General features: G+C 40.3%; 1 non-coding gene across 1 annotated transcript; it reads right to left on the reverse strand.

Annotated features, from left to right (window-relative positions):
• Window positions 1-17,007: 17,007 nt before the first annotated feature.
• On the reverse strand, window positions 17,008-17,114 carry LOC131250394 (small nucleolar RNA R71). The gene has a single exon (XR_009173319.1). It is a non-coding gene; the product is annotated as a small nucleolar RNA R71 (small nucleolar RNA).
• Window positions 17,115-72,089: the final 54,975 nt, after the last annotated feature.

Consider the following 72,089-nt stretch of genomic DNA (forward strand, 5'->3'; position numbering starts at 1 on the left):
TTTCAGTCCGATCGGATTTGCCGATCGACTGTGAAGGGCCAATTTCAGTTCAACGGTCATTGACACTTAATGAGGGCCACAAGTGCACTAACATGTGTAGAAAAATTTTCCTGATCCGAGGGTGTAGTTAGGTCAGAATCTGACGGTCTGAAACCTTAAATTTATCTTGCAAGTGAACGGCCGAGATTACTTAAGTTTGACTTTATTTTCTAAAGATACTCGCGTTTCTCACACACTTCGCTCCAGGCTCAAGTTGTGCATTTATGGATACTATTTGAACTTGATTTCTGAGATGATTGTCAAGCACAATAAGGTAGTCATAACCATTTAATTTCACATTAATCGGACTTTCGACGCCCGGTCCAGGTTTGATATGGAGTTTCAAGATGCTCCCAAGAGCAACTAGCTTTTATGATTGATCCTAGGTTTCTAGGTAATGTAGAGTTGGTGGTTCTACTGGTTTTGGGTCTTGCAGTTCGTATAGAAAGTGGTTCGAGCTAATCTACAGATTAATTTAGCTTAGCCCTTAGTTAATTCTCATCTAATTTTCAAAGGGTTCGGTCCTTAGTGATTTCTGCCTGAGGTGGTACTCGGGTCTCTGTACAGATTTTTTCGAGACGTTACAAGTACTCCTGTTCTGCTAATCCACTCATCGAATCGCCTTTACATCTAGCTACTCAACTCGTTTTAACTCCATTTTTGGGTAAGAAATCTTAACCCTAATGTGTTTTAGAAATCCAAATAGACAAACTGGTGAAATAGCTAACATATTTCAATGTTTAAGTAGCCGTTATGCCATAGAAAGAGACGTGGTGTACGAACCAAGTTCGTAACGAGTGTACCGACGAAAGGTGGGGACTATGAACATTCAGGTTATGGTTTTCAAGGCTTTCAATGTCAGCAATGATTTATGTCTGACTTGATTGCTGCCATATGATCTTAGTTATGACATTTTTTATATATCATGTATGTGTAAACTAGTTTGTATACTAAATGCACTCCATGTGTTTGTTGAAATGTTTGAGTGAATAGGAAGTTTTGATTTATGCTTTCCATGACTATTAATCTAGAATTCATGTTTGTAGTACGTATGACAACTCCTTTGTGAAAGGATTTGCCATAATATTTGTTATAACTAATTTATTACATATATGTTGAAATGTGTAGTCTAAGTGTTTGATAAAATGTCTGGATGAGAAATTACTTGTTAAAATGTATTTAATGAGGCTATCGAGATAGGATTCTCAATTACCTTATCTATAGTTATAGTTTCCTTCATGCAACATATCTTATTAGTACGTGATTTATGGATGAAACACCTATGTATGATAATATGTTCACTATGTGTTTGCTAAAATGCTCAAATGAGATTTATATTTGAATTGGTTGTTAAAGGTTGTTTTGACTATCACATATGATCACTTATTATATTTGAGTATGATTGGAACTAATATGTAGTCCAGGCAATCGGTAATGGTTTTCGTTCAAGTGGCCGAACTAGTTTCACCACAATGGATACGTTCGATGAATCCGAGTCGTACGGTGATTATCGGCAATGGTTAGGCCACGAGGAGTGCGTATGCACTCCATATCAATTAATTTAGCCTGCGCTCATACTAATCGAACTTGTCAAGTAACCCAATTGGCCTATTGCGTGTTTACCATGTATGGACGCTACTGCTTGAATCTAAGGTACCACTTGCCAATGTAAAGCCCATTTCAACTATGGTACCACAATTCTCTAATACTCATGAGCCAAGCATGGTGGTATGGGACACCGTGTTCGAGCTGTCGGCTTACGCCGGGGTGATGAGCCTCCCTGTAGTGACCAATGAATAACCCAAACTCGTGAGCAAAATACGGTGGTATGGGACACTGTATTCGAGCTGTCGGTTTACGCTAAGGTGACGAACCTTTCCGTAGTGACCTCAAGTATAAACTAAGCATACATTGAGGTGACGAGCCTCTCCGTAGCGACCTGAAATTGCCTATCCACTACTTTTCAATCAGGGGTGATGTTGCCCTATAACTTGCCTGTCGTATGTGATTAATTAGGATTGACAACCCTAGATGGATCATTGTTTAGGTAAATGATATAAATGGAGGTACCTTACTTCCCCAATCTGCTGTATAAATAATCCTAATTAAGAACTCGGCTAACACGTGGTTGTACCGCACTGTATGTGCTTTGGCGATGAAGGGACATTAGGTGAAGCATGTGCGACCGTGAGATGGTGTCGTTGAGGGAGTGTAGGCGAGGGCATGCATCATTACTGCATATTATCTTGCATTAACTAAAGTAGCTAGGAAATGCTTGTTGTACTGCTTTATCATTACTACTTGACAGAATTGATAACATGTTAACCTTTGCCTTATAGTACTACTGAGTTGATCACTCACTCCCACTTTGGGATGGTGTTTTAAAATACCAACCAGACTCTATTGTAGATGTCGGTGGTGATGATGTCTACGCTGTTGATTGGGATTTCATAGAGGAATTCTCCTATATTTAGCTATCAGGCATGTCCATGTAGACCATTTACTGATCGACGGGATTATAGGAACTATATGATTTAGTCAGACATTCACATTTTGTCATTTTGTATATTTTGGAACAAAACATATATATATTCAACCCAATAACACACTCATACTCTGGAGGTTGTGAAAAATGCATATACTTTATATATCTCTCACAGTCTTCCACTTGCTTAATTTATCTCCCTCTCTGGAGTATGATATGCTGATTTAGTGTAATCCCATTTATGTTTAATGCACTAATACGGACAATATTTAATCATCATTATCTATGTCGCATAAGTGATGCGATGGATCTTGAGAGTTGAGCCTTTGCTCGACCCTCAATTTTCGGGGCATTACAAGTTAACATCAGAGCATGATTTGGATTAAAATGGACCTAGGTTATGATAACACGATGCACACTAACATACTTTGACTTAGGTGGGGGTGATAAAATGTAGAAATGAACATAGAATTCTAAGTTTCATTGACGGGCGAAACTAACAGTTAAAACACACCTTGTACGCGTATAAGATCAAGTGAAATGAACCTCAACTCCTACTAGACTGTCCATCCATAGGTTAGGATGATAATTCAGTGAATCCCATGCTCAAAACATGCCAAAAAGTGTGAATACGCGTGAGATGGAATCCGAAACCACCTCAAATGGGCGTAGGGGCCCAAATCACATGAAACGGGGGGAACCAGAGTGACCCTCGTGCTTTTCAAAACCCTCGGGGGGGGGGGGGGGGTGGTGGTGGTGAGAGGCCACCACCCCTAGGCGACGCATCGCAGTCAGTACAAGGAGGCGCGGCGCCATCGCACTAACAGTGATGCATCGCAATCGGGTCCAGCGGGCCACTACGAGCTCGAGGGTCCGGTTGCCCGCCAAACCTCCCACACACATGTGAGGCCCGGTTTCACATGGGACCACCCTATTTGGGTTCCCTTTACTCTCCTTTGCTCATTTCACCCGTCCTCTAGCTTTCAAACCCCTCCAAACTTGCAATTTCTCTTTAAAATTTCTCTTTTATACATCACAAACCTCATCTTCTTCCTTTTCTTGCACCAACCTCCACCATTCTCTCAAACCCATCTCCTACTACCTTCAATCCCCTTTATTTCTTCTCATTTGAGTACACGAACCCACCTTTGTGTCTCACAAACCTCAAAATCCACCAACCCATCTTATTCTTTAATCTTACTTCACTCTCATGGCTCTTTTTGAGCTAGTGGCTGTCATCTTTTCCCTTGCCACACTCCTTTCCCTTATGGGAAAGAAGAGGTCGCCCGTGGATGAAGTCGGGCCTAGCCGCCCTACCCGTCCAAGGAAGCAGAAAGGCGCCGAGGCTAGCACTAGCATTGAGTGGGAGCAAAGGACAAAGCGGGATCTCTATCCCCAAATTCCTCTCGAAAGAGCTCTGTCGACGGGTGTCGGACATGGTAAGTTTTAAGGCCTTAGAGTTATCTTTGAAGCACACATGGAAGAAAGACTATTTGGGCTTTATCTGGTGATGGACCTCCTGTTGGACGCCAGGTGGGATCCCATATTTGAAGGCAAGTCACGTGCGTGTGAGAGTACTGTCCGAGCCTTCGGCGCCCACATACGAGATCCACTGCTGGATCCTCTATAGTTCACTATACCCGTGGGAAGGTGGGAAGCCATTGTCAATGTAGACGTGATAGCCCGAATTATGGGGATTCAATGTGGAGAGGTACATGCTAGCGAGAAGAATCTCAAGAGTATACGTGAAAGAGATCGTCTCACGTGATTTCTTTGTGGCCGACTGGTTCACTGAAAGTGAGGAAATTGCATCCCAGCAACCAAGATGACTCATGACTTCTGCCTACTCAACCACATACTCACATACAATGTGTATCCTAGTGGAGCAATTACGCTGAATGCACGCGTTTGATGGTAGACTTCCTATATAAAGCTGGGCAGGGAGACAAGCTGTGTCTGCCTACATAGGTCCTGCTTCAGATAGTCCACACTACACGCGCAGTTGGACGGATATTTCACTCCCATTTGGCCAACTCATATGCAAGCTTGCTCATGAATTTGGCTACAAACTTAACACGGATGAGCTTGCACCGATCCATTTCATCAATGACACCACACTCAACAACATGGACATTGGGCCGTGACAACGTCAAGCCCGACTTGATGAGTATGGTGACGAGATAGAGGAAGAGGAAGTAGTGAAGAGGAGAAGAAAGAAGAATTTGAAGAAGGAAGTGTGGGAGAAGGAAGTGATGAAGGGGGAAGTGATGATGAGGAAGAGCAGGAAGAAGAAGAAGAGGAGGCCCAAGACTCTAATGGGGGCCCTCCTCCTGGTACACATGAGCACCACCGTGATTGAGCTGCTTTAGAAGCCCGCTTCGCTCAGATTGAGGAGAGCCAAATCACCCTAAGACAGGAGGTCAGAGAGACCTAGGCCAAAGTGAAACAAGAGCTTGAAGAGAATAAGGCCTATATGAAACAGAAGTTCAAGAAGATTTCCCGCACTCTAAAGACCCTCCTATACTGCATGCAGGACAAGGGTACTCCACCATCACCGAAGTCGGACGACTAGTCATATGTTGTAGTCATCTTTGGTTTTCTTTATTTTCTTGCTTTCTATGCTATAGCCTTGATAGGCGTAGTAGTATGGTAGAGTTGTTGGTGTGTTTTAGTGTTTAAAGTTTTGTTTAGATTATCTCACATGCATCTTCTGTCATGATCTATGTAAGACTAAATCTCATTTATTATGATAAATTTTGTTAAATGAAATGCATGAAGCTTCCTTTGTTATGGACTGTGTGGAATTTTTGGCAAATTAAGTAACCTTGTTCCGAATCTCACATATGTTGCACCCTATGTTATATATAGGGAATATCACCTAAGGCCACCCGGAGTACGGCACATCTTACACTTGGCGAATCGAGTGACGAGGCACCTCCCCTAAAAGATAGCCATACGGACCCCATTTTGAGCCCGAATCACGAGACTATGCTGAATTCTCTACCGGCCACTGGCCCTACAAATGGGCCAACACCTAGTGCACCATCGGTTACAGAACAGAACCGTGCATCGACCTCGACGCCACACATGCTTCAGGCGGCTTCTCCTCCTAATAGATTGGAGTCGATGATGCTCCAGATGTAGTAGCAGCAACAGATTTGGACCACTATCATGGGGGCCCTTGCCCAAAACATGAGCGTGGCCCTACCTGCACCACCTGTGCACCCTATTGGGAACATGAATGCCAACGGTTGATTTAAGTGATTCCAGCACTTCTAACCACCCACTTTTGTGGGTATTCACAGACTCGAGGAGGCCGAGTACTAGCTTGACCGCATCTCTAAGATGTTGAAGTCGCTGCACTACACTGAGGCAAAGCAGGTTGAGTTGGTTACGTACATGTTCAAGAGGGAGGCTAATCTATGGTGGGACAGCATCCTATGGATAGTTCCTGCTGGGTATGTATGGACGTAGGAAGCTTTTGAGACCCCCTTCCATGGGAAGTACTTCCCCCTCACCTACCACAATGAAAAGAAGCGAGAGTTTCTTCGCCTTCGATAGGGAGGGATGGCCGTAACAGAGTATGAGAACCGATTTACGAAGCTGGCTAGATACGTTCCTTTGATACTAGTAGACGACTTGATGTGAATGCGATAATTTTTTGAGGGTCTGCAACCTGAATTACGTATGAAGATGTGCTATGCTAGCATTCCCAACTATGCTGAGCTGGTGAACATGTCCCTGCGAGCTGAGCAAGATGGGGATATACTATCCCGTACATGTGTACCCATGGGTCCGAGGCCTCGACTTGATCTACTGAGCAAACCGTTCCTTGGCAAGAGGCTACGTATAGTTTCACCTCCCAGACTTACAGTTCCATCAACCCAGCCAAGGTGACTAGATTTGTGGTGCACCTACTGAAAGAGGTTTGGCCATACTGACACTTACTGTTTTACCAGGATGAGAGACAATGGCTTCGCCCCTTCTCAAAAGATCAATCATCAGATGCCGCAACCTATCTTAGCTCCACCTTTACGATCAGCAAGCCTGCACAGCTATCGTACCGGCCAGCCGCACCTCGATTTAGGTCACCTCAATGACTTATGGTAGCGTAACTGAATCCTCCCCAACAAGCTCGGGTGCACTCACTTGTAGTTGAGGCTTTTGAGATAGCAACCATAGTACCATTAGCTTTTAAAGTCACAACACATATCCATGGTATACCAGTCTTCCTATTGGTGGACACTAGGTCTACTATTTTAATAATATCATGCACAGCAATCAAGTGACTAGTATTATGAACTACTCCTATGGTTAGGACGAGACTCATTACCGTTATAGGAACCTTCTCAGACACTACAAAGATTTATAAGGGTTGCTCGATAGACTTATGAAGTAGGACAGTAATTGTTAACTTGATTGTCGCCCCACTATATTATTACGATGTCATCCTCGGTATGGATTGGCTCATCGAGATGAAGGCAGAGATCGATTACGATACTAGAGTGGTGACAGCCCATGTACCTGAGGGCATGACCTTTAATTTTTCAGTTCAGGTCAGTTGGTACTACCGCATTAGTTGTTATGCTACTTTGCTAGAGAATGTTGATGGTCCAACACTTGGGAACATGCCTGTAGTCTGAGATTTCACGGACGTGTTCGTGATAATACTTAGACTACCTCTTCGGCAAGAGATGGACTTTACTATCTACCTTGTGCCTGGTGCAACACTCATTTCGCTACCGACGTATCGCATGCCTCCATGTGAAATGGAGGAATTGAGGAGACAGATGGACGATCTGTTAGAATCAGGCTTCATATGACCGAGTGTATCTCCTTAGGGAGCACCTGTGTTGTTTGTGAAGAAGAAGGATGGATCACTACGATTGTGTATTAATTATCGTAGGTTGAACCAAGTGATAATGAAGAACAAGTATCTTCTGCCCAGGATTGATGATCTGTTCAACCAGTTGAAAGGGGCACAATATTTTTCAAAGATTGACTTATAGTCAGGGTATCACCAGTTATGTGTCTGGGAAGAGGACGTGCAGAAAACAGCATTCAGAACCAGCTTTGGGCACTACAAGTTCCTTACGATGTCGTTTAGACTCACAAACGCACTAGTCGTATTCATGGACCTTATGAACCAAGTGTTTCGGCCATATCTATATCGATTCATCATCGTATTTATAGATGACATCCTGATATACTCCAAGAGTCAGAAAGATCATGAGGAGCACCTGCGAGCAGTCTTTGATACTCTCAAGAAGAACCAATTGTTTGCTCAGTACAAGAAATGCGACTTCTGAAAAGAAGAGTCAAGTTCCTGAGACATGTGGCGTCCAAGGAAGGAATAGCTGTGGACCTTGTTAAGGTGATCACAGTTTAGGACTAGGAGTAGCCTGCTTCGGTTACAGAAGTGAGGAATTTTCTGGGACTTGCTAGCTACTATCGGCGATTCATTAAAGACTTCTCCAAGATAGCCAGAATGCTGTCTCAGCTCACTCGAAAGGATCTTAAGTTTGCCTGGAATGAGAAGGCAGAAGAAGCCTTTCAGGAATTGAAGGACAAGTCGACGTCTACCCCTATGATAGTATTGTCAGAACAAGGGGTTAGATATACGATATACATTAATGTGTCCCGTGTTAGTTTCGGTTGTGTTCTTATGCAGAAGAACAGAGTGATTACCTATGCATCACGACAGTTAAGGAAACACGAAGAGAACTACCCTACGCACGGCCTGGAGTTGGCGTCCATCATCTTTGCATTAAAGCTCTGGAGACATTACCTCTATGGAGAGGAGTTTGAGCTCTTTTGTGACCACAAGAGCCTCGGATACATATTCACACAGAGAGACCTGAATATGAGGTAATGATAATGGATGGAAACCTTGAAAGACTTAAGTTTGAGGTCTCCTACCATCTTGGCAAGGCCAACCTTATGCTAGATGCATTGAGTCATAAGAAGACGATAGCATTTGCAGCACCGCTAATGATAGAGGAATGAAATATGGTAGAATTTGTGCGAGACTTCGAGCAGAGGCTTACAGTAGAGGAGCCGTTCGAGAGCGTCTCACATATTCATGTGCAGCCACTTATCGATGACCAATCATTGTGGCTTAGAGAGAAGATGAATAGTTGTTGAAGATGAGAGAGCAGGCAACTGACAACGAAAAGTCCAAATGGGGAGTTGGTTCAGATGAGAGTATACATTATCGTGGTCGCCTATGCGTTCCAAACCTTCATGACTTAAGAAAGGAAGTTCTTGAAGCCGCTCACAAGTTGAAGATGGTGATGCATCCTGGTAGTACGAAGACATATCGAGATATGAAATGTTCATACTAGTGGGACAACATGAAGGCCCACATAGCAGACTTTGTGTCCCATTGTCTTACATGCCAATAGGTCAAGGTCGAGCATCACCAACCTCCTAGTTTACTTCAACCCATGCCTATAGTTGAATGGAAACGAGATTTTATCTCTATGGATTTCATTTCAGGGTTATCAAAGACGAGGAAGGGACATTACTCCATTTAGGTGATTGTGGACCAATTGATGAAATCGGCTCATTTTCTCCCTATTAGAGTTTCAAACTCAACAGATGATTTGGCCAGGTTGTACATCAAGGAGATAGTACGTCTGGATGGAGTTCCTATGGAGATTGTGTCAGATCGAGACATGCAACTCACGTCTATCTTCTGGACTCATATCTTAGAAGTGATGGGGGTGAAACTAAAGTTCAGTACCGCATTCCACCAACAGAATGACGGGTAAATAGAACGAGTAAATCAAGTGTTAGAAGACATGTTGCGGGCATGTGTGCTTGATTTCAAAGACAGTTAGGATGACTATCTTCCTTATGCAGAGTTCGCTTATAACAACATCTTTTAAGCGAGCATTGACATGGCTCCTTATGAGGCACTGTATGGGCGTCCGTGTCAAGCACCGCATTGTTAGGCAGAAGTTGTTGAGAGAAGCTTGATTGGCCCAGATTTAGTACAGGTGACCTCTGAGAAGATCGACATTATTAGAGTTTGAGGTTGGGGACTATGTATTCTTAAAGGTTTCTCCCATGAAGGGAGTCCTTCAATTTGGCAAGAAAGGGAAACTCACGCCATGATTTATTGGTCCATTCCAGATCCTAGATCGAGTGGGTGTGGTGGGATACCGTCTCGGTTTGCCCACACCACTCGCAGGTGTGCACAACTTATTGCATGTATCGATGCTAAAGAAATACGTTCCTGATCCTTCCCACATTTTCAAATGGGAACAGGTATAGTTGAGTGAAGATGCTACTTATGTACTGTGACCGATGCGTATCCTAAATATGCAGGAACAAGTGCTACGCAGCAAAGTTATTCCACTCGTGAAAGTATTGTGGACACACCACAATGACGAAAGGCTACTTGGGAGACAGAAGCCGAGTTCCATAAGAACTACCCTCAGATTCTCGATGACTACGAAAAGGTACTAATTTCAAGGACAAAATTTTTCTTTAAGGGGGGCAGATTGTAACATCTCGAAAAAATCCGTACAAAGACCCAAGTACCACCTCAGGCAGAAATCACTAAGGACCGAATTCTTTAGAATTTAGGCAACGTTTAATTAAGTACTAAACTGATTTAAATTGGAGAATTACTCGAACCACTTTTTATACGAACTCCAAGACCCAAAACCATTAGAATCGCTAACTCAACATTACTAGAAACATATGACTAATCTCAAAACCATGTTGCTCTCGAGAGCACATTGAAACTCCACATCGGACTTGTACCACGCGTCGAAATTCTGATTATCTCAAAATTATAAGGTTATGACCGCCATACTAGGCTTGACAAGCATCACGGGAATCGAATCTAAATATTATCCAGAAACGCACAACTTGAGCCTAGAGCGAAGTGTATGAGAAACACAAATATCTTTAGAAAATGAACTCAAATTTAAGTGAATTAGGCCTTTCGCTTGCAGGCCAAATTTAAGGTTTTAGACCGTTAGATTCTGACCCAACTAAACCCTTGGATCAGGAAAATTTTCCTACACCCATTGGTATACTTGTGGCCCTGATTGAGTGATGATGACCGTTGAACTGAAACGGGTCCTCCACGATCAATCCACTAATCCTATCAGACCGAAACCTTAACCTGGTATAGATTCATTGTGAGGGAACTTTCTTTAGACCGTATGTGAGCAATGGAGCTCCAGATGAGCTTCGTTGGCCCAAAACAGATGCCTTTTGGCTATAACCTAAGTATATCAAGGCCCTAGGGCCATTGACATCACTTTTAGGCCTATATAATGTCCTAAACTCACTCCTCTCTCATTCCATACGAATTTTTTCTAACCCTAGGAGAGAGAAGAGAGAAAAGAGGAGGAAAGAGTGGAGATCGATGGGAAACCTTGGGAGTTTGCTGCAGTTCTCCTCTTCTGCTACTCCATTCATTGAATCGCCTTTACGTCTACCTACTCAACTTGTTTCAACTCCATTTTTACATAAGAAATCCTAACCCTAATTTGTTTTAGGAATCCAAATAGACAAATCGGTGAAATAACTAACCTATTTCAATGTTTAGGTAGTCGTTGTGTCGTAGACAGAGACGTGGTGTACGAACCTAGTTTGTAACAAGCGTACCGATGAACGGTGCAGACTATAAACATTTAGGTTATGGCTTTCAAGGCTTTCAATGTCAGCAATGATTTATGTCTGACTTGATTGCTACCATATGATCTTAGTTACGACATTTTCGATATATCATGCATGTGTAAACTAGGTTGTATACTAAATGCACTCGACGTGTTTGTTGAAATGTTTGAGTGAATAGGAAGTTATGATTTATTCTTTCCATGACTATTAATCTAGAATTCATGTTTGTTGTACGTATGATAACTCCTTTGTGAAAGGATTTGCCATAATATATGTTATAACTAATTTATTATATGGATTTTGAAATGCGTAGTCTAAGTGTTTGATAAAATGTCTGAATGAAAAATTGCTTATTGAAATGTATTTAATGAGGGTGTCAAGATAGGATTCTCAATTACCTTATCTATAGTTACAGTTTCCTTCATGCACCATATCTTGCTACTACATGATTTATGGATGAAATGCCTATGTATGATAATATGTTCACTATGAGTTTACTAAAATGCTCAAAGGACATTTATATTTGAATTGGTTGTTAAATGCTTTTTTGACTATCACATATGATTGCCTATTATATTTGAGTATGATTGGGACTAATATGCAGTCCAGGCAATCGGTAACTGTTTCCGATCAAGTGGCCGAACTAGTTTCGCCACAATGGATACGTTCAATGAATTCGAGTTGTACGGTGATTATCGGCAGTGGTTAGGTCACGAGGAGTGTGTATGCATTCCATGTCGATTAATTTAGCGTGTGCTTGTACTAATAGAACTTGTCATGTAACCCGATTGGCCTATTATGTATTTACCATATATGGACGCTACTGCTTGAATCTAACGTACCACTTACTAATGTAAAACCTATTTCAACCATGGTACCACAATCTACTAAGACTCATGAGCCGAGCATGGTAGTATAGGACACAGTGGTCAAGCTGTTGGCCTACGCTGGGGTGACGAGCCTCCCCGTAGTGACCAGTGAGCAACCAAAACTCATGAGCTGAATTCCTTTGGTATGTGACACTGTATTCAAGCTGTCAACCAATGCTAAGGTGATGAGCATTTTCATAGTGACCGTGAGTATAAACTAAGCTTACGTTGAGGTGATGAGCCTCTCCATAGCAACCTGAACTTGCCTATTCACTACTTTTCAATTGGGAGTGATGTTGCCCTATAACTTGCCTGTTATATGTGATTAACTAGAATTGATAGATAGATCATTATTTGAGTAAATGATATAAAAGGAGGTACTTTAGCTTCCTGAATCTACTGTACGAATAAGCCTAATTAAGAACTCGGCTAACACGTGCATGCACCGCACTGCTTGTGCTTTGGCGATGAAGGCATAGTGGGAGAAGCATGTGTGACTGTGAAATGGTGTCGCTGAGAGAGTGTAGGAGAGGGCATGCATCATTACTGCATATCAACCTTGCATTAACCAAAGTAGCTAGAAAATGCTTGTTGTACTACTTTATCATTGCTGCTTGACTGAATTGATAACATGTTAACCTTTGCCTTATAGTACCACTGAGTTGATCACTCACTCCCACTCTGGGATAGCGTTTTAAAACACCAACCAAACTCTATTGTAGATGTAGGTGGCGACAATATCTATGCTGTTGATTGGGATTTCATAGACGACGAGAAGGAATTCTCCTATGTTCAGCTATCAGGCGGGTCCATGTAGACCATGTACTAATTGATGGGATTACAGGGACTATAAGATTTAGTTGGACATTCACATTTTGTCATTTTGTATATTTTGGAACAAAACATGTATATATTTAACCTAGTAACACACTCATACTCTGAAGGTTGTGAAAAACGCCTATACTTTATATATCTCTCACAGCCTTCCACTTGCTTAATTTATCTCTCTCTATGGAGTATGATATGCTGATTTAGTGTAATTCCATTCATGTTTAATGCACTAATATGGACAACATTTAATCATCATTATCTATGTTGCATAAGTGATGCAACGGATCTCGAGAGTTGAGCCTTTGCTCGACTCCTGGTTTTGGGACATTACAATATCAGAGTAAGCAGAAATACTGGCAAGTCCATGCATGCTATCATCCATACGAAGGCAATGCAATGAAAGGCCTACGTAGCCAAATGTCATATGGAAGATGCATCGCAAGCATGCCGGTCCTCATATCAAGTGTATATATCAGTACATTTCCCCTTTAGGATATCTCCGGGGTCAAGTACAATCCACACTGACTGCCGCCTCTCTAGCCCCAATAGCCAAGCGAGTGGAATAAACCTCACTACCCGCCTGCCCAGTACTTTGCCAATACCTACTCGGCTCGTCGATAGTGAACCATTTGCGAGCTGGTCAAAATTAGCCTAGCTTATAACCCCCTCACTTCGGCAAAAAAGGCCACACCCCCTTCCAACCAACCACGACACAGTATGAGACGTGACCTACTAGTATTCGGCACTCATGCACTCATGTAGCCACTTGGTCTAGACGTTAGAGCATCTCCTAGTACCAAAAAGGTTCTGGGACTCTTACCCAAGGACATCTTATGTGCCCACGGTGCTAGAACCAATTTTTGTATCCAATCTAACCATCCATGATATGCCTGTGGAGGCTACAGCCCTGATGTCGCTGGGGCATATAATGATCATGTCACATAAGATACGAGATGCATGAGTCATACCATCTAGTCGTGCATCAAGCTTGCACATACCGCGCGATCATGTGGGGCAACTCTGTCTCACAGGGAGTCCCATAAACATCTCAACTCAATGGCATATGCTATGATCAATTATTCCTCATAACAGGCATTCAAATGATGCTATGATCAATTATTCCTCTTAATAAGCATTCACATGTTGGACGATGGACAAAACACATACGTCACAAGGGTCCCACGTCCAGATGCTGGACGACGTGGATAAAACACTTACATTAAGTAATTCCCACGTCCAAATGCTCGACGGCATGGATAAAACACTTACAGCAGGTGGATCCCACCATCTAGCGTACTAGACAGTGTAGGATAAAACATATACATCAGGTGGAGCCACGTGGGTGGCCCACCAGCTGGGAGACCCAGCTGCTATTTGTGGTTTTTCCCTTCGTCCAGGCTTGTCCAGATGGACAGCCAGGTGGGCCGTTTGGACGATCTAGATGAAACACATATGTCAGGGCTCCACTATCTGGATGGTCTGGGTGGTGTGGGTAATACACATCCATCACATGAGGTCCACAGCTACTGGACAACGTGGATAAAATACATTATGGTAAGTCCCACGGCTACTGGACGGCTGTCCAGTAGCATCTCGGACGGCCCTGTTGGCTTGTTGGATGGCACCGATACAAATCATGGAGGTGGGGTCCATGAGCACGTGGCCCACAACGCCATGATCAAGCTAATATTAGTGCTTTCCTCTCATCCAGGCCTATCCAAAATAGGTAGCCAAGATAGCTACTGGATGGCTAGCAAGGTTGGGCCAGCTGGATAGTCCCACTTAATGAATGGTCTGGGTATATCATATTTGCATACATGTGGGGTCCACATGGGTGGGCCAGCATACAAGGGAGAGAGAGAGAGGAGAGAGAGAGAGAGAGACGTGTGGATGAGAGGGGCTCCGCCACTATGAGCCCTCCCTTAGAGATACAATACATACATCATCTTGGGTTCCAATTCTTGTGGGCCCACTAATATAAATCAATAGTGAAAATCCCTTTCCCACCAACAATTGCAAGGTTTAGATGACCTTCTTACTATGGGAATCAAAATAAACATCATGATGGGGTCTATGGAGAATGGCCCCATCATGGAATTCATATATGCATCATGGTGGGCCATTAGCCACACCTAGGGCCTAAAATGGGGTCCCTACCATCAACCGGTAGGCCCTGCTTGTCTCATGAATGAAAGAAATATCTAAACCTAAGATCACCCACTGTTGGATCTTCTTCTTGGTTCTTTGGCTTCGTTAACTCCTAGGCTTCTTCTTTAATGGAGAATGTTGACAACTGAAGGGTTGAGATGAGAGATTTGAGGTAGGGAAAGATGGGTTTAGCACTTGGGTCTTTTCTCTCCTTAGAGCTTCTCTTGCTTGGACTGTCATTCTTTCCTTGGTTGCTTGGGATGGGTAGAGAAAATGAGAGAGAAAGGGGATGTGATAGCTAAGAGGGTGATGGGTGTGTAAGAGAGTGTGGGTGTGTAAGAGAGGGATGGGTGACATGAGAGTTGACTATGATAGTGTTGCTTATCATGGGGGAAAAGAAAGGCATGTGTTGTGTACTTGACTAATGATGTGAAAGATGGCTAAAGATTCTCTGGAATCTCTCGAAATTCGCAATGTGCAGCGTTTCCTCAAGATATATGCGGGTCGACAACTCCTAGCCTGGGCATTGCATTGGTGCATAAAATACGGCGTTGGAATCGCGGCGACGGCGCGGTCGCTAGGGTAAAAATCTCAGGTTGAGTCAACTCAGATCTACAGGATGCGACTTAGGGTCACGTGCAAATATTGTTTACAGGTCGTGGGTTACCAAAATTTAATGTGGAGGATCGCATGAATTTAAGGAATGGTACAGACTAGGATACGGGCCTTATAGAAACAAAACAGGAAAATCACATGTCATTGTTGACTACATCAAACTGCAATTGAGGACATCTTCAATGCCATCAAACAACTCCCAACACTATACTTGGGGTAGTGAACAAGTTTTTGGCGCCGTTGTCGGGGATTGACGGTTGCATTTTTTTAAGATTAACTAGTTTTAGAATTAGGTTAAGATTAGGGTTTTCTAATTTTAGGTTTAGGTTTTTCTGTTTAAGTTTTAGAAACTAACCTAACTTTCTTGTTTTGTAGGACCTGATATAGACTTTCTAAATTGGTAATCTCTTTCTAATTTTTCTACTTTTTCTATTTTTAGGATTAAGGTTTTATTTTCTATTTTTAGAAACTTTGTAATTCTAGGATTTCTTTTATTTTTAGAAATTAACATAATTTCTAATTATAAGTTTAGAACTTTCCTAATTAGTTTTTAGAAACTTTCTATTTTTGGTTTTTAGAAGTTTTCCTTCTTTAGAAACTAGTTTACTTTTTTTAGGAACTTCCTAATTTTAGACTTTCTATTTTTAGAAACTTACTTGTTTTATTTTGTTTTGCAAGTTTTTAACTTAGGAAATTCTAATTTGGTAACTTCTTTCCAACTCTTTTCTCTTTATTTCTAGATTTCTATTTCTTTTCTTCCTTTTTAAGTTTAGGATAGAATCTGAGATTGAGGGCTGCGAGTGTTTCAAGCCCAAGTGGGTCCTTGACAACACTCGACGTCTCTTGACTGAAGGAGGATTGGTTAAGGGGTTAACTATCCATCGCAAGACTAGACACCACTCGAGATCCCCATAGTTAATTGAGGTTATAGCCGCAAATCAACTAGCTAATCAACCAGAAGGACTAACTTAACCTAGGGTTGGGGAAGTCCAAGATGAAAATGAGGTGCATCAAGCACCCCCGCCTCATACTTTATGAGATTATTTACAACTAGCGGGGGTGAGCACACCCTCATGCATGGTTTTTCTATAGAATACGGGACACATGGATATCAAGCCAAGGGTGATCCAACTCTTTTCAAAATTCCATGGATTTGAATCTCAAAGTCCATATTTGCACTTAAAGTAGTTTGATGAGATCATGGCCACTTTATATTTTCCAAACGTATCTGAGGACACGGTCAGACTGAAACTCTTTCCTTTTTCTTTGAAAGAGAAAGCTAAGACGTGGTTGCTTTCACTACGTCCTAGATCTATTGGCACATGAAATGATATGATAAGGGAGTTCATAAAGAAATTTTTTCCACATCATAAAACAAACACCCTTAGAAAGTTAATCATGAACTTCGCCCAAAAGGAGGATGAAACATTCTTCCAATGTTGGGAAAGGTTCAAGGATCTTGTCAGTTCATGCCCACAACACGGTTTTGAAACGTGGCACATTACACACTTTTTTTTATGATGGACTGACATCTTCCATGCGCCAATTGGTTGAGACAATGTGTAATGGAGAATTCATGAATAAAAATGTCGATGATGTGTGGGATTACTTAGACAAACTTGCTAAAAATGCACAATCATGTGACACTTACCCGAAATCAAGCACCACTTTTAGGCCCACTCAATCAAAGGAAAGGGAAGGATTATAACTTCTGAAAGAGGATGATGATATCAATTCTAAAGTGACTAATCTCATAAGGAAATTCGAGGCCATGGAATTAAAGAAGGATAAGGTTAAGGAAACTGTTTGCAGTATCTGTTCTTGCAACCTTTACGCAGCTGAAAATTGTCTAACAATACCTGCCTTTCAAGAGGTGCTGAATGAGTAATCTAATACCGTGAATAATTACCAAAGACCTTTCAATGGACCTACCTCCAATACAAATTCCGGTTGGAGAAATCATCCAAACTTCAGTTGGAGGAATGGACAAAATGCTACTCCTCAAGGTTTTTTCAATCAAATTCCAAATCAAGTGAAACCTCAAGAGGATCTGGTTCTAAAATATATTCAAAACCAAGAGCTTGTCACTCAAGGTATATTGTAAACCCTTCAAGACATTTCAAAAGCCATACAAGGGCGTGAGATAAAAAATTCAATTGGGGAAAAAGGGATTCTTCCAGCCCAACCTTTCCCCAATCCGAAACAACAATATAAAATAAGTGATCCAAGCTCTTCAAATCAAATGGAGCAAGCAAAGTCTATCACCACTCTTAGGAGTGGGAAGATAACTGACAAATCTATTCCGGTAAGGGCTGAAAAGCTTAAGGACCCAGAAGAGGACAACAATGATAAACCTAGCACTGCTTCAAAAGAATTGGAACAGAAACTTCAGGGAAAGTTGATTGCTCCATTTCCCCAACAGATGGTTGCACCAAAACCTCTCTTTAACTCTCAGGACATTCTAGAGGTGTTGAAATAAGTGAAGGTCAATATTCCTCTACTAGATGTGGTTAAATTTCTGAAAATTTTGTGTACAACCAAAAGACATAAAAATATTTAAAATAAAATCTTCTTAACTGAGAAAGTGAGTGCCATCCTAAACAAGATGTGCCATAGAAATTCAAAGACCCCAGTAGCTCAAACATACCTTGTGTAATCGGGAACTACTGAATTGAGCACGCACTTCTTGACTTAGGAGCAAGCGTAAATCTGATTCCCTACTCAATGTACAAACAATTAGGTTTGGGTGAATTAAAACCCACCCTAACCACATTACAACTTGTTGATCAATTAGTTCATGTACCGAGAGGGAGAATCAAGGATATGCTGGTCCACGTTGACAGATTCTACTACCCATTAGATTTTATCATCCTGGATTTAGAACCCATTAGCAACACGAGCACTCAGATTCCCGTCATTCTTAGTCACCCATTCCTTACCACTTCAAACGCAATCATTAATTGCAGGAATGGAGTCATGAGTATGTCTTTCGGGAATATGACATTAAGCTAAATATTTTTTTCAATACAGGCGGATAATTAGAGGATGATAAGGATTTCTATGACTTAACATGATTGACTCTTTCGTGGAAGATAGAACACCTTTGACCTTATCCTCTAATCCTCTAGAGATATGCTTAGTCCACTCCCATGATTTTGATGATGACATGATTAGGGAGATAGTTGTCATGCTTGATACTGCACCGGTATTTGAAGTTAACTGGTGGAGGCCACAATTTGAAGAGTTGCCCTAAACTGATGAAGTGCCTCTATCCTCTAACCTCAAGCTATAAGTCCCGTATCCTAGGTCGTACCATTCCGTAGACTTCCACGGTCCTCCCGGTCAAATTTTGGCAACCCACGACGCATATATAGCATTTGTACGTGACCGTAAGTCGCATCCCTTATATCAGAGTCGGCTCAACCCGAGACTTATACCCTAATGACCACACCGTCGTCGTGGTTCCAACGTCGCATCTTATGCATTGATGCGATACACAGGCCATGAGTTATGGGCCTGTGTTTTTTTCGAGAAAAAATGTTGCGCGTTGCAAATTCCAAGAAAATCTCTACAACCCATCAGATCAATCAATCAAGTACACATCCTATCAAAAGTACAAGCAACTCATACCTTACCCATCTCTCTCACATTCCCAAAGTCAACTCTCTCTCACTCTCTCCACCCATCCCTTCCTTACACCATCACCCACCACTCCATCACCTTTTCATCCCATCACTTCTCCCTCTCTCTCATTTCCTCTCTTCCCTCCCAAACAACCTAAGAGAGACAACGTCCAAGCTATTCCAAGAGAGCTGGGGGTGGCCCACTTCCCTACCCCAAAAACACTCATCTCCACCATCCAAGCTCCATCATCCACCATCAAAGATTGAGCATAGGAGCTAAGGAAGCTAAGGGACCAAGGAAGAGTGATATAGGTGGGTGTTTGTAAGATTAGATTTCGGTTTTTGTGATAGACCAAGTGGGACCTACCAATTGATGGTATGGATCCCATTTAGGACCTATCTCAATGTATGTATTGATGTATGTATTAGAGAGGCTTATAGTGGTGGGGCCCCTCCATCACACTGTTTCTCTCTCTCTCTCTTGTGATTGTGTTTAGCCGACCTGATCCAGACCCTCCACTAAGCAGGGGCCACCCTACTGACCGTCTAGCGGCAACAATGCTGCCCATTTGGGTAAACCTCAATGAAGGGATAATACAAATATCAACTTTGTACAAGCTACTAGTGGGCCACATGTGTGGACCCACCTGATTCATGTATTTTATCCAGGTCATCCGTGGCACACCATGATGTAAGTGTGAATCCACACCATCCATTGCTTAGATGGTGGGCCATCTTAATGTATGTATTTTATCCAGCCGTCCATGTATCTAGACGCTGGATGCTGGAGTTCTTAAAACAATGTAAATAATAATATAATATTATATTATATGTATATCAAATGTATATGGTGGGCCCCACGTGGGACCCACATTTTTGGAAGTGGATTGGCTGGAACTACCACCCACCAGCTATATAGCTGTTGTAATGACATTACCAAATTTTGTGGGACCCACCATTGATATGTTTTAATTCCAGACCGTCCATCTAGATGTGGGGCCCTTGATGTATATGTTTCATTCATACCATCTAGATCAAGGGCCTACCCTAATATACGTGTTTCATTCACACTGTCCATTTGTAAGGACGCCACATGTATGTAAACCATCCATCCACACTAGCAATATAACTACTGGTGATGTCAACAAGTTCCATGGACCTCACATTGATGTATGTATTTTGTGTCCACGCCGTCCATCGATGTGTGGGCTGGATCACGAGGTTTGTGTTAGATCTAAACCGTTCATCCACCTGTGAGCTCGTTTGAAGGCCTAAGACTAAAAATGAGGCAGATTTATCAGGTGGATCACACTACAGAAAACAGTGGAGAATTGAATGCCTACTATTGAAATCCTTTAGGGATCACAGAAGTTCTGGATCAATATGATATTTGTTTTTCCTCTTGATTCAGATCTTTGTGACCGTATGAATAGATTGGATGGAAAATAAATGTTTTGGTGGACCATGGTAATTTTAAGGGTGGAAATCATTATCTGTGCTATTATTTGTAATATGGTCCAGATGATTTGTCGATATGATTCATTTTTTTGGAAAATGCTCTAAAATGATCTTTAAAATTGATGAATGGTGTAGATGGTGCGACCCATTGGTGCAGCCCATTGATGCGGCCCACTTGATGTACTTGCGGCCCATCCATTGAGGCCGAATGTGATGTATTTGTGGCCCATCCATGAGGCCCAATGTGATGTATTTATGGCCCATCCATGAGGCCCAATGTGATGTACCTATAGCCGATCCATTAAGGCCCAATGTGATGTATTTGTGGCCCATGAATGAGGCCCAAAATGGTATATATGTGGCCCATATGTGAGGCTCGACATGATATATATGAGGCCCATATGATGAGGCCCGGTATGATGTATTAGAGGCCCATGAGTAAGGCCCAATAGGATGTATATATGGCCCATGAGTGAGGCCCAATGTGATGCAGATGTAGCCCATTGTAATTCGTATGAGGCCCTTTAGTGAGGCCCATGGTGATGTATATTAGGCCCTTGTGTGAGGCCATGGGCCAACTATACGTATGGATTTATGTGGGCCACTCCTTGGGAGCAATGTTGGTTAAATGTCCACATTAATGGGCAATGATGGTTAAATGTCCACATTGTGACCTTCCTTTAGGCCTTGTTAGGCCTATTTTCATCATTCTCTTAGTGGGTTAACCTAAATTATTGGGCCCCATTGATGTTGGATGGTCTATCCTCGTCGTAGTCTCTGTGTTACTGAAATTGATATATATCCACGATCGAGGGCCGATCTTTATATCATGGTTTAGATCAGTTGTTCATCTATGGACCCTGCCTTGCATATAGGCTAATTATTGTTTCCGATTATCGATGCCAATTATAAATACTGATTATGTGATAGCATAGCATCATGATACAAACCAATACGCATCATCTGCATGCTTATGATGAGATGAGGTTGACCATTGCATATGCCTTCTGGTAAGTTCTTTATGGAACTCCCTGACAGGCGGTGTTGTTCCTCATGAGTACACAATTCATGCAAGATTGATGCATGACTGCATTGTATGACATATGCATCTTGCATTGTATGATATGGTTACTATATGCCTTAGCGACATCAGGGTCGTGGCCTCCACAGGCACATCATGGAGAGCCGGATAGGATACCGGAAGTACTGTTACTAGCATCGGGGTGCCATTTTATGTTAGATCTAAACCGTTCATCCACCTGTGAGCTCGTCTCAAGGCCTCATACTAAAAATGAGGCAGATCTATTAGGTGGACTACACTGCAGAAAACAATGGAGAATTGAACACTTACCATTGAAATCCTTTAGGGATCACAGAAGTTCTGGATCAATATGATGTTTATTCTTCCTCTTAATTAAGGTCTTTATGACCGTATGAATAGATTGGATGGAAAATAAACGTTATGGTGGACCCCGGGTAATTTTAAGGGTGGAAATCATTATCTCCACTATTATTTGTGATATGGTCCGGATGATTTATCGATATGATTCATTTTCTTGGAAAATGCTCTAAAATGATCTTTAAAATAAATGAATGGTGTAGATGATGCGGCCCATTGATACGGCCCACTGATGTACATGTGGCCCATCCATTAAGGCCCAATGTGATGTATTTGTGGCCCATCCGTGAGGCCCAATATGATGTATTTGTAGCCCATCCATGAGGCCTAATGTGATGTACTTGCAGCCGATCTGTTGAGGCCCAATATAATGTACTTGTGGCCTATGAGTGAGGCTCGAAATGGTTATATGTGGCCCATATGCAAGGCCTGACATGATATATATGAGGCCCATATGATTACGCCCAGTATGATGTATTTGAGGCCCATGAGTAAGGCATGATAGGATGTATATATGGCCCATGAGTGAGGCCCAATGTGATGCATATGGGGCCCATGAGTGAGACCTATTGTGATGTGTATGAGGCCCATGGTGATGTATATTAGGCCCTTGTGTGAGGCCATGGGCCCACTATATGTGTGGCTTTATGTGGGCCGCTCCTTGGGAGCAATGTTGGTTAAATGTCCACATTGATGGGCAATGATGGTTAAATGTCCACATTGTGACCTTCCTTTAGGCCTTTGTTTGGCCCATTCTCATCATTCTCTTAGTGGGTTAATCCAAATTATTAGGCCCCATTGATGTTGCATGATTCATCCTCGCCATAGACTCTATGCTACCGGAATTGATATATATCCACGGTCGAGGGCCGATCTTTATATCATAGTTTAGATCGGTTGTTCATCTATGGACCTTGCCTTGTATATAGGCCAATTATCTATGCCGATTATCAATATTGATTATGTGACAGCATAGTGTCATGATACATGCCCATATGCATCATCTGCATGCTCATGATGATATGAGGTTAACCATTGCATATGCCTTCTGCCAAGTTGTTTATGGGACCCCTTGTTAGGCGGTGTTGTCCCTCATGAGCATACGGTATGTGTAGGATTGATGCATGACTGGATTGTATGACTTATGCATCTTGCATTGTGTGATATGGTTACTATACGCCTTAGCGACATCAGGGCCGTGAACTCCATAGGCACATTGTGGAGAGTCGGATTGGATACCGAAAATACTTTTATTAGCATCGGGCGGTCATAGATGTCCCTAGGTGAAAATCCCTAAACCCAATGGTACCAGAGGATGACTTCAACGTCGAGATCGAGTGGATACATGAGCGTACGAGGGCCGTATAACAGTAAGCCTCATCTCCCACTGTGTCGTGGCCGGTTGAAATGGGGTGTGACCTTACCCGCCTAAGTGAGGGGGCAATATCTTGGTTGAGTTTGACCAACTTGAGGAATGGGTCCGCTATCAATGAGCCAGGCCTGATATTGGTAGGTGGATAGTGAGGTCTTTTCTACTTACCTAGTTGTGTGCTCGGATAGGAGCGGCAAGCTGGTGTAGAGTGTATTAGACCCCGGTAATTGTCCAGCATAAGAACTGTACTGAGACTTGACATCTAGAGATGAGTTGTATTGTCATGTTGTTTTAGATGAGGACTGGCATACTTGAGTTGCATCTTTCATCGCATAGCCTTAGTATGCCAGACATCATTCACATCTTACATCGCATGGCCTTGATACGGCGGATAACATTCATGCCTTGCATCACATAGCCTTCGTAGGATTGATAGTATTCATGGATTCGTCAACATATTTTGTATTACTCTGATATTATATTCTGAGTATGCTTATATTGGACACGCACTCTCACCACCCTCTAAGCTTTCTATAAGCTTATGCACGATTGATGCGTGCAGGTGATGCTAGGATGCCGCAACAACATTAAAATTGGAGTATGCAGCAGACTTCTAGAGCTTCCGATTCTGTTTTTGTATTTCCCTTTATGCACATTATACCTTAAAGTTTTCATCATAGTGGATTTTGTGATTGTGTCTTGGTTATTGTTTGTGGGTTATGCTTATGGCTATGCTTATTACGAAATAAATTCACATTAAAAATCCTCCTCATATGATCCTAGGATCGAAACCTAGTATATGGTTGTCAGGGTCTGAGAATGGGGTACTATGGAGGCTGTCGGTGCTAAATTCGACGATCGAAAATTTTATGAGCCTGATTTTCGAGTTTGGGGCGTGACAGAAGTTGGTATCATAGCATAACTTGGGAATAACTAAGGACAACATCACATATCTACTATGAGTTTAGGACAATTAGGTCTCAAGTGTGTAACCTTCTGGTTTTGTTCCTTAATGTACGTACCTTTGAGAGTTCTCAAGGTTGATAGGAACCTTTGTTCTTTCCTATTGGACATGCCGCCCAAGAGAGTGACCTGAGCGACTCCCGCTCTACCACCTGCGACTCCCACTCCACCATCAAAGAACCCTGCTCCCCATCCTGAGGATGTCGCTCCTCCACCGGAGATCAGTGTGGATCCGACTGTACCTGTGAGTGCTTCCTATATACAACATATGTTGCAGGCTGTGATGGTCGCCCTTCAAGGGCAGGCAGGCACCCCATTGTTTCACCAGCCTAGGTAGAGAAGGAGTGCCCAAGCGCCCTTCTTCGAGAGTTCTGACAGCTCGATCCCCTACATTTTCTAGGCGAGTCAGCTCCATCAGTAGGTGAGAGATGGCACTCCGAGGTGGAGAAAATTTTTGATATAATGGCTTGTATGACCCAGTAGCGGGTCCGGTTAGCCATATTTCTTATCCAGGGTGAGGCCGAGCATTGGTGGACCTCCGTTACCCATGTTATAGGGCCTGATTTCATCTGGACATGAGAGGATTTCATTGACCAATTCGACCAGCTATACTTTCTCGACCACATTCGTCGGCATCGAGCATTAGAGTTTGAGACCTTGGTGTAAGGAGACATATCTGTGGCACAGTATGCAGATCATTTCATAGTGCTATTGAGGTTCGCGCCATATTTGGTTGATGATGAGGAGTGGAAGGCCCGCCATTTGGAGAATCGGTTGCATTATGGTCTTCAAGGCCATGTTGTTGGGCATGAGCTCTTAACTTTTTAAGTGGTAGTACGGAGGGCTCAGATTTATGATACTGAGTGGGTCGGCGCATAGAGTGATCGAGATCAGAAGAGAGATTGGAAGAGGCAGGCTCCCTCCGGTAGCTCCCAGTAGTAGCAGTAGTGTCATCAGCGGTAGAGGTGCACAGGCCACCCAATTGCTAGAGCACCAGTGGCACCCCTGACACGACTCAGAGGTAGCTTCCCAGTGCCTGTTATGGGTGCAGTGGGATAGGACACCATAGGTGGGAGTGTCCCCGAGCGTAGCAGTAGTAGTTGAGAGCACTGCAGTAGCATCCGTAATAGCAGCAACAGTAGTCCCCACCACCGGGGCCCCCTCAGCAGTAGCATTAGCACTAGCCTCCAAGACCTCAACAATAGAGGCAACAGTTTCGACCGCCTCAGCGACACCAGCAGCAATATCACCCTTAGAGGGGACAGGCACCTCCCTAGATAGATTAGGCTAGGTTCTACGCGGCTCAGTAGGACCCGCAGTCATCTAAAGTAGTCATTGAGGGCATTCTTCCGATCTCTGCATGTATTGCATGGGTTTTGTTTAATTTTGGTGCTTCGTATTCTTTTATGTCCGAAGGATTCCACCGTTCAACTGGATTGCAGATAGAGTCCGTTCATAAGGGGTTGACTATATCGACGTTCTTGGTGAAGACTATAGTGTTAGGCCACTTCTGCTCATCTTACCCCGTTCTGGTTGGTGATATCTTTTTTCCTTCTGACTTGTTTGTATTGCCAATATTAGATTTTGACATTATCCTGGGCGTGGATTGACTTGTCGAGTACCACACCATCTTGGACTGCTCTGCGAGGACAATGACATTCTTTATACTAAGCTTGCCTCAGTTCCAATTCATTGTCGAGCCCAGAGGAGAGCCGTTATCTTATCTCGTGTCATGCGTAGTAGAGGAGCCCATAGCAGCGAGTATTGATCAGTCGTCAGTGGTTCGTGATTTTTCTGATGTATTTCAGGAGATTTCTAGATTGCCGCCTAACCAGTATATTAAATTTCAGATTGTTCTTATGCCCGGTACCGTGCCAATCTTGAAGGCCACGTATCGTATGGAACTAATGGAGTTACGAGAGCTATAACAGCAGTTAGATGAGTTGCATGAGTTGCATTTCATTCGTCCAAGTAGTTCACCATGGGGAGCACCAGTAATCTTCGTTAGGAAGAAGGATGACTCATTGAGGCTCTACGTGGATTACCACGAGCTCAACCGAGTTACGATTAAGAACAAGTATTCGCTCCCGAGGATTGATGATTTATTTGATCAACTGCAGGGTGCACAGTTCTTTTTGGAGATTGACCCGCGTTCTGGTTATCATCATATTTGGGTCTGAGGGGAGGACATGCCGAAGATAACTTTCATGATGTGTTATAGTCATTTTGAGTTTCAGGTCATGTCCTTCGGACTGACCAATGTGCCCACGATCTTCATGTAGTTAATGAACGAGGTCTTCCATCCATATCTCGATTAGTTTGTTGTGGTATTCATCGACGACATTCTGATATAGTTGAGGACTCGTGAGGAGCATGTACAACATTTGGAGATTGCATTGCAGACTCTCCGTGCCCACCAACTATAGGCGAAGCCGTAGAAATGCGAGTTTTGGAAAGAGGAGGTGAAATTCCTTGGTCACGTGGTGACGAGGGAGAATGTTACAGTGGACCCCTTGAAGGTTGAGGTAGTGCGTCAGTGGGGCCAGCCCATGTATGCATTGGAGATCTGCAATTTCCTTGGTTTTGCAGGCTACTACTGGCGTTTCATTGAGGGTTTCTACCGTATTGCAGCCCCGTTGACCAGGTTGACTCGAAAGGGTGCAGAGTTTGTTTGGAGCGATGCATGTGACCAGGCATTCGTAGATCTGAAGGACTGTTTGACGTCCACACCTATCCTCACTCTTCCCTCTGGGAGTGATGGATTCATGGTTTTTACTGATGCCTCGCATATTGGTTTGGGTGCTGTCCTGATGCAGTATGGGAAACCGGTGGCCTTCGCGTCTTGCTAGCTCAAGGTCCATGAGTTGAACTACCCCACGCATGATTTTGAGCTGGCAGAAGTCATCTTCGTACTGAAGTTTTGGAGGCATTATCTCTATGGTGTTAGGTTCAAGCTCTTCTCCGACCATAAGAGCTTAAAGTACCTATTCTCTCAGTCCGAACTGAATAAGAGGCAGAGGCTTTCGATGAAGCTCCTGAAGGATTATGATTTTCATCTCTAGTACCACCCAGGCAAGGCAAACATGGTGGCGGATGCCCTCAGTCGTTAGCCACAAGGCCTGGTGGCACACATGATGATTCAGGAGTTGAGGATGCTCGAGGACATATTAGAGTATGACTTCGAGTTTGGTCTGTAGTCTTATATCATTCAACTATCGAGCCTATCGATTCAACCCTCTCTTGTTACGAGGTGATAGAGGCTCAGTAGATAAACGAATTGTTATAAGGTTACCGAGCAAAGGCCGCATCCGAAGAGCAAGCAGATTGGCAGATTGGTTCATATGGTGGACTTTGCTTCAGAGGCCGATTATATGTCCTGGATATTCCTGAATTGCACAAAGATCTTATGACTGAGGCACATTGACCGTGGTTTTCATCCACCCTGGCTAGATGAAGATGTGTCGAGATATGAGGCCATAATATTTTTTGGGTGGGGATGAAGCACCAGACACCAGTTTTGTGACTGAGTGTGACACATGCCAGCGTGTCAAGGCTGATCATCAGATACGCCATAATCCATTGCAGTCGTTGAGCGTCTCAACGTGGAGGTGGGAGCACATGTTGACAAATTTCATTATAGGGTTGTTGAGGACTCAACGCGGTCGTGACGCCATCTGGGTTATCGTGGATCGTCTGACAAAGTCGGCACATTTTCTAACGATTCATGTGATTTGGTTTTTGGACCGTCTTGCGAGGTTATTCATCGAGGAGATTATAAATGCTATATGTAAATCTAGCACTCATTGCATTGTCAAATTTTCTTGTGTCAAACCATTTAGTATTTGCATCATGCTTCGAGTTGAAGTGATCAGGTTCGTACATTTTTCTCTGGATTTTCATCAAACTTGCCTACATCTTCAAGTTGAGGTGAAGAGTGTTGCTTCAAGATCAAATTCAAGAACTCAAGTTCAAGGTTAAAGTTCAATTACTATACGCTAAAGACTCAAGAACTCAAGCGTGACTCAAGCTCAAGTTCAAGAGATTGAACTCAAGCTTCAAGTATCTCAAGTATTTAAGATTTGGAAGCAAATGATATTTCAATTATTCCTACTCACAAACAGGTTTAGATGACCCTAGATTGACCATAGATTGTGTCATATTCATTAAATATTCTTTGTAGGTCTTTTCATTTGTTTATAGGTCATTTTCTCGACTAGTCTTAGACCTTGTTCGACTAGTCCAAGTACTAACTCGACCAGTCTAAGAGTTTTCTCGACCAATCCAAGATTTGTTGCTATTTTTCAAAATTTTTTGTTGGGCTCTTAACCAGTCCTGGAGACTGCTTGACCAATCGAGTGAACGGTGCTCAACTGGTCGTGCAGGCTTGACTCAAAGTCCAAAAAGCTTTTCTGGTCTCACTCGACCAGTCGAGTAGACCACTTGACCAATCGAGTAACAACCTTATCTTATCATACTAGAAAATTTGAAATTTTGTTGGTCCTTCGACCAGTTGAACCAACCCTTAGACCAATCGAGTGAACAGTATTTTCACCTATAAATCAAGCACAAATTTCAAAGTTTATTCATTCATTAAAAGTGAAATAAAGACACCACTCTGAGAGATAAGTTTGTGAATTTATTAAGCTATTTTGTGCTCATTTTAGATTCTCTTTAATTAGCTTTTGTAATTTAATTTTACGATATTCATTCTAATCTTATATTATGAAGGGATTTGAGTTTTCCCCTTTCTTGAGATCAAAATCAAATCAAGCTAGCACAGGTTGATTTAATTAAAAATCATTTAGAACTAGAACCTTTTCATTTGTGAGACTAGACATTGAACATCTTCGTCTACATCGAATCGGTTCTACTGGGCCCCTTCAAAGGAGAATTTCCAGATAAGTATCATTTACAATTATGTATCTTTTTGATTTTTGAGGTTGTGCCAGAAAAATCTCTTTTTTGTTTGTTTGAAGTAATCCAGAAAATCTCAGAGTGTGGGGTTTTTTGAATTGTTTAAGCCTAATCAAAGACACAATTGTGAAGGTTTTAAGGTAAACCTTAAAAAACCTTTTTTCATAGTGAATGCTAATATCCCGAGGGAGTGAATATTATGAGTGGAGTAGTTGTGTGGCTGTTTTCTAATAGTTGGTGTACACACAAGCGAACCACTATAATTTTTGAAGTTGTGGTGGATGATTGAATGTGCTTATGTATGTGAATGTTATAATTTATTTTAAGCATTTGTGGTGAATGGTGTAATTTATTTTATGCACTTGTGGAAATGTTGTAATAACTTAACTTATTTTATTTACTATTTCCTTTGCCACATTATTGGTTTGGGTTTTTTTATACTTACAAACGTTCTAGTATGGTTGTCCTCCCATAAGCCTTCGGTTTTTGGTGTTAGGTTATCCTTAGAACTAAGTTTGTATCAACCTTTAAAGATTAGTACATTTGAGGTTGCTATTTACTTGTGCTTCTTTATTATTTGATTGTGCTATCTTTCTTTTAATTTCACATTTACTTTTTAATTTGGCATAGTCCTATTCACACCCTCCCCCCCCCCCCCCTCTAGGACATACAGCTCGGCCTTTTCAAGTGGTATCAAAGCCGAATAGCTTCTTTTTATTTGGATTCATTTCCTAAGCTAATCGATCTGAGCTTATAAGATGTCAAATTTTAATAGCCTCTCAATCACTAGCCCTCCACCTTTTGATGGCTCCATTTATGCCTATTGGAAAGTCAAAATGAGGATCTTTTTAAGGTCCATTGATGGGAGCATGTGGCAAGCCATAGTGACTAGATGGACCCCTCCTACCACATAAGTTCTAAGCACTGATGGAACTAAATCTATGAAAGTTGCACCATATTTTTCTTGGACCACACTTTAGAAAAATGAAAGTAGTGTCAATGCAAAGGCTTTAAATGCAATCATTTACGCACTATCACTCGATGAATTCAAAAGAATTATATCTTGTGATTTGCAAAGCATGCCTGGGACAATATAGAAATAACACACGAGGGTATGACTATTGTCAAGAAATCTAAACTTCAAATCCTCACCACTCGATTTGAGAAAATACATATGGAAGAAAGTGAAACTTTCATGGACTTCTATACTAAGTTAAATGACATTGTCAACTCTATGTCAGGTCTTGGTGATATTATCCCAGCAAGTAAAGTCTGTGCAAAGATATTGCGCTCATTGCCTGACAGGTTCAATTCAAAGGTCACTGCCATTCAGGAACTTCATGATACCGATAATATGAGGGTTGAAGAGCTGGTTGGCTATTTACAAACCTATGAGTTAAACTTTAAAGCTCCTAAAGGTAAGTCTATCGCCCTTAAGTCTTCTAAAAATACTTCTCATGAAAATGTTAGTAATTCTGATTTTGAAAACTCTGAAGATGATATGGCATTATTAGCCAAGAAGTTTTATAAAATTTTCAAAAGTAAAAAGAGGGTAGATTTTCAAAAACCTTCAAAAAAGAAAAGAACTAGAGCTAAAAATGGAAAATCTATTAAAGACAGTTAATGTTTCAACTGGCATGAATATGGGCATCTGGTAAATAAATGTCCAAAGAGGGACAAATCTAAAAAAAAAATGCATGTTAGCCACATGGGATGAATCGTCTTACTCTGAAGCCTCTTTTGAGTAAGATGATTCTGAACTTGAGTCTACTATTGAGGTCAAAGCCTTAATGACTCTAGCCAAATTCACTTTCTTAAATAGTTGTGATTTAACTAGTGAAGAATATCCGAGAAATGATCCTGAAAATGATGAAGATTTACAAGATGCCTATAATGCCCTATATAGGGAAAGTTATAAGATTGTTGTAAAATTAAAACTTCAAAAAGAAAAGTTTTTAAAATTAAAAGAAAATTTTAATAATTTAATCTTAGAAAAATCACATCTTTCAAATTGTTTTAAAAAAGCTAAGTGTGATTTAGATTTTAAAACTTCTCAAATTGAAAACCTAAAATCTGAAAATGAAAAACTAAAACTAGAAGTCTCTTCTCTCTTGAGTTTGAAGGATACTTGGAAGTATGCTCAGTGTGATCCTAAACTAGAAAGACTACTAACTAGATCAAGGAAATGTGGTGATAGATCTGGTCTGGGCTACGATAAAAACGGCACCTCTTAAAAGCAAGTTCACTCCTCCTAAGTTTGTTAAAGGGGAGTCCTCTAACTTAAAAGGGAAAAGTCTGAATCAAAATAGTTTTAAAAATCCTAAAAATTTTTAGGCTATGAAACCTAAAAGTAACCATATCAACTATAAAAATCAGAATTATAACCCCTTAGCTGAGAAAATTATGGATCTACTTAAGGAGCTTCTAAAATCTAACTCGAATGGTAGAATATACAACAATTACAAGCATAGAAAGACCAATTATACTCCAAAACCCAAAACAGTAATGAAATGGGTTCCTAAGGTTACTTGTTTGGTTGCCCACACTACTTTCAAGGCTTCGAGTCAATCAAAGTGGTACCTAGACAGTGGTTGCTCTAGACACATGACAGGTGATAAAGATTTGTTCACCAATCTTAAAGATATGACTGATGGCTCAGTCACATTTGGTGATGGTAGTAGTTGCAGGATTATTGGCCAAGGTACGGTTCAACTCTTTAATCTTCCTCCATTTGAGAATGTGTTATTAGTAAAGGGCCTTAAGCATAATCTCTTAAGCATTTCTTAAATTTATAATAACAAACATAGCATCAAATTCACCAACTAAGGGTGTGAGATTTCTAATGAGACTCGTTCTGTGATATTAACTGGTTGCAGAACATCTGAGAACCACTATATAGTCGGTGATTCTAACTCGTCTAAGCTATCATGTTAAATGGTCAGAACCGATGAGACCAAACTATGGCATAAATGCCTAGGACATCTACACTACTATAATCTTTATAGATTAAGCAAAAATGAATTAATAAGAGGTCTACCCAAGTTAAAGAAATTGGATAAAATTTGTGGCGAATGTCAGATTGGAAAACAAACTAGAAGTGTTTACAAGAAAATGAACTCTAGTGCCACATCCAAACCCCTTGAACTCCTCCATATGGATCTTGTTGGACCAACTAGAACGGAGAGTCGAGGTGATAAGAAATATATACTGGTAATTATGGATGACTTTACCAGATATACATGGGTAGCTTTCATGAGAGAGAAATCTGAGACTCTCGATGAAGTGAAAAGGCATATCCAAACTAAGAAGGAATCACATGTCACCAAAATTCGTAGTGATCATGGTTCCGAATTAGATAATAGTAGTTTTGAGAAGTTCTGTAGCGATCATGGACTATCGCATGAGTATTCTGCACCTAAGACACCACAACGGAATGGGGTAGTTGAAAGGAAAAATAGAGAACTTCAGGAAATGACAAATGTATTGTTTAATAGTATGAAACTTCCTAAAAATCTTTGGGCTGAAGTAGTGAACACGGCGTGTTATATCACTAACCATGTTTATACTAGAAAGTCTAATAGTATAACTGCATATTAACTTCACATCCCAGATTGAGCCGACTAATGTAAAAGAAGCTCTTGCTGATGAAAACTAGATTATTGTTATGCAAGATGAACTTAATCAATTCATAAGGAATGATGTATGGTACTTAGTTCCTAGACCTAATGATAAGCACATTATTGAAACTAAATAGATCTTTAAAAATAAGTCTGATGAACTTGGTAATATTATAAGAAACAAGGCTAGACTGGTTGTACAAGGGTACACTCAGATAGAAGGCATCGATTATGATGAAACCTTTGCCCCAATGGCTCGTCTTGAATCTATCAGATAGTTTATATCCATTGCTTGTTATAAAAAGTTTAAAATTTATCAAATGGATGTTAAGAGTGCATTATTGAACAGTGATCTACATGAGGAAGTATATGTTGAATACCCTAAACACTGATCATGTTTATCGCCTGAAAAAGGCACTCTATGGATTGAAACAAGCTCCTAGGGCATGGTACAAGAAATTGACTAAGTTTTTACTAAGTCATAACTTTATAATGGGGAGTGTTGATAAGACACTTTTTGTTAAGAAACACAATGATCACATACTGGTAGTATAGATATATGTTGATGAAATTATCTATGGATCTACTTGTTATGACATGACTGTTGAGTTAACAGATTTAATGAAGTCCAAATTTGAAATGAGTATGGTTGGAGAACTGAACTATTTCTTAGGTTTACAAGTAAAATAGCTTCTTGATGGGTTCTTTATCTCTCAAACCAAATACGCTCTAAATTTGGTTAAAAAAAATTAGCTTTGAGAGCAGTAAAAATTTCGTTACTCCTATGAGTATGACACTTAAACTCTGTAAGGATTCGACAAGTAAGAGTGTAGATCCCAAGTTTTATTGCAATATGATAGGTAGTTTATTATATTTAACTGCAAGTCGACCTGATATTGTATTTAGCGTAGGATTCCGTGTTAGATATCAATCGGACCCTAAAGAGTCTCACCTGATTGTTGTAAAGCGCATTTTGAGATATGTCACAAGTATGGCCAAACTTGGTCTTTGGTTTCCTCATGATACTAATGTTCAATTAGCTGGTCATTCAGATGCTTATTGGGCTGATAATATTGATGACCGCAAGTCTACCAGCGATGGATGCTTTTATGTCAGGAACTGCCTAGTTTCATGGGATAGTAAGAAAAAAGTTCTGTATCATTTTCCACAACTAAGGTTGAGTATATCGTAGCCAGTGATGCATGCACACAGCTTATGTGGATGAAGAGGATGTTAAGTGATTATGAATTTGCATAAGATTCTACAGTATTGTATTGTGACAATTCTAGCGCAATTAACATTTCTAAAAACCCAATTTGGTATTCACGAACTAAGCATATTGACATTAGATATCATTATATTCATGAATTCATTGAAGATAAAATTATTTCAGTGGATTATATTCTGACTGAAAATCAACTTGCAAACATATTTATAAAACCGCTTAACAGAAACAGGTTTGGTAAGTTGAAATTGGATATGGGTATGTGTAATATGATCTAAATTGCATGTGTTTATTTGTAATATATTGCATGTTTTTATTTTATTTATTTTTATAAATTTTTAAATTTTTAAAAAATATTAAAAAAATTACTGAATTTTTTTAGGTGCACGACCTATCGTGGCACGAACGGTCGAGTATGTACTCGACCAATCGAGTTGTTTGGGTTTAGGGGTTTTTATTATGCAAAAAGCACTTTTTCTTCATTTGTTTCATTTTTCCCAACCAGCCCTACCACGACCGGTCAAACCCACCTTCAATTCCTTTATGATTAGTGCATCTTTTTTTGATTTCCTTGTGGATTGAAGTGCTTTGCTCTTTCATTTCCTTATTTTTGTAGTTTATTTCAAGGTTTTGGTGGTTTGTTGGATTTTTGAGCTAAAAATTTGATTTCCTTTAAACCCATCTTCCCTTTCTTGCATTGCTTGTATTCCTTGTCTTTCTTGTGTAATGGATAGTAGAAATAGGAAGAGAGCCTCTCATGGTTCCTCTTCTTTTTGTTCTGCTTCAATCACGGTGTGTCATCTTTAGTCACCCGAAGAAGATTCGAGTATGTGCAGGATATTCGTCTATGCAATTTGATTGTTGAATGGACGGTCAACTCTAATCATTTGGAACCTTTCGGTATTGTTCTCCTCCTTAAAACTGTAGGTTAGGCTAACATTTAAAATTGGGGCAGTTCGACATACCGTTCCATTGCGCAAGCCATGTTTGCTTACATTAGTGACTTCTCTACCGAGAATCTGACTTTTACTATTACAACCAGAGAAGGTCCAATTGATGTGGAACATCACTTAATTTCTAGATTAATGGATCTTCTAGTTAATGATGATGGTACTCCTATTTCTACTCTAGTGACAAGACCTTCTAAGTCTGAATAACGGATGTTAACTAGAGTATTATGTAACATGGATGCTGATTAGAACTCAGGTGTGGCGCTCAGTTCCAAATACGTTACCTAGATATAGGATTCTCCATCAGATTTTCATTTCTAATGAATATCCTAGGTCTGGTAACAAGACTGAGCTTACTTCCTTCATGGCTCGCATCCTTCATTCTATTGTTATCGGTGTTCTTGTATGTCTTCCATCTCTTATCTGTTACATCATTATTCAGTTTCATCTCCATCTGGGACAGTGATATTCCATTTACCTATCTTATAACTACTTTAGCCACCCATAGTCTTGTGACTATGTTTATTAGAGAAGCTCCCATTAACCATCTTCCCTTCAACAACTCGAACATAAATAAGATAAATCTAAGGTTGGCTCCTGGCCAAGTTGATTTGGGTGCTGGAGGAGCTACTAAAGCAACTGAAGAGGAGGATGCTTTGTCTCTTGATGATGTTAATATGAATGACTTATTTGATGAGATTGATGAGTCAGACTCTGTGACTGATCTAGACTTTCCGCCTTCTGACTTGATGAGCTATTGCGATCCCTTGAGGAGAAGGTAGAGGGTCTACATGTGTCCCAGGAAAATCAATTTAAATACATGTGCAAATATCTTACGTACATTAACAAGGGACTACATCAGATAGATCCTTCTATTGCTGCTCCTTCGTCTAGATCTGATTAGTCTTTTTCTTTTATTCTGGACATGTATTAATACTTTCTACTCTTGAATTTGTGTTGGGATCATGTGTGTTGGGATATTTCTCAAACATATTTTTACTTTTTAGTATGTAGACATGATATTGTGCACCAAGTTAATATTTTGCTTATCATGGTGATATTTCTGATCTTATTTCATTTACTTCTCTTATCTTTATATATCTTTCCTTTGTCTTATTGTAACAAAAGGGGGGAGAAATTGTAGAGATGTGTGATTGTGGAAGAGTAGTATGTATGGATTATTTTTTTTAGAGGTTCTACAAATCACCTCTCTTGGATTGAGGGGGAGTAATGGAATGTGGGGGAGATGTGTCTATTACTCAAATGTTGCATGATTCTTTACTGTGCATATAACTGATGCATGATTCCTTATTAGTGCATGACTAGTGCATGATTCTTTATTGTGCATGATTCTTTATTTAGTTTTGTCACAAATTTGACAAAGGGGGAGATTGTAAATGCTATAGTGTAAATCTAGCTCCCGTTGTATTGTCAAATTTTGTTGTGCCAAACCATTTAGTATTTGTATCATGCTTTGAGTTGAAGTGATCAGGTTTGTATAATTTTTCCCTGGATCTTCATCAAACTTGCCTACATCTTCAAGTTGAAGTGAAGAGTGTTGTTTCAAGATCAAATTCAAGAACTCATGTTCAAGGTTAAAGTTCAACTACTGTACACTAAAGACTCAAGAACTCAAGCGTGACTGAAGCTCAAGTTTAAGAAATCGAACTCAAGCTTCAAGTATCTCAAGTATTTAAGATTTTGAAGCAAATGATGTTTCAATTATTCCTACTCACAAATAGGTTTGGATGACCCTAGATTGACCATAGATTGTGTCATATTCATTGAATATTCTTTGTGGGTCATTTCAATTGTTTATTGGTCATTTTCTTGACTAGTCTTAGACCTTGTTCGACTAGTCCAAGTACTAGCTCGACCAGTCTAAGAGTGTTCTCAAACAGTCCAAGGTTTGTTGCTATTTTTTAGAATTTTCTATTAGGCTCTTGACCAGTCCTAATGACTGCTCGACCAATCGAGTGAACAGTGCTCGACCGGTTGTGTAGGCTCGACTCAAAGTCCAGCAAGCTTTTCTGGTCCCACTTGACTAGTCGAGTGCATTGCTCGACCAGTCGAGCAGGCCACTCGTCCAGTCAAGTAACGACCTTATCTTATCACGCCAGAAAATTTAAAATTTGTTGGTCCTTCAATCAGTTGAACCGACCCTTAAACCAATCAAGTGAGCAATATTTTCACCTATAAATAGAGCACGAATTTAAGAGTTTATTCATTCATTAAAAGCGAAATGAAGACACCACTCTGAGAGATAAGTTTGTGAATTTATTAAGATATTTTGTGCTCATTTTAGATTCTCTTTAATTAACTTTTGTAATTTGATTTTGTGATCTTCATTCCAATCTTATATTAAGAAGGGATTTGAGTTTTCCCCTTTTTTGAGATCAAAATCAAATCAAGATATCCCAGGTTGATTTAATTAAAAATCATTTAGAACTGGAACCTTTTCATCTGTGAGACTGGACATTGAACATCTTCATCTACATTGGATCAATTCTACCGGGCTTCTTCAATGGAGAATTTCCAAATAAGCATCATTTGTAATTCTGTATCTTTTTGGTTTTTGAGGTTATGACAGAAAAATCTCTTTTTGGTTTGTTTGAGGTAATCCATAAAATCTTAGAGTGTGGGGTTTTTTTAAATTGTGTAAGCCTAATCAAAGACACAATTATGAAGGTTTTAAGGTAAACCTTGGAGAAAACCTTTTTTCATAGTGAATGCTAATATCCCAAGGGAGTGGATATTAGGAGTGATGTAGTTGTGTGGTTGTTTTCTAACAGTTAGTGTACACACAAGCGAACCACTATAATTCCTAGAGTTGTGGTGGATGATTGAATGTGCTTATGTGTGTGAATGTTATAATTTATTTTAAGCATTTGTGATGAATGGTGTAATTTATTTTATGCACTTGTGGAAATGTTGTAATAACTTAACTTATTTTATTTGCTATTTCCTTTGCCACATTATTGTTTTGGGTTTTTTATACTTACAAATGTTCTAGTATGGTTGTCCTGCCATAAGCCTTTCGTTTTTGGTGTTAGGTTATCCTTTGAACTAAGTTTGTATCAACCTCTCAAGACTAGTACATTTAAGGTTGTTATTTACTTGTGCTTCTTTATTATTTGATTGTGCTATCTTTCTTTCAATTTTGCATTTACTTTTTAATTTAGTATAGTCCTATTCACCCCCACCCCCCCCCCTCTAGGACATATAACTCGGCCTTTTCAAAAATTGTGAGATTGTATGACGTTCCGGTCTCGATCGTTTTTTACCGAGACCCGAGGTTCACATCTCAATTTTGGGAGATTTTAAGAGAGTGATGGGGTCTATTTTACAGCTTAGCACTGCGTATCATCAGCATACTAATGGCCAGACCAAGAGGGTCAACCAGATCCTTGACGATATGCTTTGGGATTACGTGATTGACTTCGAGGGTAGCTAGGATGAGCATTTGCGATTGGCTGAGTTCGCATACAAAAACTATTAGGCAACCATTGGCATGACTCCTTTTAAGGCACTATATGGTAGACAATGCAGATCACCGAGTTATTGGACCGAGGTTGGAGAGCAGCATCTCCTAGGTCCTGATCTTATGCAGCAGACGTCAGAGGCTATTGATATCATCATGCAGAGGATGTGCACAGCTCAAAGCCGGCTGAAGAGTTTTGCTAATCGCTGGCGTCGTCCCTTTGAGTTTGCTATTGGGGACAAATTGTATCTCATGTTCTCGCTCATAAAGGGCGTAGTTCGATTTAGAGCGAAGGGCAAGCTTGCCCCAAGATTTATAGGACCTTTTGAGATCACTGGGCGCATTAGCGTCGTGGCCCATAGGCTTGCCGTGCCATCTCAGTTGTCTGGCGTCCACAACATTTTTCATGTCTCTATGTTAAGGAAGTATGGGTCAGACATCATTCCTGTTATTGATTGGCAATCATTGGAGGTACGTGAGGATGCTTCTTACATTGAGTAGTCAGTTCGTATCCTTGATCGAAATGAGTAGGTCCTGCAGACCAAGGTCATTCCCTTGGTGAAGGTACAGTCAGGTCACCATTCTATTGATGAGACGTCTTGAGAGTGCGAGGCCGAGATTGGAGAGCATTATCCCCATCTCTTTGATGATTAATTATATGTTGTATCTTATATGCTGTCTTCGATTTTATATGATATTGCCAAGTTTCCTCTTCCTTTTGAGTTATGTCTAGTTGCGATGATTGTGTAAATTTCAAGCACGAAATTTTTATTATGAGGGAAGACCTTGATGAAGGGATAATACAAATATCAGCTTTGTACAAGCTACTGGTGGGCCACACGTGTGGACCCACTTGATTCATGTATTTTATCCAGGCCGTCCGTGGCCCACCATGATGTACATGTGAATCCACACCGTCCATTGCTTGGATGGTGGGCCGCCTTAATGTATGTATTTTATCCAGTCATCCATCTATCTGGACACTGGATGCTGAAGTTCTCAAAAAATTAAAAAATAAAATAATAGTAATAATATAATATTATATTATATGTATATCATATGTACATGGTGGGCCCCACGTGAGACCCACCTTTTTGGAAGTGGATTGGCTAGACTACCACACACCAGCTATATAATTGTTGTAGTGACGTTACCAAATTCTATGGGAACCACCGTTGATATGTTTTAAATCCAAACCATCCATCTAGATGTGGGGTCCTTGATGTATATGTTTCATTCATACTGTCCAAATCAGGGACCTACCCTGATGTACGTGTTTCATTCACACCGTCCATTTGTAAGGACGCCAGCAAGTTCTACGGGTCCCGCATGTATGCAAACCGTCCATCCATGATAGCAATATAATTGTTGATGATGTCAGCAAGTTCCGTGGACCCCACATTGATGTATGTATTTTGTGTCCACACCATCCATCACTATGTGGGCCGGATCACGAGGTTTGTGTTAGATCCAAACTATCCATCCACTTGTGAGCTTGTTTTAAGGCCTCAGACTAAAAATGAGGCAGATCTATCAGGTGGACCACACTGCAGAAAACAGTGGAGAATTGAACTCCTACCATTGAAATCATTTAGGGATCACAAAAGTTCTCGATCAATATGATATTTATTTTTCCTCCTGATTCAGGTCTTTGTGACCGTATAACAGATTGGATGGAAAATAGATGTTATGGTGGACCCTGGTAATTTTAAGGGTGGAAATCATTATCTCCACAGTTATTTGTGCTATGGTCTAGATGATCTGTCCACATGATTCATTTTTTTTGGAAAATGCACTAAAATGATCTTTAAAATAGATGAATGGTGTACATGGTGCAGCCCATTAGTGCGGCCCATGCGGCCAACTTGATGTACTTGCAATCCATTCATTGAGGCCCAATGTGATGTATTTATGGCCCATCCGTGAGACCTAATGTGATGTATTTGTGGCCCATCTATGAGGCCCATGTGATGTACTTGCGGCCCATCCGTTGAGGCCCAATGTGATGTACTTGCGGCCCATCCGTTGAGGCCCAATGTGATGTATTTATGGCCCATGAGTGAGGCCAAAAATGATATATATGTGGCCCATGTGTGAGGCCTGACGTGATATATATGAGGCCCATATGATGACCCCCAGTATGATGTATTTGAGGCCCATGAGTAAGGCCCAATAGATGTATATATGGCCCATTAGTGAGGTCCAATGTGATGCATATGTGGCCCATGAGTGAGGCCATTTATGATGTGTATGTGGCCCTTGAGTGAGGCCCATAATGATATATATTAGACCCTTATGTGAGGCTATAGGCCCACTATACGTGTGGCTCTATGTGGGCCACTCCTTGGGAGCAATGTTGGTTAAATGTCCACATTGATGGGTATTGATGGTTAAATGTCCACATTAACCTTCCTTTAGGCCTTGTTAGGCCCATTCTCATCATTCTGTTAATGGGTTAACCCAAATTATTGGGCCTCATTGATGTTGCATGGTCCATCCTCGCTGTAGACTCTGTGCTACTTGAATTGATATATATCCACGGTCGAGGGTCGATCTTTATATCATGGTTTAGATCGGTTGCTCATCTATGGACCATGCCTTGTATATAGGCCAATTATCGATGCCGATTATCAATACTGATTATGTGATAGCATAGCATCATGATACATGCCCATATGCATCATCTGCATGCTTGTGATGAGATGAGGTTGACCATTGCATATGCCTTCTAGCAAGTTGTTTATGGGACTCCCCGATAGGCGGTGTTGTCCCTAATGAGCGCACGGTATGCTCAAGATTGATGCCTGACTGGATTGTATGACTTATGCATCTTGCATTGTGTGATATGGTTACTATATACCCTAGCGACATCAAGGCTATGGCCTCCACAACACATCATGGACAGTCGAATTGGATACCAAAATATTGTTACTAGCATCAGGGCTTCATAGATGTCCCTAGGTGAAAATCTCTAAACCCGATGGTACCAAAGGATGACTCCAATGTCAAGACTGAGTGGATACATGTGCGTACGAGGGCCGTCTACCAGTAGGCCGCGTCTCCCACTACGTCGTGGTCGGTTGGAAAGGGGTGTGACCTTACCCGCATGAGTGAGGGGGCAATATCTAAGTTGAGTTTAACCAGCTTGATGAATGGGTCTGCTATCAATGAGCCAGGATGATATTAGTAGGCGAATAGTGACGTCTCTTCCACTTACCCAATTGTACGCTCGGATAGGGGTGGTAAGCTGGCATAGAGTGTATTAAACCCCGGTGATTGTCTAGCATGAGAACTGTATTGATACTTAACTTCTAGAGATGAACTGTATTGTCATGTGGATTCAAATGAGGACTGGCATGCTTGAGTTGCATCTTGCATCGTATGGCCTTTGTATTGTCGACATTATTCATGCCTTGCATCGCATGGCCTTGATATGGCTGATAGCATTCATGCCTTGCATTGCATAGCCTTGGTAGGACTGATAGTATTCATGGATTCGTCAGTATATTTTGCATTACTCTGATATTGCATTCTAAGCATGCTTATATTGCGCACACACTCTCACCATCCTCTGAGCTTTCTATAACCTTTTACACGATTAACGCGTGTAAGTGACGTTAGGACACTGCAGCAGCATTGAGATTGGAGCATGCAGTGAACTTCTGGAGCTTCCGATTCTGTTATTGTATTTCCCTTTACGCGCATTGTACGTTAAAGTTTTTTATCATAGTGGATTTTGTGATGGTGTCTTGGTTATTGTTCGTGGGTTATGTTTATGGTTATGCTTATTAGGAAATAAATTCACATTGAAAATCCTTCTCGTATGATCCCAGGATCAAAACCTGGTATATGGGTGTCGGGATCTGAGAATGGGGTACTACGGAGGCTATCGGCGCCGGATTCATCGATCGGGATTTTTATGAGACTGGTTTTCGAGTTTAGGGCGTGACACACGCCACCAAAGCTTGACCTAAAACCTTTGTCCTTTGATTTGAAATATGTCTATTTAGGTCAAGATGAGACATACTCGGTGGTGATCTCTTCCCACCTTGAGCAAGAACAGGAGTGAAAGTGTCATGGTCTGTTAATTAGCGCAAGTGTTGAGTCAGCAAGACAAGTGTGCCCCATAGAAAGATTGTTCAAGCGTCTGCCTCTACAGGATGTGTGCCCAAATTCGTCAAAGGTAAACCTTAGCCTCACATCCTATGTCCCAAAACTACAGGTATATAAAACCCTTAAAAAATGCATAAAACATCTTAGGGTTTAAGGTGAGAAAACTACTTTGCAAAATTAGGAAAAACTCAAAGTTTTCTTCCTTTGTCTATTTATCAATAAGTTATTCGATGAAATCGAACTCTGCTATCGATGTCCTCGAAACTCACTCGATATTATCAAATTGAGGACTTCAGATGTCCTGTAACTTTAATGAATTTTGAACTGAATTATCGATGAATAGACAGCATGTTCGATATCATCGGATTTCGGATCTCGAGTTCATCAAGACGGCTCAATAAAATTGATAAATTGTCAGGTTGTGTCTAGAATGTAATTAAGGAAAATCATGTGATTTTTGATATCTCGAAGAGAGCCTCAATATCCTTGAAATTCAAACCTCGATGATATCGACGGACATTCGATGATATCAAATTGGGACACAAAACTGACCAGCAAAATTTCATATAAAATATTTTAAGTATCGAGGATCACTCGATAAAATCAATATTCAAATATCGATCATATCAAGACTAGGTCGATATCATCAAAATAGGACAAAAATTGTCCAACAAGCTTATAGGAAAATTCCTTGAAAATATCGATGGATCGACGCTGTTATCGATATCATCGACATTCAAATCTAGATGATATCGAGGGATGCTCCATCATATCAAGTACCTGTTTAATCTTAAAGGCAAGTCTGCTCTCATAATTTCAAATGTCGAGGAATCAAACTTTGCATCGATGGAATCGGAGTTCGAAATCCGATGTCATCAATATGTGTTCGATATCCTCAACCAGTTGGCAAAAGGGGTCAAAATCATTTGACAGATTGAGTTTGTGTCATCGAGCGGCAATTCGATGCTATCGAGAGTATACGCTTGATGATATCAAACTCTGAAAAAATATGACTGTTTTATTTCCGCTGGAACTTTTTGCCTATTTAATGAGAGCTTGGCTTTGGTTGTCTTGAGAGAAAAGAGACAGAGCTTTTGAGTGTCTAATTCAGATCATATACTCTATGCCTTATTCTCTCATGGGAGTTCATCCTCCAATCCACCCTAATCATTGATATTCAATAAAGTGGATTGGGGAATGAACTTCTGCATTCAAGGATCCTTCAACTACCACCTTAATAGAAAATCATTGAGCTGGGATACCTTAAATGTATAAATGATTGGAATCACTTTGTTTCTCGAATAGGAAAACATTTAATAGAGTTAGATTCCAACATAACCTTGACCCAACCCGTCGCCTTACATTGGAGCATTATCTGTGTTGCAGTTCAAGGGAGCTGAAGATTCTTTATCATCAAAGGAGGAGATCTTCATCAACGTGCTAAATGGTGCTCATCTACTTATCTATAAGTCATTAGAGTCTAGAGATCCTTTTAATCATTCTTATTATAGGATTGGGTCAAAGGTGCTTCTCACCCCTTTCAAGCCCTCATAGGAGGCCTCCAATGGAAGAGTACGTGGGGGTGTTGTGTGTTGACCCTTGCTCTATGGAGAGCATAAAATTTGGTCCTTGTGTAGGTTCTCGACCTGTGTGGTCTAAAACCTAGGTGCTGTGTCTTGACCTTTGCTCTTGTGTAAGGCATAAACCGTTACGTTCCTTGTGTGGATCCTTGATCTGTGTGGTCTAAAATCTGGGTGTTGTGTGTTAACCCTTGCTCCTGTGTGGGGCATAAACTTGTGTCTCGTGGAGATACTTTAGAGTTAGTCTGGTGTAGGTTGGACTGGTTTGAGGTGAACCTGATTTGAAACCTCCATTAGTAAGATCCGGCACAATCAAGGGTTGAGTGCATCTACCGAAAGTGGAGTAGACAAGTAGTCGAACCACTATAAAAATGACTATGTTTAAGATTGTTATTTACTCTTATTGTTTATGTGATTTCTCTGAATGTTCTCATATTGCATGTTCACATGATTACCTAGAACTAATTAGAATCACATCTCACACACAGTCACATCCATCATGAACTATGTTATACAGATTGTTTATGTTTTGAATAGTCTTAGATTGGATCCTCAGTTTGGCTTGGAAGCTAATAGAGTTACATTGAAGAAATCCTATTATTTGCACATTACTGTAGGATTGGGTTGATAGGTTCTAAATTATCATAGAAAAATTTAAAAGTCCTATTCACCCCCCCCCCCTCGGGACATCTTGGCATATTCCCACTTCGACTGAAGCAGTCACTACCGCAATTTCAATTGGTATCAAACTTAAGAGCTTCACCCCCTAGAGAGTGATCTTAACTGAAGTTGGAATCATGATTAATAATGTAGGATTAGAGGGTGCAAAAGATTAGAACAATTACCTAGTAATTCATACTGCTCTGAAAGTCGGTAATAGTTCAAAATGGTATCTTGATAGTGGGTGCTCTAGACATATGACTGGTGATTAAACTCATTTTTGTGAATATTTAGACTTTGATGGTGGGTCAGTCATGTTTGGAGATGAGAGCTTCGCTAGAATAATTGGGCAAGGAACGATAACTGGACCAGGACTTCCCAAAATTAAAAATGTTCTCTGTGTAGAAGTCTTAAAGCATAATATCTCTCAAATCTGCGACAAAGAACATTTGGTCACATTCTCAAAAGATGTGTGTAGAATCTTAGATCATACAGGAAAATCTATCATAAAAGGTTTAGACACAAGTGACAACTGCTACGTTATTGAAAGTAGCAATGAGAGTGTATTATCCAAAAAATGTAATATGGTTGTGAAGAGTTAATCCAAATTATGGCACCAAAGGCTGGGACATGTTCACTACCGAAACTTAGCCAAGTTAAGTTCAAGAAATTTGGTTAGAGGACTTCCCAAGATTAGAAAAGAAGAAAAAGTTGTATGTGGTGATTGTCTAAAGGGTAAATAGATAAAATCGATCACAAAAAGACAACCACCATAGAAACAATAAAGCCATTGGATTTACTACATATGGACCTAGTTAGTCCCACCAAAGTTGAAGTCATGGCAAAAAAAGATACTTCTTGGTGGTAGTATATGATTACACCGGATTTACTTGGGTCACATTTCATTGGGAAAAATCTGATGCTTTTAATGAATTTGTAATTATGGTGAAGCGACTTCAAAATGAGAAAGGCTATTGCATAAATCGCATTAGGAGTGAACATGGTGGTGAATTTGAAATTGAGCAATTTGAAAGGTACTGTGATGAGAAAGGAATCCGTCATGAATTCTCAACCCTAAAAACTCCACAGTAAAATAGAGTTGTTAAAAGGAAAATTCGAGTACTGCAGGAAATGGGGTTAGTTATGTTAAATGGAAAAGATATGGCGAAAAGCTTCTAGGCTGAAGTAGTCAATACCACCTACTACATAATATATAGAGTATATCTTGGAGCAGGTTTGAACAAAACACGATACGAACTATGGTATGGAAAACAACCTAGTGTGAAATACTTTCGTGTCTTTAGCAGTAAATTTTATATCCTGAAAGACATAGATCACCTAAGAAATTTTTAGTCTAAAAGTGACAAGGGAATCTTTCTAGGGTATGCCTTAAATAGTCGTGCTTATAGGGTATATAATCTAAGGACCCTTACCATTCAAGAATCAGTCAATGTGGTGGTCGATGACTAGCCCCATGAAGAAGACAACCCCTTGAATGAATTAAATGAAATGTGGATTCATGCATTATGGATAAATCAGATAACAAAACTCCCTCATCTAATGAACCTCAACCGTCATCCAATACACCCATCATTAAGGATCATCTTCGGGAACAAATCATTGGAGATCCTAACGATGGTGTAAGAGCTCGACGGCAAATAAAAAATATCTATAGTTATTTTTGTTTTACCTCAAAGATTGAACCCGAGAATATTATGAAAGCTCTCAAGATGAACATTGGATAAATGTTATACAAGAAGAACTTCAAAATTTCCAAGGAAATGAGGTATGGCAATTGGTTCCCAGACCACTCGATACGAATATCATTGGAACTAAATGGGTCTTCGGGAACAAATCCGATGAATCTAGCAATGTGATTAGGAATAAAGGAAGGTTGGTAGCTCAAAGATATTCACAAACAGAAGGCATTGATTTTGTGAAACATTTGCTCCTATAGCTCGTCTTGAGTCTATCAGGATTCTCATGTCTATTGCATGTGTGTTAAAATTTAAACTATTTCAGATGGATGTTAATAGTGCATTTTTTTAATGGGGAACTTGATGAAGAAGTTTATGTGGAACAACTTAAGGGATTTTCAGATCTTAAGTATCATCATCATGTTTATCATTTGAGCAAAGCTTTATGATCTCAAACAAGCACCACGTGCTTGGTATGAATATTTGACGAAATTCCTTTTGGACCATAAATTCGGTAGGGGGAGTGTAGATAAAACACTGTCCACTCAAAAGACAAAGGATTTATTTCTCATTCCCCATATCTATGTGGATGATATAGTCTTCAGTAATACATGTGAAGATACTGCATATAAATTTGCCGATTTCATGAAGTCTGAATTTAAAATGAGTATGGTCTGTGAATTGAATTTCTTCTCAGGCTTACAAGTGAAGCAATTAAATGACGGAATCTTTATATCTCGGACCAAATATGCAAAAGAGTTGATGAAAAGATTTGGACTGGCGTCTGATCATACTTATCATACTACCATGAGCACCACACTCAAACTTTCCAAAGACATTAATTGTAAAAGTGTGGATCAACACCTCTATCGAAGTGTGATAGGAAGCCTATTGTATCTCATAGCCAGTCGTTCAAATATATCTTTCAGTGTGGGAGTGTATGCTCGATATCAGGCAGATCCTAAGGAATCCCACCTAACAGCTGTTAAGAGAATCATCAAATATGTAGTAGGAACAACCCCTTTTCGGCCTATGGTATCCATTTGAACCATCCACCATCATTGCTAGATACTCTGACACTGATTGGGCTGGAAATTTGGATGATCTCAAATCAACAAGTGGAGGATGTTTCTATATTGGAAATTGTCTGGTTTCTTGGAGGAGCAAGAAGTAAAATTCAATATCTTTGTCCACTGCCAAGGCCGAATATATTACTGCAGGTAGTTGCTATGCACAACTCCTCTGGATGAAATAAATGTTGTTGGATTATGGGATTGAGCAATCCACAATGACCCTCTTCTGTGATAACACGAGTGCTATTAATATCTCAAAAAATCATGTCCAACATTCTCAAACCAAGCATATTAACATCCGTCATCATTTTATCCCAGAACTTGTGGAAGAAAAAATTATTGTGTTGGATTATGTGTCTACAAACAATCAACTTGCTGACATAGTAACTAAATCATTAGATGCAAACCGGTTCAGCAACCTTCAGAATTAATTGGAATATGTGCAAATTGATGGTAAGTAAAACACGAGCTGAATTGGCATACCTAAGGACTATGGCCTTCTTATTTTTGTATGGATAAACTTGTGCTATATTGGTATACCTTTCTATCTTAACCATATTCTGCATAATATGAGAGATATTTCTCAATTTTTCTCTCATACTCGATGAAATCGGACGTGTCTCGATCTCATTGATGGATCTCGAGTATACCTTATATCTTTACCATATTCTGTAACCGTCGGTCCCTCCCAACGGTTACTAATTAAGACTGTGTCAATATCTGCTGGTTAGTTGCATCTTTCCAACGGTCATTGGCACAGTCTGCGATATCTTTATGAGCCTGATTTCGATGACATCGATGGGATATCGATATCATCGAGACTATATTATAAAAGAGAAATGGCCATCAGATTTGTCTATCAGCTTATTCCTTCTCTTCTCTGGTTGTTTCTCCCTATGTATACTTGACTTCCTGGGCTCTTCTCCATGACAAACCATGGTGAAAGGCAAAGGTAAGAATCTTACTCATTCCAAATCATCCAAATCAAAGAATAAGCAACCAGAAACAAGTCAATCTCATCTCAATCAGGTAGCTTGGGAACAAGTTACAATAGCTGAACGTATTGTTCTTAACTGCGTCATTGAACCATTCGGGGTGGATCTCCTTTTAGAAGTTATAGGGTGGAAAAATATACTCAATCTTGGTGGACCCTATCAACTTGAATTGATTCATGAGGTTTTCAATAGCTACCATATTATTCATGATAATCCCCCATGTATTCGATTGGAGCTTGTGCATCACACAAAACTCATTACCCCAATCATACTTGGCCATCTCCTAAACCTAAAAGTCACTCGAATCCTGGTAACAAATCGAAATCTAAATGGGTTAGGTGTATGGGGCGAGATAATGCAAGTACTGTGTCATGGCACCACAGTTCCTATGAATGATGAAAATACTCTTAATGTTAACCACCTTGGACCTTATTTTAAAATTCTTAACAGCATCCTTGGGACTAATGTGTATTTATGTGATGCAAAGGGAAGTCATCTTACCCCCTTTGTGCTAAATGTTCTATATGATGTTTATCAAGAGGTCCAAGTGTGTCTTCCAACCCTTATCCTAGGGCAGCTCATTTGTATAATCAGAGGAGACCATCGGGATACACTGCCATTTCCCGCCCTCATATGCAAGTTTGCTCACTATGTGGGCCTACCAGCCACATCTGATGTTGTTCATCCAGAAGAATGGTTTGATCATGATGCAGTCCAGGAGGCACAACAGCTATGCTTAACTTCATCCCTTCAACCGAGTAGTCCTCCTGCACAGACAGCTAGCATAAAAAATGATCGACCCTAGTATCCACCCATGCCATGGGGATCAAATCGTACGTCGTTGCATAGTCCGGAGTCAATTACAAATTGTCGGGACCATCAACTTGAGCGTCATCTGCTGATTGGGCTGGCTGGTCTTAACGAGCATCTTTACAACTGCAAAAGACATCTAACAGCAATTGAGGATAAATTTGAAGCTCTCCATCATACCAGCCAGCAAGTAGTTGACTTGCTCACCAATGGCGACACTCAAGGAACTTAAAAGGAAGGTTTGGTATAGCTGAGGCCATATCCGGACATTACAGTTGACTTCTTTTTGGTGACCCCATGTTGTTTTTCTCTTATATTGAAACATTTTGGGTTTATTAATCCTCCGAAAGAGGCAAACACTTCATTTTGTTGTGCTCATGTTTAGGCCCGAATGCTTGATTTTGTTGGTTTGAAATGGATGTTGCAAGACTGTCAAGCTTGGGCAGTTCTTATTTTGGATATTTCTATTAATGGTTGGTTGATAATTCACATATCTTTGCTGTCATATCTCTCTGCTCTCAATTCTGTGTGAAATTCTGCGAAATACTGGTAAGAATTGTGATTATCTTCTCTTGCGTATTTCTTAATAATTAAGAATTAGTTCAGTGATTTATGACACTTATCTCTATGTTACTATCTTCTATTAAAACCATTGCTCTCCTTTGCCTCGGTATGCATTGAACTATCTAAATCTCTATTAGTTCTCCCATATCTTTATGGTACAACTTCAGTAAACTAGTATTGTTATACTACCCTTTACCAATGACTGACAAAAATGGGGAGAACAAATCTCACCACGGAGAAAAAATTGTGTGTATGAATGGTGGTACAGGTGTTAGGGGGAGCAGCTACAAGAAGACAGGGGGAGTAGCTACATACGTGTATGCTTAAACTTGTCGTAGCATTGTAAAATTGTGTAAAGAGTTATGTACACACAATTTAGGGTGTTAATCTAAATGTTGTTCTAGGACTTTGGGTGTTTTGTGTAAAACCCCGTGTTTTCATGACCCGAGTATATAACCCGTTTCCCAAAGACCCGAGTGTTAACTTATAAAACCCAGTGTAAATTTGAACTGTTTATCATTAATCAAGTTAACAATAATGAAGCTAGAATAAACCATGCATTGAATAAGAACATTCTAACCATAATGAAACTCCAAATGTAAAGCCCATACAAGACTAATACAATCACAAATAACCAAGTTCATTAAACACATGCAGGAATCTATCAACTAGTTGTGAAGCTCAATATGGGCCGTAGGGACCCCGTCTAGCTCCTCAGCTACCCAGTGAACAGCATTGGCTCACCCTACACTTGCACTAACTGTTATGGTTTGATAGCGTCAAGGGCTATCGCAGTGAGGAGCACTCTCTAAGATTATGCACTTATCATTCATAATCCAACTTAAATCATGATATGTGAGAAGGATATTTTAAACAACACAGTTCAAGAATCATGATCATGCATTCAGAATTAAGCTAGTTAACACAATTTCAACATTAAGGGAATGTAATGGAAACCGCAATGCAAAAGGACGTATCAAGATAGTCAAACAGTCAATCTTACAACCTTCATAAAATGTCTAGAAAATCAAGCTTTAAACCTCTACTTCATCTGGAAATCATATCGTACGTTAACATCGCAAGATGTATAGGAAATCGCTAAGCGAACAGCCGCTCCACCAAAAAATCATGGTACGACTGAACACCGCAATATAAAGAGAGAACAACATACAACCGTCTACTTCACTTGAAAATCATATCGTACGTGAACACCGCAAGATGGCTAGGAAATCACTAAGCGAACACCCGCTCCACCCAAAAATCATGGTACGATTGAATACCACAAGATAAAGAGACAAGCAAAATATAAACTTTAGACCACCCGAAAATTGTATCATATGTGAACACCGGAAGATGGCTAAGAAATCGCTAAGCGAGCACCCGCTCCACTCAGAAATCACAATACGACCGAACATCGTAAGATGGCTAGCAACCCAACATGCAAAACTCTACTTCACCCAGAAATCATATCATATGTGAACACCACAAGATGGCTAGGAAATCGCTAAGCGAACACCCACTCCACCCGAAAATCACCATACGATTGAACACTGCAAAATGAAGAGAGAATTAGCTAGCCACGAAGGGCACCAATGTTCCATCAAGGCCATCACAGGCAAATTAACAGTTCAAGCCACATGGAGTAATTATGTGGTCCAATCCTTGTAAGACAAAGTGTGGTCTAAGTTATATAAGACAGGTGTGTGATCAGGCCCATATAAGTCAAATAGAGCCCGCAAGATGGTAAGTCCTTAACATGTTATATTCAATCCATAAGGTAATCACAAACAACAACATTTGGTTAATTAGCAAACTCTAGAACATGTGGCAACCGAATCATTCATGTTACTAGCATTAAAGAGACACAACATTCATACATTACACAAGCCAATCATGCACCACATTAGCATATTCATGAAATGAAATAAGTAAACTAAATAATTTAAAGTCACTAACTACATAGAATTTAAAGTATCATTTATGTCCAGATTAGTGACTTTAAGTGGGAAGCTCAAGGGTGAGTCCTCACCTTGGCCAATTCAAGATGACATCAACTTGAATCACTTCAATATGCACAAACTCTACTCAGCACCCATACTAAACCGTCTTGGACTTGAGTCAGTCCAAGCAAAGAGGATCTATGCATATGAGATTCGAACCATTACCAATTAAATAGTGATTTAGTAAATAATAATATAGTTTGACATGATTTAACATGAAATTTAAATGAGGTTGGCTCACCCATGCATTCCCCCCATCAACTCACAGACTGGGCCATTTTCTGGCCCAGTATCTGTGCATAGGAGCACCAGATTGAGCCCTTCTTGGCCCACTACATCACTTTCAAAGGGGCTAGCCTACTACGTTGTTTTCAAAGGGCTAGCCTGTGGGGTATGGGTCCACCCATTTATCGCCAAGTGGCCACAAGGCAAATACGTCATGTTTGGCCTCACACAGCACCATCCAGATGGACGGTGAGGCTGTAAAACACATGCATCGCGGTGGCATCCCACTGTCCCAATCAAGTGGATGGTGGAGATATAGAGTACATAAATCATGGTGGCCTCATGTGGGATCCATGGATGCGTGAAGTGGATACCACACTACATCAGGGTGGGATCCACATGAAATTTAGATCTGTCTCATTCTCGTTGCAGTGCCATAAAATTGTCTCTGTAAATGGCTGGACAGTATGGATACAATCCCTACCTCAAGGTGGGCTGCCTGTTAGATGGACAACCCACAAGAGTCCAGCCCAGCTGGGCGTCCAGCCAGCGGACGGCCTGGATACAACACATATGCATGGTGGGCCCCACTGGTTGTTGGCCACTCAGGTAGTGGGCCAAGCCGTCAGCCTCTCATAAACGGCCCAGAGGCCTAAGAGGGTTTCAACGGTGGACGTTAGTTCCCCACTTTCCAACAGCGTTTGGCCTGCTACTGGACAGTGTGGATATGTACATCATCAAGGTGGGATCTACATAGATGGACGGTTAGAGAAACACATGCTCCACAGTGACACCACGTGGGTGTGGGCCACATGGTTGCAGCCTATCTCGTGTATGATGTGGTGTGGCCCACTGAGATGCATCTCAGTCAACGCCAGAAGAGTTGGGATGGTGGCGGAGCTCGGCTCTGTTTATCAGACCAATTTTGTAGTTAGCGACCTGATTAGAGAGCGTCCTTTGAATGATCTAGAGCATAGAAATGGAGGGTTTACCTATCAATGTGAACAGGTCCGTCTAGAGAAGTGGTTTAGCATAGGGATGACTCGGCTGGTGCCACAACGGTTTGACTGCAGCAGCAATGCATTTATATTATTTTTTTCTTTTCTTTCTTCTCCTTCCTCCCTCATTTCTCTCCTGTTGTCTTCTTCTACTTCCTCCCTTTCCTTCTCTTTCCCACACAATCCCACCAGCAACCCGACTCGAGCCGGTGCAGCAAGGGAGAAACTCCGCTCTCACCTTCTCTTGTTTTCTTTTTTTTTTTTTCTTTATTTTCTTTCCTTTTCTCTCTTCTAAAAAACTATCTTGGAGGGCTTAGATTGTATCGTGGTGAATGGCTGAGATGGAAGGGAGTACAGCCCCGCAGATCGCCTTGATTTACCATTATTTTTAGAAATGGGTGTGTTTTCGGCCTGATTTGTGGCTGATGTCGTGCGCACACGTGTCTGAGACAGCGAGTGAAAGTAGATAGGGATTGGTTGTCACCATGTCCACTACAAGTTGAATGGTCCAAATCGCTCACATGTGCAATCATGGTGGCCCACAACATGTCGAGAATGTGCTCCGTTCGTCCGTTCTGACGGAAATTCAAAACGAAGGGAGAGGGAATTCCTTTCCTCTTTCGGGCGGGCACAGTTCAGCGCGTATCTGATCATGCCAGTGGCCCGATGCTCCACGGGTACACGCACAACGTACACACTTCACAAATAAGTGGGGTCCACACATTTTGTGATTCGATCCACCCCGTTCATCTGTTTTGTCAACTCAAAATAGGGCCTGGTCTAAGCAATGAGGCAGATCCTAGACTCAGGTGGGTTGTACTTTGTGATTTGGGGTCCTCAACGATAGGTTTTTATTGATCTAATGGTTAGATTGCATCTGAATGCGTTCATCCATGGTTACAAGGGTTCATAGTTCACTTCGGTGAAAAAAATTCATTTGTTTCTATTATCTGTTGGTCCTACGTATGATCATGAGTTTTAAATGGGCAGATCGCCTCAACACATATTGATAGTGGTCCACCAAGTGGCTTACACAAAATCCAAACTATCCATCAGCCCAAATAGCTTAAGATGGGCCACTAGTCTAAACGTGAGGTAGATCCATAGCCCAAGTGGGCTTTACCTGATGGTTTTGCATTCCCTTTAGTGATACTTGATGATCTAACGATCAGATCATGTCCTAACATGTTCATTAGTGATTCCTAGTATTTCTAGCTCTGCCTATATGGAAATATTTAGTAGGTTTGATGATCTTAGGGTCCAATCACCATATTAGAGTGGTGGCTCGTTAAACTAAGTGTAATGACTTGATAATTCATGGATCGAATGTTTGAAACGGTTGCCTAGTGTAGCTTTTTTTTTTTTTTCCTTATAAGATGCCTTCAACTACTGATCTATTTCAGGTGGTTTAGACTTGTTTTGATTCTAAGGTAAGGGTTAGAGGTCCAAAATATAAGATTTGATTGTCATCTTGCTAAATAGACATGTACCTTACAATGTAAGTACACGAGGGGTTATTGGGTTGTCTTATATTTTTGATTTTATAAGCTGATTGGTGAGTAGGACCCTTCTTATATGTCATTGGACCCATAAGATGACCTTGGACACAACTCAATGGGGATCATAGATCAATAAGATCTTTTAGTTCATGGGTTACAAGAATGGTCTCTCTATGAGTTATTTGATGATAGTTTTATATTTTTATTCTGCGTTTCACATGTGCCTAAAAGCTTTCTATGATTTAAATGGTAACACCCGAGTGTTCAAAGTACTGGGTGTTATAATCTACCCCCCATAAAGAGAATTTCGTCCCCAAAATTCAATACTTCTACCTTATATGGGATGAGGACAATCTATTTTAGCATGTCTCTTGTCATTCATCACCTTCCCTATGAAGTATGTTTATATGCGCAAGTGTTCAGAACTATCTTGCTAGGACTGGGGTTGTTACAATCTACCCCCCTTAAAGAAGAATCTCGCCCACGAGATTCGATCATGCTCATCCCAATTTCTTTTGGTACCAACTATGATCAAGGGTTTGCGCACACGACTTGAAGAAGAGTCTTGCTAATATTTCATATTTATATATCTGTGTGTGTATGTGTGAAGTTCACGATGACAGTTCCACATCATCTAAAAGAAGATTAGTAGTTTTATGTTTTCGGTATTCAGGTTAGTACAAACAGACGGTTATGGTTGGTTCGAGCCTGATACAACGATCTTCTGCCTGATCAAGGTAGTGAGTTCCTTGGCATCCATTCCTAATCCCGGTAAACCTTAACCTTCTACTTGATCAGGGCATTGAGGTCATTAGGATTTGTTAGGATTTAGAAGCAGGGTCAAACTGCGTACACTTCGCTTAAATATGTTTCCACCAGCCGGCAAGCCTGGTTATCCTAGATTTATGGGGAATGTCATATAGTCCTTTAACAAGGGATGAGTTTATGTGGCCTACTACACTTTCACTGCGCACTCTGATCATTTAAGCATTTTGCAAATTTAAATTATGGTTTCTAGTATGTATTCTTAGGTTCAAAGAGAGCATATGTCCGATCTAATGTACAATGCAATGGTTAGTTATTTCCTTATGATACCTGAGTTTAGTTCCTAAGTTCAAACAAACATAATTTAGAAAGGAACCTAAGGTTTTTTTTCTAAGTTCGAATGACTAAGCCTAGAAATTACAAGGGATTCTAAAATTTATATTTTTAGATTCATAAAACACCCTAATGCTAAGGGAATTAATCCTACCTTCAAGTCTCTAATTTCATCAATGAAACTTTTGAGTATTTGAAGTCATATAAGTCTTATTTTCCCCAAAGCCTAGTTTATCTAGACTAGCTCTGATACCAACTGTAACGCCCCCTGTTTTCAAGACTCGAGTATATAACCCATTTCCCAAAAATTGGAGTGTTAGCTTATAAAATCTAGTGAAAATTTGACCATTTATTATTAATCAGAGTTAACATCAACGAAGCTAGAATAAACCATGCATTGAATAAGAACATTCTAACCATAATGAAATTCCAATTGTAGCGCCCATACAAGACTTATACAATCACAAATAACTAAGTTCATTAAACACAAGCAGGAATCTATCAACTAGTAGTGAAGCTCAATATGGGCCGTAGGAATCCCGTCTAGCTCCTCAGCTACCCAGTGAATAGCATCGGCTCACCCTACACCTGCATTAACTATTACAGTTTGATAGCGTCAATGGCTATCGCAGTGAGGAGTACCCTCTAAGATTACGCACTTATCATTCATAATCCAACTTAAATCGTAATATGTGAGAAGGGGCATTTTAAACAACACAGTTCAAGAATCATGATCATGCATTCAAAATTAAGCTAGTTAACACAATTTCAACATTAAGGGAATGTAATGGAAACCGCAATGCAAAAGGATGTATCCAGATAGTCAAATAGTCAATCTTACAACCTTCATAAAATGATTAGAAAATCAAGCTTTAAACCTCTACTTCATCTGGAAATCATATCATATGTGAACACCGTAAGATGGATAGGAAATCGCTAAGCGAACACCCGCTCCACCCAGAAATCTTGGTACGACTGAACAACGTAAGATGAAGAGAGAACAACATACAACTGTCTACTTCACCCAAAAATCATATCGTACGTGAACACCACAAGATGGCTAAGAAATCACTAAGCAAACACCCGCTCCACCCGAACATCATGGTACGACTGAACACCACAAGATGAAGAGATAAGCAACATACAAACTCTAAACCACCCAAAAATCGTATCGTACATGAACACCGCAAGATGGCTAAGAAATTGCTAAGCGAACACTGCTCCACCGAAAAATCACAGTACTACCGAACACCGCAAGATGGCCAGCAGCCCAACATGCAAAACTTTACTTCACCCAAAAATCATATCGTATGTGAACACCGCAAGATGGCTAGAAAATCGCTAAGCAAACACCCGCTCCACCCGAAAATTACTATACGATTGAACATCGCAAAATGAAGAGAGAATCAACTAGTCACGAAGGGCACTAATGTTCTATCAAGGCCACCACGGGCAAATTAATGGTTCAAGCCACATGGAGTAATTATACGGTCCAATCCATGTAAGATAATGTAATGACCCGAAAAATTTCGTGCTAAGACCTGAGTACTACCTCACATCCTTGAGAAGTTATGTATGGGTTAATTAGCGCTAAACTCAATTGCTTGTGAAATTAGCATCAATCACTTTAAATTTGATCTGCCGGACTCAAAACCTGTAAAATCGTTAGCGCTATGTTACTTTGAAATCTGGGATTCAATGCTAAATCCAGTTGCTCTCGGGAATTTTTAGAAGCTTTGGATCGGACCTGGACCGCGCGTCGAAAGTCCGATAGTGATGATCTTAGACAGTTATGGTCACCTAGTTGGGCTTGACCATCACCTTAAAAATCAAGTCCAGATGATGTTCTGGGTCGATTTATTTGAGTCCGGAGTAAAGAGTGTGAGAACGGTGAGAAATTAAATATGAATTTATGAAATCTGGGTCGTATCGCTTGTGCAACGATTTTAAGCAATCTGACCATTGGATCCTAATCCAATTTCATCCTCGGATCAGGGAAGATGGCCCAGGCATGTCACAGTGCTTGTGGACCTGATCGAGTTTCGGTGACCGTTGAATTGAGATTGGTCCATCACGGCTGATCTGTAAATCCGGTCGGTACGAAAACTCAGTCTGACCTAGATCCATGGTCAGTGAACTTAAGTCCGAGCGCACATGGAAAAAGGACCACCGGAAGTGCTCCGTTGGATCGAGAGAGGCCTGATTTGGTTATAACCTAAGTATACCTTGGCCCTGGGGCTATTTTCATCAATGTTAGGCCTATATAAAGACCTTAAAACCCTCACTCTATATGCCATACGAATTTTCTAAACCCTAGCTAAGAGAGAGAGAGAGAGAGTAAGTGAGAGAGAAGTTGGTGAATCATTGAAGATTCTTTCTTGTTTTTCTGCATCCTTAAACTATCACTTCTGAATCGTTATTCCAGTGATTCTAAGTTCATTCTTGGGTAAGTTAATCAAACCCTAATATGTTTTGGAGCTTAGAATAGTCTATGTGCTGTTGTAGCTCATTTCTATTCTTGGCTTAGGTTATCTAGTCGCCGTTGACGAAGACATATCGTCTGAATCAGTTCGGTGTGCTTTTTCTGATTTAAGGTGTGGACTATATTCGTATAGGTTATGGTTTTCAAGGCTTTCAATGTCAGATAATGATTTATTATTGTTGTGGGTGTAATTTCATATGCCAAATGCGATGTTTATATTGCATTCCTGATATATATGAGTTATGTTGAGATTTGTGTATTCTATGTGTATGTAGAAAGTATCGTATACGTATATAATATAAACATGTGTTTGCCATGATTATTTGTCATGTACTTATGCTAGTTGTACGTGTGTCAACTTGTTGGCAAAAGGAATTGTCCAAATGTGTGTTCTCACCAACATACGTCATATATGTTGGAATATGTAGTCTAAGTGTTTGTAGAGATGTCTGAATGATTAAGTGTAGTATATTATCCTATTTACGGGCGTTGAGAAGAGATTCTCAACTCTCATCTTGGTGTGTATGATTTCCACATGCAATTTACATTCTTTGTTCTTTAAGTTCAAGCACTACTTATGTTGAAATTCATGTTAAGTTGATATTCTTCAAATGCTCACATACTGTATGATTTGGGTTGTTGTTCCATTACTGTTCTAAAGTGTTGATATGAATATCTGTTGTAGTGGAATATGTTTGGGACTATGGAATAATCTAGGAAATCGATAACGGACCTTGAGTTCGTGGTTGAGATTGCTTTCGTCACCTAAGACGTGTTTGACTAACCCGAGTCGTATTAGGGTTGTCGGTAGTGGTTTGGCCACACGGAGTGTTTGCGCACTCTATATCGTTCAACTCAACGTACGCTCGTCCTAGTTGAGTTCGTCAAGTAACCCGATTGTCTGATGTATGTTAACCATGTATGGACACTATTGCTTGAATCTAGGGTACCAAACTTACCGATGAAATCCTGTTAACCGTTGTACCTTGATCCACTAAGACTCATGAGCTGGACATGGTGGTATGGGACACCGTAGTCGAGCTGTCGGCCTACCCTGGGGTGACGAGCCTCCCCGTAGTAACCAGTGAGCACACTAGACTCGTGAGCCGATTATGGTGGTATGGGACACTATATTCGCGCTGTCGGCCTACATTGATTAGTGGCGAGCCCTTTGTAGTGACCTCGAGCATACCTTGATACTGCAGTAAGGTGACGAGCCTTAGAGTAGTAACTAAGGTATGATAGGCGTGCATTGATTGGTGACAAGCCCTTTGCAGTGACCTAGAACTATATGAGCATATGAGATTGCCTAGGACTGACGGCCCTAGAATGGATCACTGTGTGGAAATTGATATGAGGAAGGTACCTTAGCTTCTCAATCCTGCTGTATGAAAAGGACTAATAACAACTTGGTAATCATGTTCATGCACCGCATTGTATGTACGTAGAAGTCGTTGGCACTGCGGGAGGTTGTCATGCGTAACGTAAGATGAAGACGCTGAGGGAGTGCAGGCGAGGGCATGCATCATTTATACATACATCCTTGCACTAACAAGAGTACTTTAGACTTGTTTAATTGTATTGCCTTATCATTACTACTTAATTGATTTGATATCATGTAAACTTTTACCGTATAGTTTCACTGAGTTGATCACTCACTCCCACATTCTGGGACGGTGTTTCAACACCAACCAAACTCTGTCTTAGATGCAGATGATGATGCGACCCCTGAGGCAGAGCAAGAGTTCGAGGATGTTGAGGACGCATTTTCCATTTGCAGGTCTCAGGCGGGTTCATGTGAGCCATGTCCTGATCGACGGGGATTTGATAACTTCATTTTGATACTTGTATGTTGAAGAAAAATAATTGTATTATGGCCTGGCAGAACATACATATCATAGGGATTTACACATGTACACATATATTTCTTTAAGTCTTCCGCTTGCGTTTTTCACTTATCCCTGGATTATGTTTGCAGTTTGGTTTAATATATTCCATATTTTATACACTCATACAGACAACATATATCCATCATCACATATGTTGCCTAAGTGATGTTTTGAAACTCTGGAGCTGAGTTATGCTCGACCCCCGAATTTCAGGGCGTTACAGATAAAGTGTGGTCTAAGTTTATAAGATAGGTGTGTGATCAGGCTCGTATAAGTCAAATAGAGCCCGCAAGATGGTAAGTCCTTAACATGTTATATTCAATCCATAAGGTAATCACAAAAAATAACATTTGGTTAATTAGCAAACTCTACAACATGTGGCAACCGAATCATTCATGTTACTAGCATTAAAGAGACACAACATTCATATATTACACAAGCCAATCATGCACCACATTAGCATATTCATGAAATGAAATAAGTAAACTAAATAATTTAGAGTCACTAACTACATAGAATTTAAAATATCATTTATGTCTAGATTAGTGAATTTAAGTGGGAAGCTCAAAGGGTGAGTCCTCACCATGGCCAATTCAAGATGACATCAAATTGAATTACTTCAATATGCACAAACTCTACTCAACACCCACACTAAACCGTCTTGGACTTGAGTCACTCCAAGCAAAGAAGATCTATGCCTATGAGATTTGAACCGTTACCAATTAAATAGAGATTTAGTAAATAATAATATAGTTAGACATGATTTAATGTGAAATTTAAATGAAGTTGGCTCACCCATGCATTCCCCCCATCAACTCATGGACTAGGCCATTTTCTGGCCCAGTAACTATGCATAGGAGCATCAGATTGGGCCCTTCTTGGCCCACTACATCACTTTCAAAGGGGCTAGCCTACTATGCTATTTTGAAAGGGCTAGCCTGTGGGGTATGGGCCCACCCATTTATCGCTAAGTGGCTACAAGGCAAATACATCATGGTTGGCCTCACACAGCACCATCCAGATGGACGGTGAGGCTGTAAAACACATGCATCACGGTGGCATCCCACCGTCCCAATCAAGTGGATGGTGGAGATATAGAGTACATAAATCATGGTGGCCTCACATGGGATCCATGGATGCGTGAAGTGGATACCACACTACATCAGGGTGGGATCCACGTGAAATTTAGATCTGTCTCATTCTCATTGCAGTGCCATAAAATGATCACTGTAAATGGATGGACGGTATGGATATAACCCCAACCTTAAGGTGGGTTGCCTGCTGGATGGACTACCCACAAGTCCAGGCCCAGCTGGGCGTCCAGCTAGCGAACGACTTAGATACAACACATGCATGGTGGGCTCCACTGGTTGTGGGCCACCCAAGTAGTGGGCCAGGCCGTGGGCCTCTTATAAACGGCCCATAGGCCCGATAAGGTTTTAATGGTGGACGTTAGTTCCCCACTGTCTAGCAGAGTTTGGCCTGCTACTGGATGGTGTGGATATGTACATCATCAAGGTGGGATATACAGAGATGGACGGTTGGAGAAACACATGCTCCACGATGACCCCACGTGGATGTGGGCCACACGGTTGCAATCCATCTCGTGTATGATGTGGTGTGGCCCACTGAGATGCATCTCAGTCGAGGCTAGCAGAGTTGGGACGGTGGCAGAGCTCGGCTCTGTTTATCAGATCGATTTTGGAGTTAGCGACCTAATTAGAGAGCGTCCTTTGAATGATCTGGAGCGTAGAAATCGAGGGTTTACCTATCAATGAGAACAGGTGCGTCTGGAGTAGCTGTTTCGCACAGGGATGACTCGGCTAGTGCGAGAATGGTTTGAAAGCAGAACAATACATTTATATTATTTTTTTCTTTCCTTTCTTCTCCTTCCTTCCTCATTTCTCTCATGTTGTCTTCTTATGCTTCCTCCCTTTCCTTCTCTTTCCCCCACGATCCCACTGGCAACCCAACTCGAGCTAGTGCGGCAAGGGAGAAACTCTGCTCTCACCTTCTCTAATTTTCTTTTTTTTTCTCTTTACTTTCTTTCCTTTTCTCTCCTCTAAAAAACTATCTTGGAGGGCTTAGATTGTATGGTGGTGAACGGCTGAGATGGAAGGGAGTACAGCCATGCGGATCGCCCTGATTTTCCATTTTTTCAGAAATGGGTGTGTTTTCAGCCTGACTTGTGGCTGATGTCATGTGCACACGTGTCCGAGACAGTGGGTGAAACTGGATAGGGATTGGTCGTCGCCACGCCCACTACAAGATGAATGGGCCAGATCGCTCACATGAGCGATCATGGTGGCCCACAGCATGTCGAGAGTGTACTTTGTGATTTAGGGTCCTCAACAGTAGGTTTTCATTGATCTAACAGTTTGATTGCATCTGAATGCATTCATCAATGGTTACAAGGGTTCATAGTTCACTTAAGTGAAAAAATTCATTTGTTTCTATTATCCATTGGTCCTATGTACGATCATGAATTTTAAATGGGCAGATCGCCTCAACACATATTGATAGTGGTCCACCAAGTTGCTTACAAAAAATCCAAACTGTCCATCTGCCCAAATAGCTTAAAATGGGCCACTAATCTAAATGTGAGGTAGATCCATAGCCTAAGTGGGCCTTACCTGATGGTTTTGCATTCCCTTTAGCGATACTTGATGATCTAACGATCAGATCATGTCCTAATATGTTCATTTGTGATTCCTAGTATTTCTAGCTCTGCCTATTTGGAAATATTAGTAGGTTTGATGATCTTGGGGTCCAATCTCCATATTAAAGTGGTGGATCATTAAAATAAGTGTAATGACTTGATAATTCGTGGATTGGATGTTTGAAATGGCTGCCTAGTGTAGCTTTTTTTTTTCCTTACAAGATGCCTTCAACTACCGATCTATTTCAGGTGGTTTAGACTTGTTTTGATTCTAAGGTAAGGGTTAGAGGTCCAAAATATAAGATTTGATTGCGATCTTGTTAAATAGATGTGTACCTTACGATGTACACAAGGGGTTACTAGGTTGTCTTATATTTTTGATTTTATAAGGTGATTGGTGAGTAGGACCCTTCCTATATGTCATTGGACCCAAAAGATGAACTTAGACTCAACTCAATGGGGGTTGTAGACCAATAAGATCTTTTAGTTCCTGGGTTACAAGGATGGTCTCTTTATGAGTTATTTGATGATAGATCTAGAGTTTTATTCTATGTTTCACACGTGCCTAAATGCTTTCTATGATTTAAATAGTAACACCCAAGTGTTCAAAGTACAGGGTGTTACATTTTGTCACATAAATGACAAAGGGGGAGATTGAAAGTGTCCTGGTTTGTCAATTAGCGTGAGTATTGAATCAGTAAGACAAGTGAGCCCCATAGGAAGATTGTTCAAGTGTTTGCCTCAACAGGATGTGTGCCCGAACTCGTAAAAGGTAAACCTTAGCCTCACATCCCATGTCCCAAAACACCAAGTATATAAAACCCTTTAAAAATGCATAAAACATCTTAGGGTTTAAGGTGTGAAAACTACTTTGCAAAATTAGGAAAAACTCTAAGTTTTCTACCTTTGTCGATTTATCGATAAGTTGTTCGATGAAATCGAACTCTGCTATCGATGTCCTCAAAACTCACTCGATATTATCGAATTGAGGACTTCAGATGCCTAGCAACTTTAATGAATTCTTAACTAAATTATTATGAATCGATGGCATGTTTGATATCATCGGATTTCGAATCTCGAGTTCATCAAGACGGCTCGATAAAATTGACAAATTGTCAAGTAGTGTCCAGAATGCAGTTAAGGAAAATCATGTGATTTTCGATATCTCGAAGAGAGCCTCGATATCCTCAAAATTCAAACCTCGATGATATCGACGGACATTCGCTAATATTGGATTAGGACACAAAACTGACTAGCAAGCTTTTAAGTAAAATCTTTCAAGTATCGAGGATCACTCGATAAAATTGATATTCAAATATCGATCATATCGAGACCAGGTCGATGTCATCGCAATAGGACACAAACTGTCTAGCAAGCTTATAGGAAAATTCCTTGAAAATATCAATGAATCGACACGGTTATTGATATCATCGACATTCAAATCCAGATGATATCAAGGGATGCTCGATCATATCAAATACCTATTTAATCTCAAAGTCAAGTCTGCTCTCACAATTTCAATTGTCGAGGAATCGAACTTTGCATCGATGGAATTGGAGTTTGAAATCCAATGTCATCGATGTGTGTTTGATATCCTCGACCAGTTGGCAAAAGGGTCAAAAGCGTTTGACAGATTGAGTTTGTGTCATCGAGCGGCAATTTGACGCTATTGAGAGTATGCGCTCAATGATATTGAATCCTAGTCAATGATATTGAACTCTGTAAAAAATATAACTGTTTTATTTTCGTTGGAACTTTTTGCCTATTTAATGAGAACATGCCTTTGGTTGTCTTGAGAGAAAAGAGACGGAGCTTTTAAGTGTCTAATTCAAATCATATACCCTAGGCCTTTTTCTCTCATAGGAGTTCATCCTCCAATCCACCCACATCATTGATATTCAATAGAGTGGATTGGGGAATGAACTTCCGCATTCAAGAATCCTGCAGCTACCACCTTAATGGAAAATCATTAAGCTAGGATACCTTAAATGCATAAATGATTGGAATCACTCTGTTTCTCAAATAGGAAAACATTTAATAGGGTTAGATTCCAATATAACCTTGACCCAACTCGTGGCCTTACATTAGAGCATCATCTGTGTTGAGGTTCAAGGGATCTGAATATTCTTCATCATTAAAGGAGGAGATCTTCATCAACGTGCTATGGGGCTCATCTACTCATCTATAAGTGTCACGCCCTAATTCTAAAGACAGACAACTTCCGTGATGCCCCGAATCCAGTACTCGACTTCCATACACCAAGTCCCGAGTTTGGTGCACCACATAGAAGATTTTGACTGAATTATACACACACACACACACACATAATAATACCTGAGCATGAAGATCCATACTTAAAATACTAAGCAACACTCTCCATTATAAATCCTGATGGTTACAAGTATAATACTTTCGAAAAGGTACACAACGTCAACATTGCCAAATCGAAAAATAGATACAATGCATCAAGAAAGCTAAGTCTTCCAAGCTACTCCTGCCTTCAAAAAAAAGGAAAATAGGAAGCTTAGGCAAAATGCCTAGTGAGTATACACGTGCAGTGTATCCTACATGCAAGTAAGATAAATATGTCACGAAGGAATCATGTATGGTGAAAGGCGTGTAGTATGTAAGGTATGATGTCAATGCCAATGCAATGCATATGTATCATAGTAATACTCTGAGTCAATGATACTAGCATCACCAAGTCATATTTTTATTTCTCCTATACCACATCCATAACCGTATTACACGCATCCGTAATCACATCATCATCATCATATTGCCATACCATATCATAACTGCATATCTCAAAAAACACCGTGGTCAACACCCACGCACCAAAAACCAATAATCGACCTCACATATCTGCCCAACGGTGGACTTCCACCAACTGTATATCATAGGAAACACCGTGGTCGACACCCATGCACTAGACACCAGTAATCGACCTCGCATATCTGCCCTGCAGTGGACTTCCACCAGCTGTATATCATGGGAAACACCATGGTCGACACTCATGCACCAGACACCAGCAATTAATATTACATACCCGCCCTGCGGTGGACTTCCACCCGGCATGCCAGCAGTGGACCTCATTCGCGCTTCTCTTCATCGGCAGGTCAGACCGGTCCCTGTTTGCACCTCATCCCTTAAGCAAGTTGGACCTACCCCTTCTCAATCCGACCTCGTTAGTGGGAGTCAAATCCATGACTCATGTATCCACTCGGCCCGATGGTGAGGTATCCCTAGCTAGCATCGGAGTTTAGGGACTTTCAACCCAAGGGTCACATTATCCCCTACTATTTTCACACTTTCGGTGTCCCACTCATTTTCAGGGATAACTCAAGTCATCATCATAGATGCACATTTCATCGTCAAGATCCAACTCATGTTATATGGCATGACTATGGTATTTCGATCATCATGTATATCATGATTATGAATGAATTCAGGCAATTATGATAAGGCATACGTTCAAGTGCATGTGGTATACATATAATGCCATGAGTTTAGGGTTTGCTTAACCTTTAAGGCAAAAATGACATACACTCATCATATGCTGCTATCAACAATATCAATCCATGGTCATGTGACTCACTAAAGAGGATATATCTTACACATGAACAAATATATTGAAGTATACTTGCACATACCATCATTCCATGGCACATGAGTATGATCAATATCAACATGATTAAGTAGATGAATTTAGTATACTAGGAAGTGGGACAACATTAATCAAGATATTAAATCACGTACTTCTATTAACTATAATCACTAACATCACTAATATCATCCATAGCTGTCATAATCATGAGCATTAATTGTATTCAGAGTTACACCATATCCTTCGTAAGATAGATATTCCCTTAGTGGCTTTGGCTCGACATGATTTTCTTCTATTGAGACCACATGGTTATACCCTAACTGGGCCTTATGGTTAATGAGTGGTGATGATGTAAAGTACATGCACCAAGTGATTATGAGATGAAAGGCATAATTATAACATGAGTCACGGGATGGATGGTGCTGGTGAAACTCATATAATGTAAAGGGCTTCACCTTCAAGTGGGTTGTTAGTAGGTTGGATTTACAAATAATTATCGTAGTAGTTCTACAATGGTTTGGAAGGCACTGGTAAACCTCATAAGATATAGTGAGCCCTAAGTTGAACGACTTAGGTATATAAAATACACATAAGAGTTAGTCACGGTTGGATGATGTGGGTTTGTCTCATAAAAAATAGTGGGTCCTACTTCCAAGTGGAACTGTAAGCAGATAGGTCCTCACACAAACATTACAGTGGGTCCCAACAAGTAGACAGTATAGTTAACTCACATATATTAAGATAGTGCAATGCAGAGCAATTCAGATGCACAAGGCACACATTAGCGGTTTCCATGTTTGAACTGTTTGGTTGGTAAAACAATTGAACAGTGCGAATAAAATACGTACATTGAGTGGGTTCACCAGTGTTCGAAAGTTATACGTTCAATTAACACTATTTCATATCGTCTGACTTATTTAGGAATTTGATCTATGTCATTTTGGAATCATATTCTAGAAATAACTAGCCAAATGGATAAATGGTGAAATATGACATACTTACATCAAGGTAGGGTCCATAATCAATCTGACACACGTCCTAAGTTCACATACCCAAGAGGTTACACCATTGGCATAGTCCACGAGTTTGAGTAATCACACAATTCTCATATGCCCACATGGTCTTATGGCCTCTTCATTATCAGAAGTCCATGTGGTTCAGTGGCCACACAAATGTCACTCTACTTTCCATAATAAAGGATTTAAGGTCACATGGTTACTTATTTTTACTACACTATAACTCATACATCTATGGGCAACCACTTTATTAAGCTCCCACATGGTCAGGTTATCGATGCCATAATTTCACTTGGTTGAGTGGACATACAATTAGCATCATGGTCTAGAAATCGCATCTCAAAGCATCCAAGGCACAATCACAAGCATACCCACCATACCCAGTTACACTAACTCTTAAACTATGACCGCCCAATACTTCATACGGAGAATGACTCAGATTTGATGTCACATGATCAAGAGGCCAAGAACTAGCTTCCATCACATCAGATATAGTTTAGTGGTCCTCGCATCTGCCTCACCTATGAGCATAATGTAAGGGTTGTATTTATGTCGCATGACACCGAATTGATGGTCACTCCATTATCAAGTTGTATAATCCAACCCATATCATAATTCTCATGACTAAGAAAATTTGCACGTACAACCCGATTGTTCATGGTTTAAGAGACAATGGCTATGCTCATAAGCACACGGTCATGTCATTGGGTGGTCACCAATGCCACGTAATTTCATGTAGTTAGTTAGCCTTGTGTGCATTTCGCAATCATACGGTTAGACAACTAAATATACTCCACAATTGCATATGATTAGGTGGCCATACATACGTCACATGCCCACATGATTAAGGAGCGAAACATGTATATCACACCCTCACACCATTAGAGTCTATATATTTGTTATAATTGAACACGTTTATGGGTTTAAACACACGTCATATGATCTTACTACTTAGGGTCGCACTCTAACCAAAGTGTCAAGTGGTGAAGGTTGTGCACTCATTATATAATTAGGTAATCTAAGGCAGCAACACAATACAACCTAAATCATATGCCAAGTGGTGAAGGATTATGCACACAACACAATTTCATATGATTCAAGATAACATACATTCAACACATGGAGATTACAAATTCTTGCTGAAAAAGGCCAATGGTTGGCCCAACAAAGACTACCACTGATGGGCCCACATGACATTCACTCAAAATGGGCCTCAACACCTTAGGCCCACACATCAATGGAATTCACATAGGTTCTATGCGGTGGAGCTCATGGGGTTATACGTTCATCATACTTGTATCAATTGTAGGCACTACAAGAAAACTCACTTTTACCGATAAAAATTTTCGTCGCTAAATCCAAATTTTTCATAGGTAAAAAGTTTTACCGACGAAAATTTTTGTCAGTAAATTCATCGGTAAAACACCGACGTAAAAGGCTTTTACCGACAAAAAAAATTTTGTCGGCAAAGGTAAGACTTTTTCCAACGAATTTTTTCGTTGATAAAAAAAAATAAAAAAATTTACCAAGAATTTTTTCGTCGGTATAAAAAACTTTTACCGAAAAAAATACAAATATTTGTACCTACGAAAATTTTCGTAGGTAAAAACTGTGGCAAGACTTTTACCGATGAATTTTTTTCGTCGGTAAAAAATAAGTAAAAACCTTTTACCAACGATTTTATTCAACCAACGATTTTATTCGTAGGTAAAAATATTTCACGATATTTTTATGTACAAAAATTTTCGTAGGTAAAAACTATGTACAAAACTTTTACCTATGAAAATTTTCTTAGGTAAAATCTATGTACAAAACTTTTACCTAAGAAAATTTTTGTAGGTAAAAACAGTGGCAAGACTTTTACTGACGAATTTTTTCATCAGTAAAAAATAAGTAAAAACCTTTTACCAACAATTTTATTCGTAGGTACAAATATTTCACGATATTTTTACTTACGAAAATTTTCGTAGGTAAAAACTGTGTACAAAACTTTTACCTACGAAAATTTTCGTAGGTAAAAACTGTGCAACTTCACTTTTACCTACGAAATCATGCGTAGGTACACACTTTTGCCTACGAAAGATTTTGTAGGTAAAAGTCTCTTTTTTTCACTATTGGAGCACAAAAATCCTAATACACCTATTACAATATATTTCATCATATTCTTCATGATATACACCTATTATATAATATATTTCATCATATTCACATTCACATCCATCTAAACACAAACTACGTAAATCCATCCAAATATAAACTACATCCATCCATCCACACAAGGGCTCAACCTTTAATTGAAAGGAATCCGCATTAAGATCAAAGCCATTTTCAAGCCATAGATAACATCAAACAAGCCATGCAAAAAACAACAGATTAAAACACAAAACAAAGGATCGATGGAAATATCAGACATATCAGGTAAGAAAAACCAAATTCGGAGCGAAAATCAAATGAAATACTTTAAACGGAGGGAAATCTCCCATCATAGTGGCTAGGTTATAGGTTTAGGATTAGGCTAGGTTATAGGTTTAGGGAATTGAAAATAGGTTAAGGTTTAGGTTTAAGAAATCGGGTTCGGGTTCGGGATCAGATTTATGTTTGGGTTTTCAAGTTTAGGTTTAGGTTTAAGTTAGGGAGTTGAGATTAGGATTAGGTGTAGGTTTAGGTTTAGGGATTTGACAATACGTTTAGGTTTTAGGTTTAGGTTGAGGTTAGAGGTTATAAGTTATAAGTTTAGGTTAGGGAGTTGAGATTAGGATTAGGTGTAGGTTTAGGTTTAGGGATTTGAGAATACATTTAGGTTTTAAGTTTAGGTTTAGGTTTTAAGTTATAGGTTAAATGTAATGACCTTGGAAATTTTGTGCTAATCTTTCCTTAAGTAGTTGTTTTTGAGGTAATTAACACTATACTCGATTGCTTATGAAATCTGCATCAATCACTTTAAATTGTATCTGCATGGCTCAAAATTTGTAGATTAGTTAGCGTTATGTTACTCTGAAATCTGGGATCCATCGCTAAATCTAGTTGTTCTGGAAAATTTTTGGAAGTTTTGGATCGGACCTGGACCACGCGTCGAAAGTCCGATAGCGATGATCTTAGGTAATTGCGATCAGCATGTTGAGCTTGACCATCACCTCGAAAATCAAGTCCATGTGATGTTCTGGGTCGATTTGTTTGAGTTTGGAGTGAAGAGTGTGAGAACGGTTGGATATTTATTAAGCTTTTATGAAATCTGAGTTGTGTCGCTTGTGCGACGATTTTAAGCTATCTGACTGTCGGATTCTGACCCAATTTCACCCTTTGATCAGGGAAGGTGGCCCAGGCATGTCCTTGTGCTTGTGGACCTGATCGAGATTCCGTGCCCGTTGACTTGAGTGTGGTCCGCCATGTCTGATCTGAAGAGCCGGTCGGTACAAAAACTCAGCTTGACCTAGATCCATGGTCAGTGAGCTTAAGTCCGACCTTTCGTAGTATTTGGCCCACCAGAAGTGCTTCGTTGGATCGTAAGAGGCAGGTTTTGGTTATACCCTAAGTATACCTTGGCCCTGGGGTTATTTTCATCAAAGTTTGGCCTATTTATAGTCCTTAAACCCTAGCTCTCTTTTCCATACGAATTTTCTCTAACCCTAGCTTGGAAAGAGAGTGGAAAAGAGAGAGATAGTGAGAGAGAAGTTGGTGAATCATCTTAGATTCTTTCCTGTTCTTCTACATCCTTGAACCTTCACTTTGAATCGTTATTCTGACGATTCTGAGTTCATCTTTGGGTAAGTTAACCTAACCCTAATCTGTGTTAGATCTTAGATTAGTCTTGGTGTTGTTGTATCTCATTTCTATCTTTGCTTTAGGGTATTCTATCGCCGTTGACGAAGACAACTTGTCTAAATCAGTTTGGTGTTTCTTTTCTGGCTTAAGGTGCGGACTTTAAGTGTATAGGTTATGGTTTTCAAGGCTTTCAATGCCAGTAATGATTTATTCTTGTTACATGCCAAATGTCATGTTTATGTCACGTTCCTGATATGCATGTGTTATATTGAGATTTGTGTATTCTATGTGTGTGTATAAAGTACCGTATACATATAAAATATGCACTTGTGTTTGCCATGATTATTTGTCATATATGTATGCTAGATGTATGTATGACAACTCCTTGGTAAAAGAATTATCCAAATGCATGTATTTCAGCATACATCATGTATGTTGTTTTATGTATTCTAAGTGTTTGTAGAAATGTCTGAATGATCTAAAGTGTAATGTTTCAACCTAGTATGGGCATTGAGAAGCGATTCTCAACTCTCCCACTAGTGAGTATGATTTCCTTCTTGCAAGTTACATTCCTTATCATTTAAGTTTAAGCATTACTTATGCTTACATTTATGTTAAGTTGATATTCTTCAAATGCTTGAGTACCTCATGATTGAGTTGTTGTTCCTTTACTGTTCTACATTCAATATGAATATCTGTTGTAGTGTAATGTGTGTGGGACTATGAATTAGTC

Source organism: Magnolia sinica, chromosome 6 (assembly GCF_029962835.1).
Source record: "Magnolia sinica isolate HGM2019 chromosome 6, MsV1, whole genome shotgun sequence".
Taxonomy (NCBI): Eukaryota; Viridiplantae; Streptophyta; class Magnoliopsida; order Magnoliales; family Magnoliaceae; genus Magnolia; species Magnolia sinica.